The sequence below is a fragment of the Musa acuminata genome, chromosome BXJ3-9 (genome assembly GCF_036884655.1).
Source record: "Musa acuminata AAA Group cultivar baxijiao chromosome BXJ3-9, Cavendish_Baxijiao_AAA, whole genome shotgun sequence".
Taxonomy (NCBI): domain Eukaryota; kingdom Viridiplantae; phylum Streptophyta; class Magnoliopsida; order Zingiberales; family Musaceae; genus Musa; species Musa acuminata.
In genome coordinates this window covers 22,656,598-22,728,686 of record NC_088357.1, presented here as the reverse complement: position 1 = coordinate 22,728,686, position 72,089 = coordinate 22,656,598, and positions in this window count along the sequence as shown.

Here is a 72,089-nt window from a genome sequence, read left to right as displayed (position 1 = left end):
GATGAACTCTTGACGAGCTTCCGGCAAACTTCCGACACATTATCCGAATCTTTGTCATATCACCCGATGAACTCTTGGCCCAACATCTTCTTTATGCCTTATTGCTATGATAGTTAATCCTGCACACTTATCTCAACATATAGGTTAGATCAAACATTTCACCAATTGATTTCATGATCAAAATCCGAGATTCAACAATCTCTCCCTTTTTTATGATGATATCCAATTGATAATGGAGTTAACCTTAACTCCCCCTATCTATATGCCATACTTGAGAGAAGACAAACTTGAATTCAAGCTTAAATCAATTTTAATTAGAAATCACATGCATTGTGCATCATTATAGTTTCAAGTCATCAAGATATTAAATGCACAATTTCATCACTTCATGCATGATACATCATCTTGATATAACCTTTATGATACTTTTATTATTGCATAATAGCATTCAAAAGTTCTCAAAAAGATTCACAACATCAAAAGTTCTCAATATTAGAGAGATCACAACATCAGAAGTTCTCAGCATTAAAGAGATCATAACATCGAAAGTTCACAACATCAAGGAGATCAAATTTTTTTAATATTAAGAAGAATCCGATATTGCATCATTGCATGGTAACATTCAAAAATTCTCAACATCAAAAGTTTACAACATCAACTTCTCCCCCTTTCTCATTAACAAAAAGACATATATTAGCTATTCAAGTGGTGGTAAATCGAGTTGTCTAAACAGGGTATTAAGTTGTCGATGAATTTGCTGCAACTTAGTTAAGATTTGATCTTGATGTAGTTCAAATCGATCCATTCGAGCCCCTATGGCGTCGGCAGATGAGGAGGGTGCTTACTCTATTGGAGATGTTACCTCAAAAGGACCAGTAGGAGAAGATTGATATTCCCTAAATATTAGTGTTTTAGGTTCTGGATCGGGTGGGAGGGGGTCGGTCCTTCTAGGTAATCTAGTACAAGTCTCATTTCTGACTATACATCTTAATCTTCTTAGTAGGTTTCTATTTATGATATTAAACCTATCTAGTTGCAAGATTTCTTCATCAGGTGGAATGACTATGTCATATGCATGGATTAGTTTAGTGATCAAGCCACCATATGGAAGCATCATATCCTTTTTTAATAGTTCAATCATGTTTTGTTGTATCAAGTAACCAAAACAATTGTCATGTCCCTTCATAATCGAATACATCATTCCTAATTCCATTTGGTTAACTTCATCATGATGATATTGTTTTGGGAGTATAATACTCATCAAGATGTGATGAAGCAATTTGGTGTTGAAAGGTAGTAAATGTTCATAACTTTTTGGAATGATAGACAAGTTTGGATTACCAAAAAATGGTACCTAAGGCTTCAGAATAAGTGGTCCCAACTGATTCTTTGTCCCATTATCCTCTAAAGTAACAACCTCTCCCTTTCTCAGCAATTCCTATGAGATTACAAATTACGCTATCTGTAATGGGTATGTGATGTCCTAAGAGATAAGTGGATACCCTATCGTGTTCATCCACATGCAAGTTATTGTAAACCAGCCTAACAAGTCTAGGATAAATAGGTTCACTTATTTGAAGAATTGGGAGGATATCTAGGTAAGCAAACCATTGAATTGGTTCCAAATTACTCAATTCCTCTATATCTATGTATTTACCCTTATGAACATTTCTAGACTCTATGGTTGGAAATTTAAGGGCATGTTTGTTAGGATCGAGAGCACTAAGAGGGGGGGGGTGAATTAGTGCAGCAGAAATCTTTCAGTGATTAAAAAATGAAAGCTGCGTTCGTTCGATAAAAACGATTTCGATGTAAAAGTCGATTTTAAGATTACTTAAAATTCAATGCAGTTTACTTCTAAACACAATTTATGTTTAAATGCAGTTTGCGTCTAAATGCAGTTTTACGCCTAAACGCAGATTTACGTCTAAACGCAGATTTACGTCTAAACTCAGTTTACGTCTAAAACGCAGTTTTACGTTTTAAACGTAGTTTGCGTCTAAACGCAGTTTTACGTCTAAACGTAGATTTACGTCTAAACGTAGATTTACGTCTAAATGCATATTTACGTCTAAACTCAGTTTAGGCAGTTTTACGTCTAAACGCAATTTTACGTCTAGACGTAGTTTTAAAGGGATCTGAACTTAGAAACTCATTCATAAAAGCGCAGAAGACAGTTTTGCAGAATCAAGGCGTAAACATAAATTGCAATGTAAATATCGTACGAAAACACTGGTTTACGTTTGAAAGCAGATTCGGACAGATCAGCACTTAGAAACTTATTCGTGAAGGTGCAGAAGACAGTTTTGCAGAATCAAAACGTAAACGTAAACTGTAATGTACGAAAACACCGATTTACGTCTGAATGCAGATTCGGAAAGAACAGCAGTTAGAACTTGTTCGTAAAAGCGCAGAGAGCAGTAGTTATGAAGGAGGTTTGCAGTAATGATAAAGTGCTCAAAATAAACGCAAACCAGAGATTTAGAGTGGTTCGGTCAGTCTTGACCTACTCCACTTTTGGCTTCCTCCACCGACGAGGTCACCGACGTCAACTAGAGGCCTTCCTTCAATAGGCGAAGGCCAACTGCCCTTTTACAGTTTCTATCCTTTTGACAGGCTCAGGAGACAACCTTTACAGACCTTTCTCTCCTCACTTTACAACTCAAAACTTGAAGAACAGAAGGAGGAGACTTAAAGGCTTTACAACACTTTTGAGCTCTTAGAATCACAGAAAAGATCAAGATTTTGGTGTAGGTCTGTATCTCTTCAGTGCTGAATGGGTGGGGTATTTATAGGCCCCAACCCAATTCAAATTTGGAGCTCAAAACGATCAAATCCCGGAATTCCGGGATCAGGCGGTTGCACCTCTTGACTGGAGAGGTTGCACCGCCTGGCAGAGCTCGAAGACTGAGCCCAGGCGGTGCCACCTCTTGACTGAGGCGGTTGCACCTCTCTGCCAGAGCTCGAAGACCGAGCTCAGGCGGTGCCACCTCTCTGTCAGGGAGGTTGCACCGCCCAGTCTTGCTCGAAGACTGAGCTCAGGCGGTGCTACCTCTCTGTCAAGGAGGTTGCACCGCCCAGTCTTGCTCGAAGACTGAGCTCAGGCGGTGCTACCTCCTGGCTGGGGAGGTTGCACCGCCTAGTCTCGCTGGGAGGCTTAGCCCAGGCGGTGCCACCTCCTGGCCTGGGCGGTTGCACCTCCTAGTGCAATCAGGGTCCGAATGGTTAGCTCCATTCGGCCCAATTTCAATCTTTCAGGGGCCCAATTGCCCCAAGATTAAGCCAATGGGATCACCTCCCATTTTCCAACTTAATCAACGTGCTAACTATGATTACATCTAAGACAATTTCTGCAGCTTTGCTTCGGTGCGTCAATCGCTTCTTCCGGCGAGTTTCCGGCGAACTTCCGTCGATCATCCGATGAACCCTCGGTGATGCTCCTGCGGACTTCCGGCAAACTCCTGGACTTTGCGACGATCCACTTGGTGAGTTCCGACGAGCTTCGCTTGGCAAGCTTCTGGACTTCTCGGATCTGTTCTCGCAGAACCTCCGATGACCGTCCGAACTTCCGTCGAACTCTCGAACTCCCAACGTGATCATGAACTTGACTCCGGCGCAACTCCTGCTGCTTGTCTAACTTTCATCGTAGTTAATCCTACACACTTATCTCAACACATAGATTAGACAACAAATGACAATTGACTTCATCATCAAAATCCGAGATTCAACAATGTTGAGTAGAATCAAAGAGTAGGGAATCATAGGTTTCATCTAATCTCCTCTTCCCTTTGTCCCTTGAGGATCTTCTAGAAGTTATGGAGACTACATTTATCAAGAACAAATGAGAGACAAGAACAAGTAATGCAAAGAAGGAAACAATTTGGTTTAGGGATTACCTTAGTAGTTTATCCTTCTTGTGATCACCAAAACGGGGTTTGAGATTGATCATTGATTTTATAGAGGATGAGGGTTCTTTTGAGTTACAAGAGGGTGAGCGAGAGGAATTAGGGATTTGGGGCTGTTTAGAGAGGTTTACTGAGTTGAGGTCGGTTCTACTATCGGCCCTAACTTGTGTTTATATAAGGCAGGTTGCAAGCGGTGGTACCGCTAGCTCGGCGATGGTACCACCAGTTGGGCGGTGCTACCGCCTACAAGTAGTGAGCACTAGCGGTGCTACCGCCAACTGGGCGGTGCCACCGCCTACAAGCAGTAAGCACTGGCTTCATTGTGGTGTGGTGCAAACATTGTGTGTTGCCAACATTGTGTGATTCCAGCGAGCAAGTTCTTTACCATTATGTGGTGTACACACTTATTTACACAAACATCATATCAAGTTTTTGAAGTTCTACTTTTGTAAGAGGAGAAAATTTATATGTAAAAATTCATATGGCTCATTAAACAAACCATAGATCCATGATTCAAATCTTATCTCAAGCGAAGAAATAATAGTAAATGATCTCGAGAAAGAGAACTCAATTAAGAAAATCCAGAGAAAAATTTAAAGAGGAACTCATGTATCAGAAATATTTAACATACCTAATTCTCTTCTTATAAAATCAAATTGTTCCTCAATCAAGGGTTTTGTAAAAATATCAACTAATTGATGTTTTGTATCAATAAATTCTAGAGATATGTCATGGTTATTAACACGATCTCTTATAAAATGATGTCTAATATTAATATATTTAGTTCTAAAGTATTGAATAGGATTTTTTATTAAACATATTGCACTCATGTTATCACATTTTATGGGAATATTCTTAAAATAAATCTTATAATCTTCTAATGTATTTTTCATCCATAGAACTTATGCACAACATGCACTAGCCGCTATGTATTTGGCTTCGATCGTAGATAGTGCAACTAAGTTTTGTTTTTTTGGAAGACCAAGTGACAAGTGCATGACCTAAGAATTGACATTTTCCAGATGTACTTTTTCTATCTATTCTACATCTAGCAAAATCCGCATCAGCATAAGCAATTAATTCAAAGTTTTCAGATTTTAGATATCATAATCCTAGATTAGTAGTTCCTTTAAGATATATAAGAATTCTTTTAACTGCTTTAAAATGAGATAACTCAGGATTAGATTGAAACCTAGCACAAAGTCCTATGCTAAACATGATGTCTGGTCTAGTTACAGTGAGGTATAATAAACTACCTATCATACCCCTATAAGTTTTTTTATCAAAGCTTTCTCCATTTTTGTCAATGTCTAGCTTAGTGGAGGTACTCATAGGAGTATTAATAGCCTTTGAACTATCCATATTAAACCATTTTAGCAAGTCTAATGTATATTTTATTTGACTAATAAAAATACCATCACTAAGTTGTTTGATTTGTAAGCCTAAAAAGAAAGTTAGTTACCCATTAAACTCATTTCAAACTCTTGGCTCATACTCTTGGCAAATCATTCGCATAAGGATCCATTTGTAGAACCAAAAATAATATCATCAACATAAACTTGAACAACAAGAAAATTATTTTCAAAATTTTTAATAAACAATGTAGTATCGACCTTGTCTTTAGAGAAATTATTTTGGATAACAAATGAGTTAAGTCTCTCGTACCAAGCCCTTGGAGCTTATTTTAATCCATAGAGAGCTTTTTTTAATCCACAGAGAGCTTTAATCAATTTAAACACATGATTCGTTAAATTATCATTCTCAAATCCGGGAGGTTGTTCAACACAAATTTCTTCGGAAATAAAGCCATCTAAGAAAGTACTTTTAACATCTATTTGAAAAAACTTAAAATTATTACTACTAGCATAGGCAAGGAGCATCCTTATGGCTTCTGATCGTGCCACAAGAGCAAAAGTTTCTTCATAATCGATACCTTCTTCTTGGTTGAAACCCTTAGCCACTATTCTAGCATTGTTTCTAACTACGATACCAAATTCATCTTGCTTGTTTCTAAAGACTCATTTAGCACTAATAACTAAATGGTCATTTGGCCTCAGAACAAGTTTCCACATCACGTTTCTCTCAAATTGGTTCAACTCTTCTTTCATTGTGATAACCCATGAATCATCTTTCAAGGTCTCATCAATGTATTTAGGTTCAATTTAAGCAAGAAAAGTGATATTGGTACAAAAATTTTTAAGAGAAGAACGAGTTTGAACCCCTTTTGATGTGTCTCCTATGATTAGCTCCTTAGGATGAGCATTTACATACTTTTATTTCTTAGGTAAGGATGTTTCAGAAGAAGATGTATCGAAGTTACTAGTTGGAAGAGAGAGGTTCATTTAAATTCAAAGCATTAAAATTGAGATAATCATCAAACTCATTTTTCTTAAATTCTGAAACTTCAGTAAAGACAACATGAATAGACTCTTCTACAACCAAAGTTTTTTTGTTAAAGATACAAAAAGCTTTAAAAATGGAAGAGTAGCCAAGAAAAATTCCTTCATCAGATTTTGCATCAAACTTTCCTAAGGCATCTTTTTCATTCAAGATAAAATATTTATAATCGAAAACTTTAAAATATGATACTTTGAGTTTTTTGTTATTCCACAATTCATAAGTAGTTTTGAAAAGTAATGGTTTTATTAGAACCATGGCATGCCGTATTAACGGCTTCGGCCCAAAAATATTTGGGTACGCTATGTTCGTTCAACATGGTTCTTGCCATTTCTTGTAAATTTCTATTTTTTCTTTCTACTACTCTATTTTGTTGAGGATTTCTCAGAGTGAAAAAATTATGGTTATATCCATTAGATTCATAAAAATTTTGGAAATCATGATTTTAAAATTTGCCACCGTGATCACTCCGAATTGGTGAAATCATAAAACCTTTTTCATTTTAAATAAGTTTACAAAACTTAGAAAAATACCTAAAGTAATCACTTTTGTGCCAAGAAGTATGTCCAAGTGTATCTACTATAATCGTCCACAATTACAAAGGCGTATTTGCTACCTCCTAGGCATGATGTATCAATTGGTCCAAACAAATCTATATGGATCAATTGCAATGGTCTAGAGGTGCTTATTTGATTCTTTGGTTTGAAACTACCTTTTATTTGTTTTCCTAATTGACATGCGTCACACACATTATCTTTAACAAACTTAATATTATGAATACCTCTTACAAGTTCTTTGGATGAGATTTGAGAGATTAATTTCATGCTAGCATGACCTAATCTCCTATGCCAAAGCCAAACATCGTCATTCAAAATCGAAAAACATATTTCATTATAAAGATCAACAATGTCGATAGTGTATGCATTATTTTGTTTTAGGGCAATCATAGATGTGTTTTTGTATGATTTTTCAATAATGCAAGCATTGGATTCAAATCTAATGATGTATCATTTATCACACAATTGACTAGCTCAAAAGATTATGCTTTAAGCCATCAACCAACAACATATCTTTAATCAAAAAGCTGGATTTGTTATTTATGGTTCTTTTGCCAATGATTTTACCCTTGTTGTTGTCTCTGAAAGTGACATACCCTTTGTCTAGGCTAGTGAGCTTAGAGAATTAAGATGGATCTCCGATTATATGCCTTGAGCATCCACTATCAAGATATCATATCTTGCTCCTAGCTTGTGGTGGTAAATATTTCTACAAAAAAGAGTGATTTTTAGGTACCATTTGATCTTGGGTGCCTAAAAAATCGATCGACTTAACTTATTATTTTGTATTGAGTTTTTTACGATTCCTTTAGGAACCTAAATCAATTTATGTGGACTATATCTCTTAAATAGACATTTATAAGCAATATGTCTAAGTTTGCAATAAAAGTTGCATTTGGTGTGGGGTGATACATGCAAGGTAGGGCCTTTAACAAAGGTGGCTGGATTTTGGTGAGAGCTACTCACAAATCTGATTCTGCCTCTTCTATGAACGTGACCCTTATTGGCAAGGATTATGTTCAAGGACTTGCTACCAACTTCAAATTTCTCTAAGGTTTCATGTTGTTGCAAATTTTCCTTTTTAAGCATTTCTAATTCATCACATTTTGTGTAAGGAGCTAAACTATCATCATGTTTAATTTTTAATCTATCAAAATCACTAATAAGAGAAGCATGCTCCCTTTTGAACAGTTTATATTTTTTACTAACTAATTTATATTCATCAAATAAATCATGAAAAGCACTTAATAATTCATCAAAAGATAAATGAGCTTCGATCGAGTTATTTACCTTGTCGCCATATGCCATCAATGTGTAGTGAGCAATTTGCTCTTTGTTGGTTGGCTCCTCTTTTTCGGATGCACTTGAGTCGTCCCAAGTTGCTTTGAGCGCTTTCTTCTTCTTTGGTTGCTTCTTCTTTACCTTGGGGACATTCACTTTTGAAATGTCTCAGCTTCTTACATTTGTAGCATATAACTTATTCTTTCTTGGGTTCAATTTTATTTTTTGTGTCATTTTTAAATTTATTTCTTTTTATGAATTTTTTGAACCTTTTTGTCAAGAGTGCTAATTCATTATCATAGTCCTCATCACTTGAACTTTCTTTCAAGTGGTCTTCATGAGTTCTTAGTGTCATATCCTTTCTGTTCTTTGAAGGTTGTTCTCAAGCTCTTCAAGAGCATTGCAAGTCATCTCATAGGTCATTAGTGACCCGATAAGTTCTTCGAGAGAGAAGTCATTCAAATCCTTTGCTTCTTGAATAGCGGTTACTTTAGGATCTCAACTCTTTGGAAGGGATCTTAGTATCTTGTTAACAAGTTCAATATTAGAAAAACTTTTACCAAGGGCTTTTAGACCATTGACGATATCCGTAAACTGGGTGTACATGTCTCCAATGGTCTCACTTGGTTTCACACGGAATAATTTATAAATATGAACCAAAAAATTGATTTTTGACTCCTTAACACTACTTGTGCCTTCGTGTGTAATTTCAAGTGTATGCCAAATGTTATAAGTCATTTCGAAATAGAAACTCGATTGAATTCGTTTTGATCTAAAGCACAAAACAAAGCATTTATAGCTTTGGCGTTCAAAGAGAAAGTCTTCTTCTCTAGGCCATTCCATTCGCTTATTGGAAAAGAAGACTTTTGAAATCCGTTTTCAACGATATTCCATAACTCGGAATCCATAGAAATCAAGAAGATCTTCATCCTAGTTTTCCAATACGTGTAATATGTCCCATTGAATATGAGAGGACGAGTAATAGAATGACCCTCTTGATTGCTGACAAAAGCCATCTTTCTTGGGTTTTAAACTAAATCGAGAGTAACCGAGCTCTGATACCAATTGTTAGGATCGAGTCGGCACTAAGGGGGGGGGGGGGTGAATTAGTGCAGTAGATAAAAGCATCGGTTTAAAAATCTTTGTACGTTAAAAAGAAAACCGATCTCAGAAGATAACTTGAAAGCATGTTTGTTCGTAAGGGTAGTGAAAGCCAAGTAAGGAGGAAGTGAAGCAATTTGTAAAGCAAGTAAATGACAATAATAGAAATGAAAACCATAATTTATAGTGGTTTAGTCGTTATGACTTACATCCACTTCTCATTCCTCCTTCGTCGAGGTCATCGACATCCACTAATGGTCTTCTTTCAATAGATGAAGACCAATCACCTCTTTACAGTGCTTTCTTCTTTTCACAGGTTTAGAAGATAACCCTTACAAGCCTTACATCTCTCTTGAATGGTCACAACACTAGAAAAGGAGGAAGAGGACTCTTTGTACTTTTACAACATTTTTAACACCCCAATATTTCAAGATATTGTTCACACTTTCGTGTCCTTTCTTACAGAAAAGGGTGGGATATTTATATGCCCCAATGGCTTCAGAATTGGAGCAAAAAAATGTCACATCCCCATATTTTGGGGTACTGGCCGTACCATCGCCATTATTGGGTGGTACTACTACCTGTAGACTGACATTGGGTGGTACCATCGCTTAGACTGGGTGGTACAATCGCTTGACAGAGCTTAGAGACCACCACTTGACAAGGGCGGTGCAACCACCTGGCAGCATTAACTATCGACGGTACTACCGCCCAGACCACCTGGGAGAGTGAGTCACTAGGCGATGCCACCGCCGGCCATGACTTCATGTGCTGAATAGGCTGTTCAACCAGCTCAGTTCAGCCCTGTTAAGGGCCCAATTGGTCGCTAACCGAGTTATGGGATTACATCTCAATCCTAACTCAACTTAAGGTCTAACTACGATAATTAAGACATTTAAATAAGCAATCTCTGTCTGGTATATCGATTGTTCTTTCGGCGATCTTCCGGCAAACTTCTCGGCGATCTTCCAGCGAACTTCCAGTAAACTCTCAATGAACTCCCGATGAACTCTCAGTGAGCTCCCGATGAACTCTCGGCGAGCTCCCAATGAACTCTCAGCGAGCTTCCGACAAACTTCCATCACATCATCCGAATCTTCGACGTATCATCCGATCTTTGACTCTGGCCTAATAAATGCTTTATGTCTTACTACTATCATAATTAATTCTGCACACTTATCTTAACATATAGATTAGATCAAACATTTTATCAATTGATTTCATCAACAAAATTCGAGATTCAACATAATGGTCTTCCTTTAATAGGCGAAGACCAACCACCTCTTTACAGTACTTTCTTCTTTTCACGGGTTTAGAAGATAACCTTTACAAGCCTCACACCTCTTCTTGGATGATTACAAAGCTAAAGAGAGGGAGGAGGAGGAGGACTCTTCTCACTTTTGTAGCACTTTTAACACCCTAAAACTTAGGGTTTTTTCACACTTTGATTGCACATTGTTACCCTTTCATGCAGAAAAGAGTATGGTATTTATAGGCCCCAATGGCTTCAAAATTGGAGCCAAAAAGTATCTCATCCTAGATTTTCGGGGTACTGAGTGGTACCAACGCCCAGTCTGATGGTACCACTGCTTGATAGAGTCTCAGATACTAAGCTCTAGCGGTACCACCGCTTGGTAGGTAATAACTGCCGACGGTACCACTGCCTAGACCACCTAGGAGATCATTCCCTAGGCGGTTCCACCGCCCTAGTTTGGCAGTGCCATTGCTAGACAAGGTCCAGCAACCTGGTTGGGCCTTGAATCCATCCAAAACCAATCCAATTACGGGCCCAATTGGCCCTTAACTGAGTTAGTGGGATTACCTCCCAAACCTAATCCTAATTATGTGCTAACCACGATTCTTAAGGCATCCACTAAGCAAATCAAATCTAGTTAGTTTAGGTTTCTTCTAGTAAGCTTCCGACGATTTTCCGACGAACTTCCGACGATCTCTCGATAAAATTCCAACAGACTCCCGACAAGCTCCTGGACTACATGACGATCTTCTTGGCAAGTTCCATGAGCTTCTTTGGCAAGCTCCTGGACTTCTCAGTCAATTCCGACAGAACTTTCGACGAATGTCCGGATTTCCAATGATCTCTCAAACTCCCAACGAAATCTCGATCTTGACTCTGGTACTTCATTTTGCCTTACGCCTTGATTGCTATCGTAGTTAATCCTGCACACTTTTCTCCATATATAGATTTGATCAAATAATTTACCAATTGATTTCATTATCAAAATCTGAGATTCAATACTTGAATCATCGTTACCTTTAAATCATAACTCTTGTGAAAAGGTCTCAAGATTTTACTCGCCAATTCAAGATTAGTATAGTTTTTTTCTAAGTGAAAGCAGATATATATGTCACCAATGGACCATTTAGCTTCATTTTAAATAACACAGCAATGAATTAAAAAATTATTTTTGGATTCATTTACTTTATTAGTTCCTTTATATATGACCTTAACTATATGTCATATCATGTGTGATGTCACATATAAAAACTCGATTAAACTTATTTTTATCTATATAAAAGAAAGCATTCATAGCTTTAGCAATAAAAAAAAATTCTTTTCAAAATCATTTCATTCATCCATCGGTTTAATAGATTTTTGAAATTCAAGCTCGATAACATTCAATAAATCACAATTCAAAGAAAAAATAAAAATCTTCATTCTAATTTTTTAATAGGTGTAGTCTATCTCATTGAACATAAGAGGACATGTGATGAAAATGACTATCTTGATTACCTAAAAAAGCTATTAGATCTTTCTTGGGTGTTAATCCAGCTAAGAGAAATTTATTCTAATACCGATTATTAGGATTTTAATGATAGGGGTGCATCAGTACTATAGCAAATTTTAATTAACTTTAAATTTTGATCAAGAAAAACACATAGAAAATATAATTAACTAAAAATTAAGTGCCAGTAAGAATTACAAATCGATTTATAGTAGTTTGATCTTTCTAACATATGTCCACTCTCAATTCTCCTATCCTTGAGGCCATCGATTTTCACTAACAATCTTCCTTTCAAAGATTGAAGATCAATGACCCTTATTATAATGTTCTTTTTCAGACTTCGGAAAGAAACTTCATACTCAATCTTTTATAAGAGAGTTCTCACCTCCTATCACTCAATATCATAACTAAATTCAAGAGGAAAGAAGAGACTCAATAGTGTATAAAGAAAGAGCTACAATATTTTTGCAAATTTAGGATTGAATACACCATTATCCAAACCCATGTGATAGATTTATAACCCTAAAAGGCTTTAAAAATGGAGTTAAAAATTTAAATTTTTAAGATTTCAATGTATGGGTACTACCATTGACTCTGGATTGTATTACCATTCTAATCTTTGAAACAAAGTCATAAATCTAGATTACAAGATTTATGGTACCGCTCGGACCCAGGAAACCCGGACAGGCGGTGGTACCACCCAACATAGGCAGTGGTACCGCCCGGACCTAGGAAACCCAGGATGAGATATTTTTAGGCTCCAAGTTTGAATTAACTTGAGGCCTATAAATACCCCTCTCATCCCTGGTTAAGAGACACAAGTATAGAGAATTTAAAAGTGAGAAAATGTTGTTGTAATCTTTTGAGAAATTCCCTCCTCCACTCTAAGTTTAGAATTCTGTAAGAGAGGAGTGAGTGCTTGTAAAGGTTGTCTCCTAAACCCGATAAAAGGAGAAGAGGGGTGTAAGAAGGAGGTTGATCTTCACCTATTAAAGGAAGATCGATAGTAGATGCCGGTGGCCTCGACGAAAGAGGAATCGGCGAAGTGGATGTAGGTCACGACGACCGAACCACTCTAAAATCTGGTTTGCATTTACTTCTTGCTATTTACCTTATTGCAAACTAAATTCCTCCTTCACTACGTTTTCGTACAATTTCAAGTTAACATCTTTACAAAACCGGTTTTATCGAAACGAAATGTTTTTGAAGACGTGATTTTACCGCTGCACTAATTCACCCCCCCTCTTAGTGCCACTCTTGATCCTAACACTTCTTTGGTAAGCTCCTAGACTTCTCGGTCAATTCTGGCAGAACTTCCGACGAACTCTCGAACTCCCAATGAAATCTCATTCTTGACTCCGCGACTTTATTTTGCTTTATGCCTTGATCACTATTATAGTTAATCCTGCATAAATGAAACCTACTTCGATCTAGATAATTATTACTAAGCTAATCAAATGTTGTCCTTGCATGTCATTGGTTCATCGACGCTTCATCTGATTCTTCGATGCATCGTCTTCTCTTACGACCTATTACCCAATCAGCTAGTTGACCTCCGCAATTTTGATTTCCTTAGTGCAATATCCTCTCTTCTTTGCTCGATGCTCGAACTCGTGGTCCGAAGCTTTCTGTCGATACATCGACCGATCCTCCAACTCGATGTCCAATCTTCTGACATGTTTTTCTCTGGCCCAACATGATTCTTCCTACTTTAATTGTCTCTCCCTGATCGAAGCATCCTGCATTACTCAAAATGTAGATCAAATCATAAACACTATCAATTAGTTTCATCATCAAAATCCGAGATTCAACAATCTGCCCCTTTTTTATGATGACAACCAATTAATGATGGAGTTAACTTTTAACTCCCCCTATCAATATGCCATATTGATAGAACTCTTGGATTTAAAAATCCAAGAAATATGTCATGATAAAATCATGTATAACATCATACTGCTAGGAACAAGTTGGCACTAAGAGGGGGGGGGGGGTGAATTAGTGCAGCGATAAAATCACATCGGTTTTGAAAATTTCTTTTGTTTTGTGCAGTAAAATCGATTTCAGAAACTTGCTCAACTTGAAAGCATATTTATAAACATATTGAAAGTAGTAAGTAAGTAAGGAGGTTTGCAGTAATTTAAATTGCACAAAAGAAAAGGCAAACCAGATTGTTATAGTGGTTCGGTCATTGTGACCTACATCCACTCCGTCGATTCCTCTTCCGTCAAGGCCACCGACATCAACTATCGATCTTCCTTTAATAGGCGAAGATCAACCTCCTTCTTGCACCCCTCTTCTCCTTTTCATAGGTTTAGGAGACAACCTTTACAAACACATACTCCTCCTTAAACAGAATTCTAAGTTCAAGCTAGAGGAGAGGATTTCTCAAGATATTTCTACATCGTTTTCTCACTTTTAAACTATCTGTGCTTGTTTAAGTTAACTAGGGATGAGAGGGGTATTTATAGGCTTCAAGTTGATCCAAACTCGAGGCCTAGAAAGGTCTCATCCCAGGTTTCCTGGGTACTAGCGGTACCACCGTCATTCCTGGGCGGTACTACCATCGCAGGATCTGACTCTGAGCGGTACCATCGTCGAACAAGGGCAGTACCACTACTAACAGCATTACTGCTAGTAGTACCACTACCCAGCTTGGGTGGTACCACCGCCCAGATTTCCTGGGGTGCTGTTCCCCAAGCGATGCCAACGTTGGCCAGGGTTTCAGCACCTTGGTTGGGCCTTGAATCCGACCCAAACCAGCCCAAGTTCGGGCCCAGTTGGCCCCTAACAAAGTTGATGGGATTACCTTCTAATCCCAACTCTAATTATGTACTAACTATAATTCTTAAGACATATTCTAAGCAAGATAAGTTTGATTTCTTTTGGCAAGCTTCCGGCGATCTTCTGGCGAACTTCCGACGATCTCTCGGTAATATTCCGATGGACTCCCGGCAAACTCCTGGACTTCACGACGATCTTCTTGGTGAGTTTTGACGAGTTTCTTTGGCAAGCTTCTGGACTTCTTGGTTGGTTCCAGTAGAACTTCTGACGAACTCTTGAACTCCCAATGAAATCGCGTTTTTTACTACGGGACTTCATTTTGCTTTATGCTTTGCTATCATAGTTAATCCTACACACATAAAAACATACTTCGATCTAGACAATTATTACTAAGCATGAATCATGTCGTCCGGCATGTCATTGGTCCATCGACGCTTCGTCTGATTCTTTGGCGCATCGTCCGATCTTGCGGCCTATTACCCAATCGGCCAGTTGATCTCTACAACTTCGATATCCTTAGCACAATATCCGCTCTTCTTGGCCTAATGCCTGAATCCATAGCCCGAAGCCTTCTGTCGATACGTCGACCGATCCTCCAACTCGACGTCCAATCTTCTGGAACGTTTTCCTCCGGCCAAACATGATTTTTTCTGCTTTAATTGTCTCTCCCTGATCGATGCATACTGCATCACTCAAAATGCAGATTAAATCGTAAACACTTATCAATTGGTTTCATCATCAAAATATGAGATTCAATAATCTCTCCTTTTTTTATAATGACAATCAATTGATGACGGAGTTAACCTTAACTCCCCCTATCAATATGCCATATTGATAGAACCTTGAATTCAAGCTGAATTCAAGTCATTGCAAATTTCATCATAAATATTTGCAACATGTCATTATACATAACATGATAAAACTTCCCCCCCTTTGTCATCAACAAAAAGGAGAAGTGTACCTTTCAAGTGTTTGGATATAATGTCAAATCATCGTATACTAAACATAATCTTCAATTTTATCATCATGCAAGCTAGCAATAATTTTACAACATTTTAAAACTTGCAAGCTAGCAATTTTGAGATGTTCAAGAAAGCAACTCTTGCTTCTTGAAATATAAGTTTTGCTAGATATGTAAGTTAACATTTTTTGCTTCTTGAGATAGACAAGATAGCACTTCTTAGTAATTTTCAAGATAACAAGTTCTACATCATGCAAGCTAGTGAATCTTACAACATTTTAGAACATGCATAATCACCAAATCATCATAAATTTTAATGATGTGCAAAATTATAAATTTTGTAAGTTTGCATTTGTGCGTCTTGAGATTTGCAAGATAGCACTTCTTGCTTCTCTTTTGAGATAAGCAAGCTAGCAAGTTTGCTTCTTTTGCAATGTACAAGTTTTCAAATTTTGCATCTTGAGCTAGCAATTATTCTCCCCCTTTGTCATTGTCAAAAAAAAGGGAAGAATACAGTTTTGTATCTCTTTTGCCCTTTACAATAATTTTCAAATCATGACAAAGGATGAATAATCAAAGATGAAAAATCAAGTTATGAATGTCAATACAATTTTTCATCATGAATATTTTATCATTGCATGCATCATTATCATAAGTTGAAGTATTGCATGCATAATATCAAATCATCATTCATAATTATATTAATGTTTCAATCATTATTTCAATATGTTTGTGCATCATTATAGTTTCAATTTACAACATGTACAATTTTAAAACTTTACATATCATCCTTACTCTATGCATGATACTAAAAATAAATCAATCATCATATCATACATGATACTCATAAGCTAACAAATTTATATCATTTTTTAGCATCAAAACAATATCATGAGTATTTCATGCATTCATATTATCAATGTTTCAATTATTATTTCAATCATCAAAAATGAAAGATCAAGTCTAAAATTCAAGAAATCAAGAGAAACCATGATCCATTTTAACAAATCCCCTCTTAAAGAATTAACGAAAAGAACTCTTAGGAGATCATGATATAGATAAAATTCATTTAATCTTGTAGGAGAACAATACCTCAATTCATGCATATAAAATATTATGATTCACATAGAAAATCTCTTCTTTAGTAAAATACCAAGAAAAATCATAGGAGTACAAACAAGAGATCTTGATTAAAAAAATATCTCAAGTAATTCCAAAGAATCAAAATCACGATATAAGTAAAAACTCATTCAAATTCAAATAATCAAAATCATCAAAATATTTTCAAGAAAATTTAATGAAGACAACGTAAATAGATTCTCATGAGAACTCGATTCATGCATAATGTCTCAATTTTTCATGAATGTCATAAGACATGATTTATTTCAATAATTTTTTTTTTATAAATAGCAAAAAGAAACATAAGAGATCAAATGATACAATATCTTGATTCATGCATAAGAAATCTCAAGTTATAAATCTCAAAAAATCAAGATAAAACACATTCAAATTCAAATCATCAACTTAAAATCATTTTCAAGAGATTCAAAAAAAAATAACAAACATACATTCATTGATATCCCCTTTGATAAAGTAGAGATTGAGAAATTCGTTAAGAAAAATGTTTTCGTTCCCCCTTATTTTAAATTTATTTCACACAAGCATGCCCAAGTTTTTATGCCAAGTTAAAGCATGCATCATCGTTTATTATCGAAAAGTATATTTCGTCATAAAAACTATCAAGACCAAAAAAGTATAACACATTAAACATAAGGCTTCTTTAAACAAGAGATTTGATTCATCATTTTAATTCCAATGATAATATATTTTCCTTTTTATATGTTTCATTTTAAGTGATTGATTTCATATAAGCATGATCAAGTTTTTCGTATGAAAACATACATCATAGTTTAAAACTGAAAAGGCCATATTCATTATCGTAAAAATTGATAATCCATAAATCTCAAGAATCATCAAGCATAAATTTGAAACATATTGAGCATGATATCAAATCATTACTTAACATGAAACTCGATTTCATTAATCACAGAGCATCTTTAATTAAAATTAAGAAACGATATGATTAATCTTGTTAAGTGTACAAGCATTAGATTTATATTTAATATTTTATTACATTATTACATCATTAAAACATCAAGCATGATTTCAATCAAAATCGGAAATACACATTATTTCTTCTTGAAAAACATACATAGGATTATCATTAGATTTAAGTCTAACATTTTTATTCATTTATCATAAAACATGCAATTTTTATGACCATTTTCAAAATTACTAGAAAGATAAGCATGATCCCAATTTTTTAGCATTTTCATTATATTATTAAACATATAATTTTCAAGAAGAATAATTTTTCTAAACTAAAATAACTCATGAAAAGCATTATGTAATTTCGAAATAAGGCAAAGGGGTTTTGGTTACCTCATTGTAGAAAGTCATTAAGGTGTAGTTTGCCACCTCTCCTTTGTTGATTTTCTTCTTGTCTTCGAATGAGCTCAATTTGTCCAAAGTCGCCTTCTTCTTCTTTTTAAGTTCATTCTTAATTTTTGATTCTTGTTTTAAAAATTTCATGAGAAGTTCAAGTTCACCATCACTTGAGCTTATGCTCGAGTGGTCTTTAATTTTTCATAGTCTGAAATCCTTCCTGTTCTTTGGAAGGTGGTTCTCAAGTTCTTTACGTGCATTGCACGTTATTTCATAGGTCATTAGAGACCCGATAAGTTCTTCGATCAAAAAAGTATTCAAATTTTTTGATTCTTGAATAGCTATTATTTTTTAATCCTAATTTTTAGAAAGTGATCATAAAATCTTATTAATGAGTTCAAAATTAGAAATGCATTTGCCAAGAGCTTTTAAACCATTGACGACATCCGTAAAACGGGTATACATGTCAACAACGGTTTCGTTTAGCTTCATTCGAAAAAGTTTAAAATCATACATTAAAATATTTATTTTAGAATCTTTTACTCTATTAGTGCCTTCATGTGTGATTTCGAGAGTGTGCCATATATCGAAAGTCGTTTCGCAAGCAGAAACCCGATTAAACTCATTTTTGCCTAAGGCACAAAATAGAGCATTCATAGCTTTAGCATTTAAAGAAAATATCTTCTTCTCCAAATCATTCCAATGGTTCATTAGAAGAGAAGACCTTCAAAAATCATTTTCAACAATGTTCCATAAGTTCAAATCCAAAGAAAGCAAGAAAACTCTCATTCGAGTATTTCAATATGTGTAGTCCATCCCATTGAAAAAGGGAGGACGAATGAGGGAGCAACCCTCTTGAAAGCTGAAAAGAGTCATTTCTCTTTGGTGTTAAACCAAATGAGAAATACGAAGCTCTGATACCAACTGTTAGGAATGAGTCGGTACTAAGGGGGGGGGGGGGGGGGGGTGAATTAGTGCAGTTGTAAAATCACGACGGTTCTGAAAATTTCTTTCGTACGATAAAATCGATTTCGAAAACTTGCTAAACTTGAAAGCATATTCGTAAACATATTGAAAGTAGTAAGCAAGTAAGGAGGTTTGTAGTAAGATAAATTACACAAAAGAAAAGGCATATCAGATTTTTATAGTGGTTCGGTCGTCGTGACCTACATCCACTCTACCGATTCCTCTTCCGTCGAGGCCACCGGCATCCACTATCGATCTTCCTTTAATAGGTGAAGATCAAACTCCTTCTTACACCCCTCTTCTCCTTTTCACAGGTTTAGGAGACAACCTTTACAAGCACATACTCCTCTCTAAACAGAATTTTAAGTTTAAGCTAGAGGATGGGATTTCTCAAGAGATTTCTATAGTGTTTTCTCACTTTTAAACTCGCTATGCTTATTTAAGTTAACCAGGGATGAGAGGGGTATTTATAGGCTTCAAGTTGATTCAAACTCGGAGCCTAAAAAGGTCTCATCCCATGTTTCCTGGGTACTGACGGTACCACTATCGTTCTTGGGCGGTACTACCGTCGTAGGATCTAATTCTGGGCGGTATCACCGCCGAATAGGGGCGGTACCACCGCTGGTAGCATTACTGCCGACGATACCACCACCCAGATTTCTTAGAGTGTTGTTCCCCAGGCAGTGCCACTGCCGGCCAGGATTTCAGCACACTGGTTGGGCCTTGAATATGGCCCAAACCAGCCCAAGTTCAAGCCCAATTGGCCCCTAACAGAGTTGATAGGATTACCACCCAATCCTAACTCTAATTATGTGCTAACTATGATTCCTAAGACATATTCTAAGCAAGATAAGTTTGATTTCTTCCGGTAAGCTTCTGGCGATCTTTCGGCAAACTTCCGACGATCTCTCGGTAATGTTCTAGCGGACTCCCAACAAGCTCCTGGACTTCACGATGATCTTCTTGGCGAGTTCCGATAAGCTTCGTTGGCAAGCTCCTAGCAATCTTCATTGATGTTCAAGATAGCAAGTTCTATATCATGCAAGCTAGCAAATTTATATCATTTTAGAGTATGCAAGCTAGCAATTTTACACATATGAAAGTTAGCAAAATTTTACATCTTTTGAGATGTGCAAGATAGACTATTTTTACATCTTCTTGAAATGTGTAACCTAGCAAACATTGTTTCTCTTGATATTTGCAAGATAGCACTTCTTGCTTCTCTTTTGAGATGAGCAAGCTAGCAAGTTTGTCTCTTTTCATGATGTGCACACTAATAATTCTTTCTTCCCCTTTTTCATTGGCAAAAATAGGGGAATAATAATATAATAGTGTAATTCATTTTCCTTTACTATAGTCTTCAAATCATGACAAGGATAAATAACAAAGATTAAATCATGAATGTCAAAATAATTTTTCATCATGAATATTTCATCATAGCATGCATCATTATCATAAGTTGAAGTATTGCATGCATAATACTAAATCATTATTCCAATCATCAAAAATGAAAAATCAAGTCTAAAATTTGAGAAATCAAGATCATGATCTGAAAAATGTATAAGAAGAATTTATGCATTTGGGAGCTCTAACATGTCTAAGTTTATCATTCAAGCTAGCAAAATTGGTTTTCTTGAGATGCTAGCTATTTTCTTTCCCCCTTTTGTCATTGTAAACAAGAAAGAAGAAGGGAAGAATATAATGGTATAAATGTTCAAGTCATCACAAAAATACAAAGGTGCCATATGAAAATCATGACATGAAAGATATTAATATCAAATCATGAATGCCACAAGACATGATTTATTTCAACAAATCTCTTCTTTTCATAAATGGCAAAAAGAAACATAGGAGATTAAATGATATAATATCTTGATTCATGCATAAGAAATCTCAAGTTATAAATCTCAAAAAATCAAGATAAAGCTCATTCAAATTCAAATCATCGAATCATCAAAATTACTTTTAAGAGATTCAAAATGACATAAACAACTTTATCAATCTCTTAGTGAAAACTTGATAAGATAGAGAAGAAAAAAAATCAAGAAAAATGCTTTTCTCTTTTTAGTTGTTTCAATTCATGTGATTTATCTCATAGAAGCATGTTTTTTTCATTTATGCCAAATAAAAATATGTATCAACATTTAAAACTAAAAAGGAACTTTCATTACGGTAGAGATCGATAATCCATAAATCACAAAAATCATCATGCATAATTTAGAAATATAAACTTATTAAGCATGATCATTATGCATCACTACTTTGGGCATAAAATCAAAATATTGTTTCAAGTTTTCAAGGTATAACACGTTGAATCTCGGATTTTGATGATGAAGTCAATTGTCATTTGTTATCTAATTCATATGTTGAGATAAGTGTGCAGGATTAACTACGATGAAAGTAAGACATGCAGTAGGAGTTGCGCCGGAATCAAGACTAAGATCACGTTGGGAGTTCGAGAGTTCGACGGAAGTCCGGATGGTCGTCGGAGGTTCTACGGGAACAAATCCGAGAAGTCCAGGAGCTTGCCAAAAGAAGCTCGTCGGATCTCGCCATGTAGATCGTCGCAAGTCTAGGAGTTTGTCGGAAGTCCGCAGGAGCATCACCGAGGGTTCATCGGATGATCGACAGAAGTTCGCCGGAAGCTCACCGGAAGAAGCAATTGACGCACCGGATCAAGTTGCAGTAAATGTCTTAAGAAATATCATAGTTAGCATGATGATTAAGTTAGAAATGGGAGGTGATCTCATTAACTTAATCTTGGGGCAATTGGGCCCTTGACAGACCCAAATTGGGCCGAATGGATCAGCCCATTCGGACCCAGATTTCTTGGCCAGTGGTGGCACCGCTTGGGTCGGCGATGGAACCGCCTGAGCTCGGTCTCTGAGCTCTGCCAAGCGGTGCAACCACCCTTGACAGGCGGTGGAACCGCTTGAGCTCGGTCTTTGAGCTCTGCCAAGCAGTGCAACCACCCCAGTCAGGTGGTGGCACCGCCCAGAGGCTCAGTCTCCGAGCTGCCAGGCGGTTGTACCGCCCCAGTCAGGAGGTTGTACCGCCAGGACCCCGGAAATCTAGGAAATGACATTTTTGATCTTCAAATTCAAACCAGTTTGGGGCCTATAAATACCCCACCCTTTCCTACATGAAAGGGCACCGAAATTCCAATCTTACTCTGTGATTTTTAGAGCTCAAAAGTGTTGTATGAGTTAAAAGTTCTCCTTCCTCTTTTCTTCCAAGTTTTGATCTGTCAAGAGAGGAAAGAAAATTTTGTAAGGGTTGTCTCCTAATCCCGTCAAAAGGAGTGAAACTGTAAAAGGGTGGTTGGCCTTTGCCTATTGAAGGAAGGCCTCTAGTGGACGTTGGTGACCTCATCGGAGGAGGAAGCCAAAAGTGGATGTAGGTCAAGATTGACCGAACCACTTTAAAATTACGGTGCTTTCTGGTTTGCATTTATTCTTGCTGCTTACCTTACTGCAAACCTCCATATGTGCTTTACTTCCTCTTTACTTTTGCTGCACTCCTTTACGAACTCGCTTTCAAGTTAAGTTTCCGAAAACGGTTTTACGTCGGAAACAATTTCATCGTACGAACGCAGTTTTAAACGTCGAAAGTTTTCCGCTGTACTAATTCACCCCCCCCTTCTTAGTGTTCTTAATCCTAACATAACATTCATAATTTCAAATTATAAACTCATTAAGCATGATATCATCAAACATGATTTAATAAAGCATTTTCAATCAAAATCAGAAATCATCAATTTAGATACACATTATTTTTTCTTAACAACATACATAGGATTATATTTAAATCTAAAATTTTGTCATATTTTCATAAAGCATGCAATTGTCATTCTCATTTTCAAAATTAGCTAGCAAAGGAAAAGCATGATCCCCCTTTATTTATTTATTTATATTTTACATTATATATACTAATTTAAAAACAATATATGAAATGCATCAAGTAATTTTAAAATAAACTAAAAGGGTTTCGTTTGAGTATTTTACCTCATTGTCAAGAGTCACCAAAGTGAAGTTTGTCATTTCGTCTTCATCGGTTTGCTCGTCTTCATCGGAGGTACTCGTTTCGTCCCAAAGTACTTTCTTCTTCTTGCGTTCATAGTAAGTAGCTGCATTCTTTTTAAGTTTACTTTTAATTTTTTATTCTTGTTTTAAAAATTTTTTAATCTTTATTGTGAGAGGTTCAAGTTCATCATCACTTGAGCTTTCGCTCGAGTGGTTTTCTTTTGTTCTAAGTGTAAAATCCTTCTTGTTCTTTAGAAGGTTATTCTCAAGTTCATCATATGCCACATTGGTTATTTCATAGGTCATCAAAGACCCGATAAGTTTTTCAATCGAAAAATTATTCAAATCTTTGGCCTCTTGAATGATCATTACTTTAGGATCCCAAATTTTAGAAAGAGATCGTAAAATTTTGTTCACAAGTTCAAGATTCGAAAAACTTTTACTAAGAGCTTTTAGACTATTGACAACATCCATAAAACGAGTGTACACATCTCCAATAGTCTCGCTTGGTTCCATTTGAAACAACTCAAAATCATGCATCAAAATATTAATCTTCGAATCTTTAACTCTACTAGTGCCTTCGTGTGTGATTTCAAGAGTGTGCCAAATATCGAAAGTTGTTTCGTAAGTAGAAACCCGATTGAATTTATTTTTGTCTAAGGTGCAAAATAAGGCATTCATAGCCTCTGCATTTAAAGAGAAAGTCTTTTTCTCTAACTCATTCTAATCGTTCATTGGAAGAGAAGACTTTTGAAAATCAAATTTGACTATATTCCATAAATCGAGATTCAACGAAAGCAAAAAAACTCTCATTCAAGTTTTCCTATATGTGTAGTTCATCCCATTGAATATGGGAGGACAAATGAGCGAGTGACCCTCTTGAAAGTTGAAAAGAGTCATTTCTCTTTGGGTATTAAACCAAATGAGAAAAATATGGCTCTGATACCAACTGTTAGGAACAAGTCGGCACTAAGAGGGAGGGGTGAATTAGTGCAGCGGTAAAAACTACATCGGTTCAAAATCTTATTGCGATTAAACCCATTTCGGAAGATGTTAACTTGAAAGCATATGGAAGAGTATAGTGGATGTAAAGCAAGTAAAGAATGGCAGTTTGTAGTAAATGTAAATTGCAAGATGTAAATGCAAACCGAGTTATAGTGGTTCGGTCGTCGTGACCTACATTCACTCCACCGATTCCTCTTCCGTCGAGGCCACCGGCATCTACTAACGATCTTCCTTTAATAGACGAAGATTAATCTCCTTGTTACAACTCTATTCTCCTTTTGCAGGCTTAGGAGAGAACCTTTACACCCCCACTTACTCCTCTCTCAAACTATACTAACGCTTAGATCTTTGAGAGGAGTTCATACAAGATTACAGTAGCGTTTTCTTTCTTTTTCACTCTCAATTCTTATGTTATTTAACCAGGGATGATTCAAGTTGATTCAAACTTGGAGCCTAAAAATATCTTATCTCGGGTTTCCCGAGTACGGGCGGTACCACCGCCTAACATAATCTCGGAGATTGTGCCACGACGGTGCCACCTATTAGGTCACTGTTTGGGCCTTTCATTGGGCCCAACATAGTTCATACATAGGCCCAACTGGACCCTAATTGGGTTGGCCCAATTCCAATCTCAATTATGTGCTAACTACAAAATTTAAGGCATTTACTAAGCTAAACAAGTCTATAAGTCTAGGTTTCTTCTAGCGAGCTTCCGATGATCTCTCGGTAATATTCTAGTGGACTCCCGGCAAGCTCCTAGACTTCACGATGATCTTCTTGGTGAGTTCCGACGAGCTTCTTTGGCAAGCTCTTGGACTTCTCGGTCAATTCCGATAAAACTTTCGACGAACTCTCGAACTCCCAACAAAATCTTGTTCTTGACTCTAGGGCTTCATTTTGCTTTATTCCTTGATCACTATCATAGTTAATCCTATACAAATAAAACCTACTTCGAGCTAGACAATTATTACTAAGCTAATCAAATGTTGTCCTGGCATATCATTAGTTCATCGAGGCTTCATCCGATTCTTCGGTGAATCGTCCTCTCTTGTGGCCTATTGCCCAATCGGCCAGTTGACCTCCGCAACTCCGATTTTCTTAGTGCAATATCTACTCTTCTTGGCCCGATGCCCGAACTCATGGCCCGAAGCCTTCTGCCGATACTTCAACTAATCCTTCGGCTCCTTATGAAATATTTTTCTCTGGCCCAACATGATTTTTCCTGCTTTAATTGTCTCTCCCTGATTGAAGCATCCTGCGTCACTCAAAATGCAGATCAAATCATAAACACTATCAATTGGTTTCATCATCAAAATCAAAGATTCAACATCCTATATATCTCTCAAGAGGGTAGAAATTCTGCCCAATCTATATAAAGTTAGAACTTGTGTGATAGTACCTAAACATACTCGGCTTATTGAATAGTGATTGAACTTGGTTCTCCAACCTTGCTCAACTCCATCACGCTCCCATCGTTTTCACTAAGAATGTGTTGCTTCTCAAGGAACACAACTCTCTTGGTAATAAAGACCTTTTGGTTTTCGGGGTGAAAGAAATAATACTTACAAGTTTTCTTGGGGTATCCCACGTGTTGAATCTCGTATTTTGATGATGAAACCAATCGTTATATGTTTATGTTTTAATCTACATTTTGAGTGATGCAGGATACTTTGATTAGGATGAGACAATTAAATTAGAAAAAATCATGTTGTGCCGGAGGAAAACATGTTAGAAGATTAGACGTCGGACCGGAGGAATGGTCGACGTATCGACAAAAGGCTTCGGGCTATGGATTTAGGCATCGGGCCAAGAAGAGCGGATATTGCGTCAAGGATATCGGAGTTGCGGAGTCAACTGGCTGATTGGACAATAGGCCGTAAGAGAGGACGATGCACCGAAGAATCGGACGAAGCGTCGAGGGACCAATGATATGCTGGACAACTTGATTAATGCTTAGTATTAATTGTCTAGATCAAAGTGTGTTTTAAGTGTGCAGGATTAACTACGATGGCAGTAAGACATGCAGCAGGTGTTGGGAAATCTTGGGGGCGACATCAGATGCATAGCGGAAGAACAAGAAAACAAAATCCCCGATTCCCAAAGAGATGTTCGTCGTCCTGCGAAGATTGGTGCGTAAAATCCGCGAAACTGAAAAACTACGTATAGAGTAGATTGTGTTACCTAGAGAGATCTTATATCCCTATTTCCTTACAGATCTTTAGGAGAGGGTGAAGCAGGTTAAGTGTCCTCCTCTCTAGCGGTGATCCACACAACAGGGCTGCGACGACGCTCCTCAAAACTCCAAGCCTACTTTGAGGTGGAGAGGGGAAGGAGAATAGGAGAGGCAAGCAAAGGCTCTAGCCTATGAGGCTCTGAATCCCTCCTATTTATAGAGGTCCCCTATCAAAACCTAATGGATCATCCCCTAGTGGGTATTGGATCTGCATCCAATAACCCAAGCCTTTTAGATTAGCGGATCTCAATCCAATAATCTCTTATAGGCTCTTATTAGATCTCGTCCATGGGATCCAATAATTCAGGGGCTTATTGGATATCCAATAAGACAAGGGCTCCATTGGATATCTCATATCCAAACCTTTACTCATCGCAATGCCTACCATAAATGTGTGACCCTCTAGGCCCAATATTGAGCTGGCCGTGAGTCATACCTGTCAGAACTCCTTCTAACTCAGTGAATAATTATCTCTATAATAATTCACTCGACTCATCGACTACGGACGTACTAGGCCACTACGTCGTAATCCCCAAACGATACAGGGGAATCCAATCCATTGGACTTGTCTGTCCTCAATTACTGTGTACCTATAGTCCCTTATCCATCTAATATCCCAAAGATCATATATCGAGCATGGTGCTGTCAGACCCATATGGTTTCTACTCGAGTCTCGCTCTAATCGGATTCTCCTAGAGAACTCTTTCTCTCTCAACCCGAATGAACCTGGCCAGTGATTTGTCTGAGCAAGAACACATGGGATATTCCTCTCATGACGCCGAGAGTGGATGATCCTCTATCGACACTCAATAGCCCTCGTAAGGTCGACTACCACTCCCAATGACCAACTGTACTAGATCTGGGATAGCCAAATCTATACGTCTGGTATCAAAGAGTCGAGCACTCATACAGAACATCCTTGGTGTCTCAAGTTTAAGGACCAGATATACCACTAGGACTACGGAATCGTTGTCTGACTATAAGGCATCATCAACCATCTAGTATTCCGTAAGCGGATCAATCAGTGAACTCATTCTCTAATGAGCACCTGTACTATATCCCTAGTGTCCCTACACAAGCAGCTATGAGACCAGCTGCATCCATCATATGGACAGGTATACGGCACAATAGTCTGTTCGATTATCACAATGTCCTCTCAAGTAACCTATGACAGGGATTATTTAGGATATGTGTTTAAAGGTGAATCGATCTCATTTTCGTGATCTCATCACGATTCGATTCCCATTGCACAAATCCAAGGAAATCATAATATATATGTGCATATATGCAATAGTTATAAAGTGATATATGTCAAAATATAATAAGCAAAAAGATTCTGTATCAAGTCACACGTACCATCACTTACGTGATTGGCATACTGGGCACTTATGACTAGCAATCTCCTACTTGACCTAAAGTCAATCACCTATGTGTCTGATCCCCATCAGACCCCTGTGATGCTCAAAGACAATCTGAGACAACGGCTTTGTTAGTGGATCTGCAATGTTATCTTCGAATGAAACTCTTTCCACTACTACATCTCCTCGGGTTACGATCTCTCTGATAAGGTGGAACCTCCTCATAACATGCTTAGATTTCTGATGAGACCTAGGTTCCTTCGTTTGAGGCCCGTTATTGTCGCAATATAAGGAGATCGGCTCCTCGCTACCTGGCACGACTCTCAAATCTGTGATGAACTTCTTCAACCAAACTCCCTCCTTTGCTGCATCTGATGCAGCAATGTACTCCGCCTCTGTAGTTGAGTCAGTAGTAGTATCTTGCTTGGAACTATTCCAGCACATTGCTCCTCCATTCAAGGTGTACACATACCCTGAATTTGACTTGCTATCATCGACATCAGACTGAAAACTTGAGTCCGTATAGCCTTCAACCTTAAGGCTATTACCTCCATATACTAGTAAAAGATCATTAGTCTTTCTAAGTACTTAAGGATACACTTTACTGCTTTCCAGTGCTCCAAGCCTAGATCTGCCTGATACCGACTCGTGACACTGAGAGCATGCGTTATATCAGGCCTAGTACATAGCGTGGCATATATGATAGACCCTATTGCTGAGGCATAAGATATCATATCCATGTTCACCCTTTCTTTTGGAGTCTTTGGGGACATACTCGTAGAAAGCGATATCCCATGTCTCATCGGTATGAGACCTCTCTTGGAATTTTTCATGTCAAACCTTTTGACAATGGTTTCTATGTACCTGGATTGGGACAAGCCAAGCATCCTCTTGGATCTATCTCTATAGATTCTAATCCCTAAGATATAGGATGCTTCCCCTAAGTCCTTCATGGAAAAGTGTCTAGATAACTAAGTCTTTACTGTGGATAGCATTCCTACGTCATTCCCAATGATTAGGATGTCATCCACATATAACACTAAAAAGGTGATAGCGCTCCCACTTATCTTCCTGTACACACAAGGCTCATCTTTGTTCTTAACGAAGTCATAAGATCTAATTGCCTCATCAAATCTTATGTTCCAACTTCGAGAAGCTTGCTTTAGTCCATAAATGGATCTAAGCAACCTACACACCTTATCTGGGCAGTTTTTAGACACGAATCCCTCATGTTGCATCATATACACCTCCTTCTCGAGGTTCCCATTGAGGAATGCAGTTTTCACATCCATCTGCCAGATCTCATAATCATAGTGTGCTGCAATAGCCAATAGAATTCTGATGGATTTCAACATTGCTATGAGTGAGAAGGTTTCGTCGTAGTCAACACCTTGCCTTTGATGATACCCCTTAGCCACAAGCCTTGCTTTATAGGTCTCTACCTTTCCATCTACTCTGATCTTTTTCTTAAAGATCCACTTGCAACCGATGGGTACAATACCTTCGAGCGCATCAACTAGGTTTCAAACCTAGTTGGAGTACATAGAATCTATCTCAGAATTCATGGCTTCTTGCCACTTCCCAGAGTTTATACTCATAATAGCCTCCTCGTATGTCTAAGGATCAATATCCTCAATATCCTCTTCTCTAATATATCCCACATATCTCTCAGGAAGATGGGATACTCTATCAGACCTAGGTAAAGTTGAAACTTGTATATTATGTACTTGAACAGACTCAGGCTGTAGAGTGGTGCTTGAGCTTGGTTCTCCAACCTCGCTCAACTCTATCATTCTCCCACTATTTCCGCCAAGAATGTGTTCCTTCTCAAGGAACACTGCTCTCTTAGCTACAAAGACCTTTTGGTCCTCGAGATGATAGAAATAATACCCACAAGTTTCCTTGGGGTATCCCACAAATTTGCATCGCTTTGTACTTGATTCTAACTTATCGGGGTTGTGTCTTTTAACGTGGGCAGGACAGCCCCAAATCTTAACAACCTTAAGATCAGACTTTTTCCCTTTCCATATCTCATATGGTGTAGACACTACCGACTTAGTTGGAACTCTATTCAGAAGGTAAGCTGCGGTTTCTATGGCATATCCCTAGAATGAGATGGGCAGGTCAGCGAAACTCATCATGGACCGTACCATGTCTAATAGCGTACGATTTCTCCTTTCAGAGACACCATTGAGTTGAGGTGTATAAGGAGGTGTCCATTGGGATAATATCTTATGGTCCTTGAGGAACTGAGTAAACTCTGTACTTAAGTACTCACCTCCTCGATTTGATCGAAAAGTTTTGATACTCTTTCCAGTCTGGTTCTCCACCTCATTCTTATACTCTCTGAATTTCTCAAAGGCCTCGGACTTATACTTCATTAAGTACACATATCCATACCTTGAGAAATCATCAGTAAAGATAATGAAGTAGGAGTAACCACCAATGGCAGGAGTTGACATGGGTCCACACACATCACTATGTATGAGTTCCAACAGTTCAGTGGCTCTCTCTCTAGTTCCACTAAATGGAGAGTTGGTCAGTTTCCCACGAAGGCAAGGCTCGTAAGTTGCATATGACATATAGTCGAATGGATCTAGATATCTATCATTTAGCAACTTTTGAATCCTTCTTTTATAGATGTGACCTAGCCTACAATGTCACAGGTATGCACTGTTCATCTCATCTCGTTTCCTCTTGGACACATTTACATTCATGATATATGGAGTAGTGTCTAACATAAATAAACCATTATGCAATGTTCCTTTCGCCAATCTCCCCTCGGCTTTGCTAGAATTTACAATAAATTGTAGATGTGATAAGCAATACTGGTATCCAATACCAATGCACTATCACAAAAATCTGACAATTAGAGATTGATCATGAATGTACCTGAAGCTTCTCCAAGCTTCTATTTCGCCCTCTCTACAAGGTACTCTTTGCAGTTCCTCTTCCAGTGCCCATCTTTACCACAGTGGAAGCATTGGCCTTTATCCTTTGTTGGGTCTTTCTTAGTAACCTTTGCTTTACCTGGTCTGCCCTTGCCCTTTCCCTTCTTAAGGGACCTTTCTGCTTTCCTTTTCTTTTTAATCTCACTAGTGTAGAGAACTGGCTTCTCTTTCTTAATAGTACTCTCTACCTCCCTTAACATATTGAGGAGCTCTGGGAGAGTCACCTCAAGCTTGTTCATATTAAAATTCATTATAAACTGTGAAAAAGAATATAGTAGGGACTGAAGCACAATGTCCACACACAAGTTATCCTCTAGGACCATTCCTAGACCTATGAGTTTCTCTATCCACTCAATCATCTTTAGGACATGGTTCTGAATCGGTGTCCCCTCAGTCATCCTAGCCCGGAAGAGGCTCTTGGATATTTCATATCGTTGAGTCCTTCCCTGTTCCTCAAACAATTTGCGGACATGTAGGAGAATGGATATGACATCCATATTTTCATGTTGTCTCTGTAACTCAGGAGTCATAGAGCCCAACATATAGCACTGAGCAAGAGTGGAGTCATCAATGTACTTTACGTAACGAGCGATCTCATCCTTGCTTGCCCCTTCCTCGTGCGTAGGCATCACTGTATCAAGGACGTATACGATTTTCTCCGCCATGAGAATAATTCTCAAGTTATGGAGCCAATCCGTATAATTTGGACCAGTGAGGTGGTTGACATCAAGTATGCCACGTAAGGGATTTGAAAGCGACATTTTCTAAAAATAAAGATGTAGCAGAAATGAATAACATGCAGATTTTGCAAGAAATAAACTATCAAGATATGGACTTCTATCTTAATATGCTCCCACTATTTTACTAACGAGTCACGCGACATCCTTAGCACGTGAAACGGAAGTCTCCAGTAGACTTCTAGTAGGGATCAGGATCCAATCAGCGTCTTAGTGTAACCTCGAGGGACTCAACCAATCATACTAAGCCTAAAAGGTAGGGAACTCTTGCCAATCATAACTCCTTGTGATTCCTGTCCTGTTCGGCCTCTGAATCACCATGGTCTCGAGGGACTCGACCAACCATGATGCTCGGTTAAGTCAACACCTTCGTTACAAGATGAGTCTGATTTGATGATATACCCTCGAGGGACTCGACCAAGCATACCATGTCCTCAGGTCACCGGTGACATCTCTATGTCATAAGCAAGATAGCGAATCGCGATATAGGTGAGTCTCGAGGGACTCGACCAACTCAACCTACATGGGGAATCAGTTCCTACTTAAAACGATGGAAGGCCACGTGGGTCAATCTAATTGCCTCACGTTTACCGACTTAATATTATCGAGAGAGATATTTCTATGATTTGGTCTCCTAATATGACATGTCACACATATACATATTTAATATATATCTACATCGCATGCAAATATATATACATATCTAGTATGTGTATAAGCACTCATACCAGATGATCATGGACCACAACCTAATGTGATTAGGCCTGAGCCAGTAGGCCTAATCACTCACATCAAGATCTTTGTGTGCAATGGTGCATCTCCATACCCTGTGATTGTCCATCTCGTCCTTGTCGGTTCCGTCGACATCTCGATGCATCTTCATGCATCGCGATCGTCCGTCTCATGGGTCCTGCTATCGCATCCATGCTCCCGCTGTGCCTCCTCATGTGATTACAACTTAATCATAGGCACGCAATCCCGACAATAAACGAGAAATATAATAGAGGCTCATAGACCCCAATAATAATAATCACAAGTACACGCATCACACGGTCCATGATCATTTGTCCACACATCATACATCACATGTATAAATAATCATCATCATGTAAGACTACTAGATAATGATAAAAATAATAATCAACTAAACTTTTTAATTAATTAGTATTTTATGAAATCAGGGACATATAGGGAATTTTTGAATTCATAGGGGTATTTTTATAATTTGGAAAAAAGATAGAAACTGGAATATCTCAAATTCACAAGGGCAAAACTATCTTTTTGCCCAAAAACCCTAAGCTCCTCTCCCTCTTCGCTCCTGTTGCTGCCGCCGCCACCCTGCTGGCAGCGGCAAGTGCAACGGGGTCGAGGCGCCGCCCCTGCAGGTGGGCGCCCCCGTGGGTAGCGTTACCCCCCCGCGGGCGGGCGCCCCTGTGGGCGTCGCCCATTCCGCGGGCGGCTCTGCCCGCGAGGTAGCACCCACAGGCGGTGCTGCCTCGCTGGGGTTTTTGCCCGCGAGAGCAATGGCCACAGGCGCCGCTGCCCTGCAGCACGTCACCCCACGTGAGCAACGACCGCAAGCGCCGCTGCCCTGCGGTATCTCTGCCCGCTGGCTGCTAGCCCCGCCGGCAGCAAGTCTATTGCAGGCACAGTGCTTGCACATGCGCCGGCGCTGTGCTGCTTGGCTACGGCTGTCGTTGCAGGTGGCTGCAGGCACGCAGATCGACGGTAGCAACTGTTGCTGCCCTTCCTTGTTTTTGCGTCAACGATTTTGACATCAAAATTCTTCCTAAATACAACACACGCAATTCAAAACCAATCATTCGCACGAACAACCTGGCTCTGATACCACTGTTGGAAAATCTTGGGGGCGACAACAGATGCGCAGCGGAAGAACAAGAAAACAAAATCCCCGATTCCCAAAGAGATGTTCGTCGTCGTGCGAAGATTGGTGTGTAAAATCTACAAAACTGAAAAACTGCATATAGAGTAGATTGTGTTACCTAGGGAGATCGTATATCCCTATTTCCTTGCAGATCTTTAGGAGAGGGTGAAGGAGGTCAAGCGTCCTCCTCTTTAGCGGTGATCCACACAGTAGGGCTGCGATGACACTCCTCAAACCTCCAAGTCTGCTCTGAGGTGGAGAGGGGAAGGAGAATAGGAGAGACAAGCAAAGGCTCTAACCTATGAGGCTTTGAATCCCTCCTATTTATAGAGGTCCCTTGTCAAAACCTAATGGATCCTCCCATAGTGGGTATTGGATCTGCATACAATAACCCATTCCTTTTAGATTAGCGGATCTCTATCCAATAATCCCTCATGGGCTCTTATTGGATCTCGTCCATGGGATCTAATAATTCAAGGGCTTATTGGATATCCAATAAGACAAGGGCTCCGACGGATATCTCATATCCGAACCTCTACTCATCACAATGCCTACCATATGTGTGTGACCCTCTAGGCTCAATATCGAGCTGGCTGTGAGTCATACCTATCAGAACTCCTTCTAACTCAGTGAATTATTATCTCTGTAATAATTCACTCGACTCATCAACTACGGACGTACTAGGCCACTACGCCGTAGTCCCCAGACGATACAGGGGAATCCAATTCATTGGACATGTCTGTCCTCAGTTACCGTGTACCTATAGTCCCTCATCCATCTAATATCTCAAAGACCGTATATCGAGCATGGTGTTGTCAGACCCATATGGTTTCTACTCGAGTCTCGCTCTAATCGGATTCTCCCGGAGAACTCTTTCTCTCTCAACCCGAATGACCCTAGCCAGAGATTTGTCTGAGCAAAAACACATGGGATATTCCTCTTATGACGCCAAGAGTGGATGATCCTCTATCGACACTCAATAGCCCTCGTAAGGTCGACTACCACTCCCAATGACCAACTGTACTAGATCTGGGATAATCAAACCTATAAGTCTGGTATCAAAGAGTGGTGCACTCATACAGGGCATCCTTGGTGTCTCAAGTCTAAGGACCAGATATACCACTAGGACTACGGAATCGCTATCTGACAATAAGGTATCATCAACCATCTAGCATTCCGTAAGCAGATCAATCAGTGAACTCATTATCCAATGAGCACCTGTATTGTATCCCTAGTGTCCCTACACGAACAACTATGAGACCAGTTGCATCCATCATATGGATGGGTATACAGCACACCAGTTTGTCCAGTTATCATGATGTCCCTCTTGAGTAACCTATGACCGAAATTATTTAGGATGTGTGTTTAAAGGTGAATCGATCACATTTTCGTGATCTCATCACGATCTGATTCCCATTGCACAAATCTAAGGACATCACAATATATATGTGCATATATGCAATAGTTATAAAGTGATATATGCCAAAATATAATAAGCAAAAAGATTCTGTATCAAGTCGCACGTGCCATCATTCACGTGATTGGCTTGCTGGGCACCTATGACTAGCAGTAGGTGTTAAGTCGGAGTCAAGACCAAGATCACGTTGGGGGTTCAAGAGTTCATCGGAAGTCTGAACGTTCGTCGGAGGTTTTACGGGAACAATCCGAGAAGTCCAAGAGCTTGCCAAAGAAGCTCGTCGAAACTCACTAAGAGGATCGTCGCAAGTCCAGGAGTTTACCGAGAGTCCGCTGGAGCATCGCCGAGGGTTTGTTGGATGTGTTGAATCTCGGATTTTGATGATATAATCAATTGGTGGGTTAATTGATCTAATCCATATTATTGAGTTAAGTGTGCAGGATTAACTATGATAACCAGAAAACATAAAGCAAGGATACCGGAGTCGAGCTCGATGGACGTTTAAGAGACCGAAGAATCATCGGAGATGCTGCCGGAACCAACCGAGAAGAAATCGGGAACGTGTCAGAAGTTCGCCGAAGAAATTGTCGGAGGCTCGCGGAGATCACCGAGAAGGCTCAGCTACTCGTTAAAGTCATCACAAAGATTGGGAGCTTGCAGGGAGTCCGTCGGAAGAAGTTCGTCGGAAAGCTCGCCGGAACAAGACTCGACGTTCGCGGTTAAAAAACTTGCTTAGGATGTTTTTTTTATGTTATGTAGTTCACCTGTAATTAGGATTAGGATTAAGAGATAATCCTATATCCTGGTTAGGGGCCAACTGGGCCCAAAGTTAGATTTGGTTTTGGGCTAAAATTAAGCCAAACAAATGAATTGGAGAGCCAGGTGGTGGCACAGCCTGGCTGGGCGGTGAAACCGTCCAGCACCCGAGCGCTGGGCGGTGGCACCGCCTGGCTGGACGGTGGCACCTCCAACACCGGGAACCCTAAGAGAATTCAAATTTTGAAGCCCAAAATTTGAATCCTCTTGAGGCCTATAAATACCCCTCAAATCTCAGCTGAGGTTACAACTTTTGAGAAGCATTTTGATTGAGAGAAAAGTCTTAGAAAGTCTTAGCAAGTCTTGTTTTCAATTTGCTAGAGAGTTCTCCTCCTTCTTTCTTATTGAAAATTTGTAAGAGGTTGAGCTGCTTGTAAAAGGTTGTAAGAGGGGTGTTTACCCTTCCATTTTAAGAGACTTGCTAGTGGAAGGTGGGAACCTCATCGAAGAGGGGCCTCGCAAGTGGAGTAGGTCATTTGACCGAACCACTCTAAAAATCGGCGTAATCTCCGGTTTGCATTTTATTATTATCATTTACATTACTGCAAATATTCTTACTACTTTAGTTCCTTATTACCCTTGCTGCGCAACTTTAAGAATTCGCTTTCAAGTTAAACTTTTCAAGTTCCGTTCTTATCGTACGAAAGATTTTGTTAAAATCGAAGTTTTAATCCGCTGCACTAATTCACCCCCCCCCCTCTTAGTGCCGCTCCGATCCTAACAAGTGGTATCAGAGCAAGGTTATCTCTCATATTTGGTTTAATACCCAAGAGAGATGGCTTACTCCGGCATGCAAGAGGGTCATTCTATTGCACGACCACCTTTGTTTAATGGGTCGGATTACACATATTGGAAGACTCGCATGAGAATCTTCCTCATTTCTATGGACTTTGAGCTTTGGTCTATTGTCGAGAATGGATTTCAAAAATCTTCTCTTCCGATGAGCGAATGGGATGAATCGGAGAAGAAGGTTTTTGCTTTAAATGCAAAGGCTATGAATGCCTTGTTTTGTGCACTAGACAAAAACGAATTTAATCGTGTTTCAATGTGTGATTCGGCTTTTGATATTTGGAGAACTCTTGAGGTCACTCATGAAGGCACTAGCCGAGTGAAAGAATCCAAAATCAACATCCTTGTGCACTCTTACGAACTTTTCCGAATGAAACCAAGTGAGTCCATCGGAGACATGTACACCCGGTTTACGGATGTCATCAATGGACTCAAAGCTCTTGGTAAAGATTTTACTAACTTTGAACTAGTAACTAAAATCTTAAGATCCCTCCCTAAAAGTTGGGATCCAAAAGTTACGGCCATTCAAGAGGCCAAAGACCTTAAAGCATTCCCTCTTGAAGAACTCATTGGGTCTCTAATGACCTACGAAATAACATGTCAAGCTCATGACGAGCTCGAGAACCCCCTTCCAAAGAACAGGAAGGATATGACACTCAAATCACAAGAAGACCACTTGAAAGGAACATCAAGTGATGAGGACAGTGACAATGACATTGCACTTTTGACTCAAAAATTTAAAAAATATTTAAGAAAGAACAGATTTAAAAATAATACAAAAAATAAATTTGAACAAAAGAAGGACCAAGTGATTTGCTATGAATGCAAAAAACCGGGACACTATAAGAACGATTGTCCTCAAGCCAAAAAGAGAACATCAAAGAAGAAGGCGTTCAAGGCAACGTGGGATGATTCAAGCGCATCCGAAGAAGAGGAGTCCAACACCCAGCAAGTTGCTCATTACGTGCTAATGGCGTTAGGAGAAGAGGTATGTGATTTATTTAATGAAGATTTATCTTTTGAAGAACTATCTATCGCTTTTCATGAATTATTTGATGAATGTAGAACTGTTAGCAAGAAGTTAAGTATCTTAAAGAAAGAGCATGCTTTGCTACAAGATAAGTTTGATAGTCTTCAAACTCCTCCATGCTCTAAGTGTGAGCACTTAGAAGCAATAAAAAATGAAAATTTGCTTCTTAAGGAAACCTTAAACAAGTTTAAGGTTTGGTAGCAAAGGATTAGATATGATCCTTGCATACAAGGGTCACATCGCAAATAGAAATGGAATTGGATTTGTAAAAGGATTACATCAAAATCCTACCACTTTCATAAAAGGACCTACATTACATGTTTCCTCTTATATGAAATGCAACTTTTGTTGCAAATTCGGACATATTGCCTACAAATGCCCATTTAGAAAAATTAGTTCACAAAAATTAATATAGGTTCCTAAAGGAACTATAAAGAATTCAATCATAAATAACAAAGTTAGTGGGTCAATTTTTGAGGCACCCAAAATCAAATGGGTACCTAAAAATCATCCTCTTTTGTAGACAAACCCACAAGCTAGGAGCAAGAGATGGTATCTCGATAGTGGATGCTCAAGACATATGACTGGAGATCCATCTCATTTCTCTATGCTCACTAGCAAAGAAGAAGGGTACGTTACCTTCGGAGACAACAACAACGACAAAATCATTGGCAAGGGAACTATTGGTAACAAATTTAATTTTTCCATTGATGATGTCATACTAGTTGATGGATTGAAACATAATCTCTTGAGTATTAGTCAACTATGCGATAAAGATTACATCGTTAGATTTGAATCAAATATGTGCATTATTGAAAAATCAAATCATAACATGACTATGATTGCTTTAAAACAAAATAATGTCTATACCATCAATCTTGATGAACTAAGTAATGAAATGTGCTTCTCCGCCGTAAATGATGATGCTTGGCTTTGGCATAGGAGATTAGGTCATGCAAGCATGAAAACAATATCTAAGATCTCATCTCAAGAATTAGTACGAGGAATTCCAAATATAAAGTTTATTAAGGACAAAGTATGCGATGCATGTCAACTAGGCAAACAAATAAAAACAAGCTTCAAACCAAAAAATCAAATTAGCACTACTAGACCATTACAATTGATCCATTTGGACTTATTTGGACCAATTGATACAACAAGTCTAGGTGAAAGCAAATATGCTTTTGTGATTGTGGATGACTACTCTAGATACACTTGGACCTATTTCTTAGCTCACAAAAGTGATTGCTTCAAGTGTTTCTCTAAATTTTGTAAACTCACTCAAAACGAAAAAGGCTTCATGATTTCATCAATTCGGAGTGATCACGGTGGTGAATTCCAAAACCGTGACTTTCAAAATTTTTGCGAAAGTAATGGGTACAATCACAACTTCTCAACTCTAAGAAATCCTCAACAAAATGGAGTAGTTGAAAGGAAAAATAGAAACCTACAAGAAATGGCAAGAACTATGTTGAATGAACATAGTTTACCTAAGTACTTTTGGGCCGAAGCCGTAAATACGGCTTGCTACATCATGAATAGAGTCCTAATAAGACCATCCTTATCCAAAACTCCCTATGAATTATGGAATAACAAAAAACCAAACATCTCCTATTTTAAATATTTTGGTTGTAAATGCTTTATTTTAAATGAAAGGGATGCTTTAGGAAAATTTGATGCTAAATCCGATGAAAGCATCTTTCTTGGTTACTCTTCCGTTTCTAAAGCTTTTCGGGTTTTTAATAAAAGAACTTTAGTAATTGAAGAGTCTATTCATGTAGTTTTTAATGAAATTTCCGATTTAAAGAAAAATGATTTTGATGATGATCTTGGTTTTGATAATTTGAATTTAAATGAACCCTCTCCTCAAAATAGCCATTTGAATGCATCTTCTTCCGAAATTTCTTTACCAAAAGAATGGAAGTATGTAGATGCTCATCCAAAAGAGCAAATTATAGGAGATACATCAAAAGGGGTTCAAACTCGTTCTTCTTTCAAAAATTTCTGTGCTAACGCCGCTTTCCTTTCTCAAATTGAACCTAAATGCATTGACGAAGCCTTAAAAGATGATTTTTGGGTCATTGCAATGCAAGAAGAATTGAACCAATTTGAGAGGAATGAGGTATGGAAGCTTGTTCCTAGACCAAGTGACCACTTAGTCATAGGTACTAAGTGGGTCTTTAGAAACAAGCAAGACGAAAATGGTATCGTGGTTAGAAACAAGGCTAGATTAGTGGCCAAAGGTTTCAACCAAGAAGAAGATATCGATTACAAAGAAACCTTCGCTCCCGTGGCTCGATTAGAAGCCATAAGGATGCTCCTTGCCTATGCTAGTAGTAATAATTTTAAACTATTTCAAATGGATGTTAAAAGTGCTTTCTTGAATGGTTTTATTTCCGAAGAAGTATTTGTCGAACAACCTCCCGGATTTGAAAATTCTCTTCTTCCTAATCATGTATTCAAATTGACTAAAGCTCTCTATGGCTTAAAACAAGCTCCTAGAGCTTGGTATGAAAGGCTTAGTTCCTTTCTTATTTTAAATAATTTTACCAAAGGCAAGGTTGATACTACATTGTTTATTAAACATTTTGAAAATAATTTTCTTATTGTGCAAATTTATGTTGACGATATTGTGTTTGGCTCTTCGGATGAATCACTATGTGAATCATTTGCCAAATGTATGAGTCTTGAATTTGAAATGAGTTTAATGGGTGAATTAACTTTCTTTTTGGGATTACAAATCAAACAACTTAGTGATGGTATATTTCTTAACCAATCTAAATATACATTAGAATTGTTAAAACGATTTAACATGGATAATTCAAAAGCAATAAACACCCCTATGAGTACTGCGACTAAGTTAGATATGGATGAAAATGGTGAAAGTTTCGATAAAAAACATATAGGGGAATGATAGGTAGTCTACTCTACCTCACTGCGACTAGACCGGATATTATGTTTAGTGTAGGACTTTGCGCTAGGTTTCAATCTAATCCTAAATTATCTCATCTTAAGAGTGTTAAAAGAATATTTAAGTATCTTAAAGGAACTCCAAATTTAGGATTGTGGTATCTAAAATCTGAAAAATTCGATCTAATAGCTTATGTAGATGCCGATTTTGGCGGATGCAGGATAGATAGAAAAAGTACATCCGGAACATGCCAATTTTTAGGACATGCACTTGTTTCTTGGACTTCCAAGAAACAAAATTCAGTTGCACTATCTACGGCGGAAGCCGAATACATTGCTGCAAGTGCATGTTGTGCACAAGTAATTTGGATGAAAAATACATTAGAAGACTATGGAATTCACCTTGAAAATATTCCCATAAAATGCGATAATACTAGTGCCATATGCCTTACTAAAAATCCAATTCAGCACTCTAGAACTAAGCACATCGACGTTATGCATCATTTCATACGCAATCATGTTCTTAACAATGATGTTGTTCTATAATTCATTGACACAAAGCATCAATTAGCAGATATATTTACAAAAGCTTTGAATGAAGACCAATTTGAATTCATCCGAAGGGAATTAGGCATGCTAAATTGTCCCTAAAATGAACTTCACAAAAAGGACTCGTTCTTTTCCCCTCGTTTATGAATTTGAATTCTTCCTTCTTCTTCAATTCAAAATGATCCATTAAAGTATAAAATATGATCTTGAGGGAAGAAGCTAAACAAAAGGAAGGAAGAAATTTTTTTTTTTCTTTCCTCCGCGTGATGCCAGCGGTGGCACCGCCAGATCCGGCGGTTGCACCGACTGGCGCTCGGGCGCCAGGCGGTGACACCGACCAGTTTGGCGGTGACACCGACCGAGTAACCCTTTTAACCCGAGGGGTTAGGGCCGGCGGTGACACCGCCCCCAACCCGAAGAAAAACCTCTCAAAAACCTCTCCCATTCCCTCTAACCCTCATTCTAACTCTTAGAAACATTGGAGAAGGATTCTTGGTGGTCCAAGCTTTCCATCTCTCAACATAATCTCCACAAGGTAACACTTGAAATCCCTCTTTTCTTTCCTCTTTCTCTTGCTTATTTTTCACAATTTCATCATCATGTTGTCTAGAAAATGGCTCCTAAGAGATCAAAAGGAATAAGGATTGAAGGAGATTCATATAACCATGACCTTTTTAGATCAAAAGAGGTAGCCCTTAGCTTTCCAAAATTTGAAACACGATGTGTCCATAAGGGAAAATACGTTGATTTGGATGAACTAGAGGACTTAGAACCCATTAGGTGGTTTGCACACCTAGAAGCTCTACCTCTACTACAAATAGATGAACCAATCTATCCACGGTTAGTGAGATTGTTCTATGCCAACCTATATGAAGACAATGATAGCCTAAGCACTTACATTCTAGGAACACCCATTAGAATATTTGACAGCACCATTTGTGAGCTAATTAGCATAACTGAAAAAGATAGGGGATGCTATTTTAAAGGTAAATGGGACGTCAAAAAAATAGGAGCAACCTATACCGAAGCCGTGAAAACAATTTTTGCAAATCCAAACCTTGACTTCCTACCCAAGAGCTGTGAACACTTACTACCTTTCAACTCTAAAATTCTTCATCACATTATCACAAGCATCATATTCCCCAAACAATTTCATCTTGACGAAATAAGTTAAATAGAGATAGGAACCATGTATTGGATTATGACCGGTCAGCATAATTGTTTTGGGTACTTAATTCGCCAACACATGCAGGATATTATGACTAAAGATACTATATTGCCATATGGGAGGTTAACCACTATAATTCTTCATGCCTATGACATTTGCATTCCACCCGATGAAGAATCTATTCAAAATGATCGATATAACATAATAAATAAAAACCTGCTGAAAAGACTTAGGTGCACTTTTAGCAATGGCATATGGGTTAGGGCAGCCTAGAAGGACGGATCCAATTCCTACACCAATAGAATAACCCGAAACACCAATTCTTATGGGAAATGAATCTCCTCCTCCTAGTCCCTTTGGCGCAGCACCTTCAGCTCCTGTTTCCTCCTCTGAAGATATCATTATGACGGAGCTTTCTCAGATCAAATCACAGCAAGAACAAATTCAGAATCAACAAGTTAAAATTTTGAAGACACTACGACAGATGAATGAAAAAATAGATATCATGTATCAGCACTGTGGATTACCTCCTAAGGATTAAATTGATGTATCTTTTTATTCTGTTCTGTTTGCTTTTAAAAACAAGTTCAAGTTTGTCATCGATTGAACGATAACTGATCTTTCCTTTTAGATAACTACTGTCTTAATCTGCATAGATGATGATGTCTTTTGGATAAACTATTTCTGGCAAATTTGAATGATGAACTTTGATAAATGCTAAACCTTTTTCTATGATCATCAATTAGCTGGCTTGTCTCTTTTTGTTGATGACAAAGGGGGAGAAGTGATGACTTACACCAGAACGATAGCATGACTAATTTGAATTACAAAAACTTGTGTGATATGAATGTCTTATATGACTTGCAAATCCTTGAAAATATCACAAGATTGATATCATGATATTTATATTGAAAATCTTTATCTTCTGTCGTAGCAAAATTCGTCCCTTATCATTTAACTTATGATTTTCATCGAAGTTTCGTACTTACTATTGTTTAATGAGGATAACGATAAGTTCTACGATTAGAACTTATCGGGTTATGCTTGAATCCAATGGGATGGAATTCAAGTGTTTTTTATCTTCTCATAATATGGCATATAGATAGGGGGAGTAATGTTTAACTCCGTCATCAATTGATTGTCATCATCAAAAAGGGGGAGATTGTTGAATCTCGGATTTTGATGATATAATCAATTGGTAGGTTAATTGATCTAATCCATATTATTGAGTTAAGTGTGCAGGATTAACTATGATAACCAGAAAACATAAAGCAAGGATACCGGAGTCGAGCTCGATGGACGTTTAAGAGACCGAAGAATCATCGGAGATGCTGCCGGAACCAACCGAGAAGAAATCAGGAACGTGTCAGAAGTTCGCCGAAGAAATCGTCGGAGGCTCGCGGAGATCACCGAGAAGGCTCGGCTACTCGTTAAAGTCATCACAAAGATTGGGAGCTTGCAGGGAGTCCGTCGGAAGAAGTTCGTCAGAAAGCTCGCCGGAACAAGACTCGACGTTCGCGGTTAAAAAACTTGCTTAGGATGTTTTTTTTGTGTTATGTAGTTCACCTGTAATTAGGATTAGGATTAAGAGATAATCCTATATCCTGGTTAGGGGCCAACTGGGCCCAAAGTCAGATTTGGTTTTGGGCTAAAATTAAGCCAAACAAATGAATTGGAGAGCCAGGCGGTGGCACCGCCTGGCTGGGCGGTAAAACCGCCCAGCACCCGAGTGCTGGGCGGTGACACCTCCTTGGCTGGGCGGTTGCACCGTCCAGCACCCGAGCGCTGGGCGGTGGCACCGCCTGGCTGGGCGGTGGCACCTCCAGCACCGGGAACCCTAAGAGAATTCAAATTTTGAAGCCCAAAATTTGAATCCTCTTGAGGCCTATAAATACCCCTCAAATCTCAGCTGAGGTTACAACTTTTGAGAAGCATTTTGATTGAGAGAAAAGTCTTAGAAAGTCTTAGCAAGTCTTGTTTTCAATTTGCTAGAGAGTTCTCCTCCTTCTTTCTTATTGAAAATTTGTAAGAGGTTGAGCTGCTTGTAAAAGGTTGTAAGAGGGGTGTTTACCCTTCCATTTCAAGAGACTTGCTAGTTGAAGGTGGGAGCCTCATCGAAGAGGGGCCTCACAAGTGGAGTAGGTCATTTGACCGAACCACTCTAAAAATCGGCGTAATCTCTGGTTTGCATTTTATTATTGTCATTTACATTACTGCAAATCTTCTTACTACTTTAGTTCCTTATTACCCTTGCTGCGCAACTTTAAGAATACGCTTTCAAGTTAAACTTTTCAAGTTCCATTCTTATCGTACGAAAGATTTTGTTAAAATCGAAGTTTTAATCCGCTGCACTAATTCACCCCCCCCTCTTAGTGTCGCTCCGATCCTAACAGGATGTTCGTCGGAAGTTTGCCGGAAGCTCGCCGGAAGAAGTGATTGATGCACCGGAACATGATCTGCAGTATTGATGTCTTAATTGTCGTAGTTAACATGTAGATTAAGTTAGGATTGAGAGGTGATTTCATTAACTTAATCTGGGGCCAACTAGGCCCTTGGTAGACCCAAATTGGGTCGAATAGATCAGCTCATTTGGACCTAGAATTCCTGGCCAGTGGTGGCACCGCCCAGGAGACTTGGTCTCCCAGGAGTTCTGGGCGGTAGTACCGCCCCTGTCAAGCAGTGGTACTGTCGGTAGTTATTACTGCCAATAGTGGTACCACCTTTTATATGGTCTGAGCTCGGTCTCCAAGCGATGCCAGGCAGTAGTACCGCCCAGACAAGCGGGAGTACCATCCAGTTATGGCGGTGGTACCGTCAGGACCCTAGAAATCCGGGAATAGACACTTTTGAGCTTCGAATTCAAATTGATTGAGACCTATATAAACCCCACCCTTTCCTGCATGAAAGGGCACCGAAAGCTACTTTTATTCTAAGTATTTGAGAGCTTAAAAGTGTTGTACATGGCTAGAGTTCCTCTCCCTCTTTTCTTTCTAAGTCTTGATCATTTAAGAGAGGAGTGAAAACTTGTAAAGGATGTCTCCTAAGCTCGTCAAAAGGAGAAAAGCTATAAAAGGGTGGTTGGCCTTCGCCTATTGAAGGAAGGCCTCTAGTATACGTCGATTGTTGAATCTCGAATTTTGATGATGAAGTCAATTGTCATTTGTTGTCTAATCTATGTGTTGAGATAAGTGTGCAGGATTAACTACGATGAAAGTTAGACAAGCAGCAGGAGTTGCGTCGGAGTCAAGACAATGATCACGTTGGGAGTTCGAGAGTTCGACGGAAGTTCGGACAGTCGTCGGAGGTTCTGCGGGAACAAATTCGAGAAGTCCATAAGCTTGCCAAAAGAAGCTTGTCGGAACTCGCCAAGTGGATCGTCGCAAGTCCAGGAGTTTGCCGGAAGTCCGCAGGAGCATCACCGAGGGTTCATCGGATGATCGACGGAAGTTCGTCGGAAACTCGCCGGAAGAAGCGATTGACGCACCGGAGCAAGCTGCATAAATTGTCTTAGGATTTATCGTAGTTAGCATAATGATTAAGTTGGAAATGGGAGGAGATCCCATTAGCTTAATCTTGGGGCAATTGGGCCCTTGAAAAACTCAAATTGGGCCGAATGGATCTACCCATTCGGACCCTGATTGTTGTGGGAGGTGCAACCGCCCAAGCCAGGAGGTAGCACCGCCTGGGCTAAGTCTCCCAGGGAGACTGGGCGGTGCAACCACCCCAGCCAGGAGGTAGCACCGCCTGGGCTCAGTCTCCGAGCGAGACTAGGCGGTGCAACCTCCCCTGACAGGAGGTAGCACCGCCTGAGCTCAGTCTTCGAGCTCTGGCAGGCGGTGCAACCGTCCCAGTCAGGAGGTGCAACCGCCTGAGCTCGGTCTTCGAGCTCTGGCAGAGAGGTGCAACCGCCCCTGACAGAGGTGGCACCACCTAGAGGCTCAGTCTTCGAGCTCTACCAGGCAGTGCAACCGCCCCAATCAGGAGGTGCAACTGCTTGATCCCGGAATTCCGGGAATTGACAGTTTTGAGCTCCAAATTTGAACTGGGTTGGGGCCTATAAATACCTCACCCATTCAGCACTGAAAGAGAACAACTTACACTCGAAATCTTGATCTTTTTCTATGATTCTTAGAGCTTAAAATTGTTGAAAAGGCCAAAAGTTCTCCTCCCTCTGTTCTTCAAAGTTTTGAGTTGTAAAGAGAGGAGAGAAAATTTCTGTAAGGGTTGTCTCCTAAGCCCGTCAAAAGAAGTGAAACTGTAAAAGGGTGGTTGGCCTTTGCCTATTGAAGGAAGGCCTCTAGTTGACGTCGGTGACCTCGTCGGTGGAGGAAGCCAAAAGTGGAGTAGGTCAAGATTGACCGAACCACTCTAAATCTCGGTTTGCATTTACTTTGAGCATTTTATCTTTACTGCAAACCTCCTAAATAGCTACTGCCTTCTGCTCTTTTACGAACGTGTTTCCAAGTTCAGAACTTTCCGATTCTGCGTTTAGACGTAAATCGACTTTTTCGTACGATCATTACATTTCAGTTTACGTTTACGTTTTAATTTTAATCATAACTGCAAACTGCCTTCTGCGCATTTATAAAATGTATCTCAAAGTTGAGTATCCTCAAAATTGGCATTTAGACGTAAACCGGTTTTATCGTACGAATGTCGCATTTCAGTTTGCGCTTGCATTCTGATTTTTATCATAAACTGCAAACTGCCTTCGTAGATTTACTTTAATGTCATCTCGCTTAATCTTAAGTTAAAGTAATCTTAGAATCGGCTTTTACATCGAAATTGTTTTTATCAAACGAACGCAGCTTTCGATTTTAATAGTGAAAGATTTCCGCTGCACTAATTCACCCCCCCCCCCCCCCCCTCTTAGTGCTCTTGATCCTAACAATTGGTATCAGAGCGGGGTTAACTCTCAAACGGATTAAAACTCAAGAGAGATGGCTTACGCCGGAAACCAAGAGGGTCATTCTATTACACGTCCACCCATGTTCAATGGGACGGACTACACCTATTCGAAGACCCGAATGAGGATCTTTCTTATTTCTATGGATTTTGAACTTTGCAATCTTGTCGAAAACGGTTTTTCGAAGTCTTCTGTTCCAATGATCGATTGGAATGATTTGGAGAAGAAGGCTTTTGCTCTTAATGCAAAGGCTATGAATGCCTTATTTTGTGCACTTGATAAAAACGAGTTTAATCGTGTTTCGATTTGTGAAACCGCATTTGATATTTGGCACACACTCGAAGTGACTCATGAAGGCACAAGTAGAGTGGAAGAGTCAAAAATCAATCTTTTGCTACACTCTTTTGAACTTTTCCGGATGAAACCGAGTGAGACTATTGGCGACATGTTTACCCGTTTCACGGATGTCGTCAACGATCTAAAAGGACTCGGAAAAATTTTTTCGGATTTTGAGCTCATAAATAAGATTCTAAGATCCCTTCCTAAAAGTTGGGATCCTAAAGTCACTACTATTCAAGAGGCGAAAGATCTAAACAACTCCCCTCTTGAAGAACTAATTGGGTCATTAATGACCTACGAGATGACTTGCAAAGCTCATGAAGAGCAAAAAGACATCCTTCCAAAGAACAGGAAGGATATGGCACTTAGAACTTCAGAAGACCACTTGAGAGAAAACTCAAGTGATAAGGATTGTGACGATGACTTAGCACTTCTAACAAGAAAATTTAAAAAATTCATTAAAAGAAACAAGTTTAAAAATGACACAAATAACAAACTTGAACCCAAAAAGGACCAAGTCATTTGCTATGAGTGCAAAAAGCCAGGACGCTACAAGAGTGATTGTCCCCAAATCAAAAAGAGAACACCAAAGAAGAAGGCGCTCAAAGCAACATGGGATGATTCGAGCGCATCCGAAGAAGAGGAGTCCAACACCGAGCAAGTTGCTCATTACGCCCTAATGGCCATCGGAGAAGAGGTAACGAATTTAATTGATGCAGATTTACCTTATCATGAATTATTAAATGCTTTCCATGAATTATTTGATGAATGTAAGACAATTAGTAGAAAATATAAATTGCTAAAAAAGGAGCATGATAGTCTTATTTGTAATTTCGATAAGTTAAAAGCTGAATATCATGATAGTTTAAGCTCATGCATAAAATGCCAAGATCTAGAAACTCTCCAAAAGGAAAACTTGCTACTTAAGGACACCTTGAAGAAATTCGAGGTTGGTAGCAAGTCATTAAACATGATCCTTGCAAACAAGGGTCACGTTCCCAAAAGAAGTGGAATTGGATTTGTGAGAAGTCCTCACCAAAATCCAACCACCTTCATAAAAGGCCCCATCTTACATGTTCGACACCAAAGCAAATGCAACTTTTGTTACAAACTTGGACACAAAATGCATTATTGTCCATTCAAGAAGATTAGTCCGAATAAATTAATTTGGGTCCCTAAAGGAACCATGATAAACTTTATGCAACATGATAAACAATGTAGATCTATCTTTGAAGCACCCAAAAGTAAATGGGTACCTAAAAATCATCCTTTCTTGTAGAAACCCATACCATCGCAAGCTAGGAGCAAGAGATGGTACCTTGATAGTGGATGCTCAAGGCATATGACCGGAGATCCATCTCAATTCTCTAAGCTCACTAGCATAGACGAAGGCTATGTCACCTTCGGAGACAACAACAAGGGTAAAATCATTGGCAAAGGAACCATAGGTAACAAATCCAACTTCTTTATTGAAGATGTTTTGTTAGTTGATGGTTTAAAACATAACCTCTTGAGCATTAGTCAATTATGTGATAAAGGATACATTGTTAGATTAGAATCTAATGCTTGCATCATTGAAAAACCACACAAAAACATGTCTATGATTGCATTAAAACAAAATAACGTATACACTATTGACATCAATGATTTGTGTAATGAAATGTGTTTTTCGGCTTTGAATGAGGATGCTTGGCTATGGCATAGAAGATTAGGTCATGCTAGCATGAAACTTATCATTCAAATATCATCTAAAGATCTTGTAAGAGGAATTCCTCATATCAAGTTTATCAAAGATAATGTATGTGATGCTTGCCAATTAGGTAAACAAATTAAGGGTAGTTTCAAATCTAAGAATCAAATAAGCACCTCTAGGCCCTTACAATTGATCCATATAGACTTGTTCGGACCAATCTCTACATCAAGCCTAGGAGGTAGCAAATACGCCTTCGTCATTATGGATGACTATAGTAGATACACATGGACTTACTTCTTAAAACAGAAAAATGAATGCTTTAGATCTTTTACCAAGTTTTATAAACTTGTTCAAAACGAGAAGGGTTCTATGATTTCGTTAATTAGAAGTGATCATGGTGGAGAATTTCAAAACCATGATTTCCAAGAATTCTGTGAACTCAATGGATACAACCATAATTTCTCTACTCCAAGAAATCCTCAACAAAATGGAGTAGTAGAAAGAAAAAATCGAAATTTACAAGAAATGGCAAGAACCATGTTGAATGAACATAGCTTACCCAAATATTTTTGGGCCGAAGCTGTAAACACTGCATGCTATATTTTGAATAGAGTTCTAGTTAGACCCTTACTCACCAAAACTCCTTATGAGTTATGGAATAACAAAAAACCCAATGTTTCATATTTTAAAGTCTTTTGGTGTAAGTGCTTTATCTTGAATGAAAAAGATAACTTAGGAAAATTTAATGCTAAATCTGATGAAGGAATCTTTCTTGGTTATTCTTCGGTTTCTAAAGCTTTTCGTATCTTCAATAAAAGAACATTAATTATTGAAGAATCCATTCATGTTGTTTTCAATGAGATTTCCAAAATCAGGAAAAACGATTTTGATGATGATGTTAATTTTGATTCCTTGAATTTAAATGAAACCCCGTCTCCAACTAGCAACTTGAATGCATCCACTTCCGAAACATCCTTACCCAAGGATTGGAAGTATGTAGATGTTCATCCTAAGGAGCTAATCTTAGGAGACACATCAAAGGGGGGTTCAAACACGATCCTCTCTTAAAAATTTTTGTGCCAACACCACTTTTCTCTCCCAAATTGAACCCAAATGCATTGACGAAGCCATAAAAGATGATTCATGGATTATCACAATGCAAGATGAATTAAATCAATTTGAGAGAAATGAGGTGTGGAAGCTTGTTCCTAGGCCAAATGATCATTTAGTTATTAGTACTAAATGGGTCTTTAGAAACAAGCAAGATGAAAATGGTATCGTGGTTAGAAACAAGGCTAGACTAGTGGCCAAAGGTTTCAACCAAGAAAAAGGTATCGATTACAAAGAAACCTTCGCTCCTGTTGCTCAATTAGAAGCCATAAGGATGCTCCTTGCCTACGCTAGTAGTAATAATTTTAAGCTGTTTCAAATGGATGTTAAAAGCACTTTTCTTAATGGTTTTATTTCTGAAGAAGTCTATGTTGAACAACCTCCTGGATTTGAAAATAATAGCCTCCCTAATCATGTGTTTAGATTAACTAAAGCTCTCTATGGTTTAAAACAAGCTCCGAGGGATTGGTATGAGAGACTTAGTTCTTTTCTTATTGAAAATAATTTCATAAAAGGCAAGGTTGATACTACATTATTCATCAAGAATTTTGAAAATAATTTTCTCATTGTTCAGATTTATGTTGATGATATTATCTTTGGTTCTACGAATGAATCTTTTTGTGAATCTTTTGCTAAAACTATGAGCCTTGAATTTGAAATGAGTTTAATGGGAGAGTTAACATTCTTCTTAGGTTTACAAATCAAACAACTAAGCAATGGCATCTTTATTAGTCAAACTAAATATGCTATGAATTTACCAAAAAAGTTTAATATGAATAACTCAAAAGCTATTGACACTCCTATGAGCACCTCCACTAAGTTAGAAATTGATGAAAGTGGAGAAAGTTTCGATCAAAAAACTTATAGGGGTATAATATGAAGTTTACTTTACCTCACTGCAACTAGACCAGACATCATGTTCAGTGTAGGACTTTGTGCTAGATTTCAATCAAACCCTAAGATATCTCATCTCAAAGCAGTTAAAAGAATACTTAGATATCTTAATGGTACAACAAATCTAGGATTATGGTACCCAAAATCAGAAAATCTTGAGTTAATTGCTTATGCTGATGCAGACTTTGCTGGCTGTAGACTAGATAGAAAAAGCACATCAGGAACATGTCAATTTTTAGGACATGCCCTTGTTTCCTGGTCATCTAAGAAACAAAACTCGGTTGCACTATCAACAACCGAAGCTGAATATATTGCAGCAAGTGCATGCTGTGCACAAGTTGTATGGATGAAAAATACTTTAGAAGATTATAAAGTTCATCTTAAAAATATTCCCATTAAATGTGATAACACAAGTGCAATATGCTTAACAAAGAATCCTATACAACACTCAAGAACAAAACATATTGATATTAGACATCACTTTATACGAGATCATGTTACTAATCATGATGTAACCATAGAGTTCATTGACACTTAACATCAACTAGCCGATATTTTTACAAAACCTCTAAGTGAAGAACAATTTGATTTCATAAGAAGAGAATTAGGAATGTTGATGTGTCCGAATACATAAACTAGTTAAAATTATCTTTCGGACTTTATTGAATGATCAAATCACTTGACTGCCATTACATGCCTAAATAACATGTTGGAAATTGTGTTGAATACAAAAATGTTTTGTCTTTTGATTGTATTTGAAAATCTGTAGCATAGTCTTGTCCAAATGCATGAAAGAGTAAGTTTCATTTTCGGATTTGCTTAACAATTGGAATACTAAAAATCAGATTTTCTCATACACTCTTATGAAAAATATTTTTCTGAAATGGATTTGATGAAATGATTCCATGGATGATAGCATTTCTATTTACAAAAAGTTGTTTCATATATCTTGACTCAAAGCAAACTCACAAATAGCATGAATCAAAGCAATCAACATATCATGTTTTCCTTTATGTGCTTGAACAATTAATTTCCTATCATTTACTATTGGAAATAACATGAATCAAGTAAAGGCATGAAACAATCATCGCACTTATACTCAAAATTTACTTGTATTGTTCTCCTGATATCACAACTACCATGCTTTTTGTTGATGACAAAGGGGGAGAAATATATGAATTGATGCTATAAACACTGATGCTATAATTATGCCATGCTTGCATCACCAAGAGATATATGAATAAATGCTATGATTTGCATTATGCCTTGTATCGTGTCAAGATATCAAACAAAAAACTTGCATCGTAATTTTATGAGTTGATATCATACCGTGTGATGAAATGCAATACTTGCTAAAATATTTGAAATGTGTACTTGAAATTTGTACATCATGTAATGATATCAAAATCTTACTTCACAGTTTTATATGCTGATATCTTATAATATGATGAATTGTTACTATTACCATCATTCAAACTTGTAATGTAAAATTTGAAAATGAATGTCAAGCCTTGACATCATCTTCAGAGAGATACATCATGATAGGAATCATGATGGGAATATTGATAAGTTCAAATGATTTTAACTTATCAATATGTCTCTTGAATTCTTAAGCTTTTGAATTCGAGAATGACTTATCTCAAGTATGGCATATAGACAGGGGGAGTTAAGGTTAACTCCATTATCAATTGATTGTCATCATCAAAAAGGGGGAGATTGTTGAATCTCGGATTTTGATGATGAAGTCAATTGTCATTTGTTGTCTAATCTATGTGTTGAGATAAGTGTGCAGAATTAACTATGATGAAAGTTAGACATGCAGCAGGAGTTGCGCCGGAGTCAAGACAATGATCACGTTGGGAGTTCGAGAGTTCGACGGAAGTTCGGACAGTCGTCGGAGGTTCTACGGGAACAAATCCGAGAAGTCCATAAGCTTGCCAAAAGAAGCTCATCGGAACTCGCCAAGTGGATCGTCGCAAGTCCAGGAGTTTGCCGGAAGTCTGCAGGAGCATCACCGAGGGTTCATCGGATGATCGACGGAAATTCGTCGGAAACTCGCCGGAAGAAGCGATTGACGCACCGGAGCAAGCTGCAGAAATTGTCTTAGGATTTATCGTAGTTAGCACAATGATTAAGTTGGAAATGGGAGGTGATCCCATTAGCTTAATCTTGGGGCAATTGGGCCCCTGAAAAACCCAAATTGGGTCGAATGGATCTACCCATTCGGACCCTGATTGCTGTGGGAGGTGCAACCGCCCAAGCCAGGAGGTAGCACCGCCTGGGCTAAGTCTCCCAGGGAGACTGGGCGGTGCAACTGCCCCAGCCAGGAGGTAGCACCGCCAGGGCTTAGTCTCCAAGCGAGACTGGGCGGTGCAACCTTCCCTAACAGGAGGTAGCACCGCCTGAGCTCAGTCTTCGAGCTTTGGCAGGTGGTGCAACCGCCCCAGTCAGGAGGTGCAACCGCCTAAGCTCGATCTTCGAGCTCTAGCAGAGAGGTGCAACCACCCCTAACAGAGGTGGCACCGCCCAGAGGCTCAGTCTTCGAGCTCTGCCAGGCGGTGCAACCGCCCCAGTCAGGAGGTGCAACCGCTTGATCCCAGAATTCCGGGAATTGACAGTATTGAGCTCCAAATTTGAACTGGGTTGGGGCCTATAAATACCTCACCCATTCAGCACTGAAAGAGAACAACTTACACTCAAAATCTTGATCTTTTTCTACGATTCTTAGAGCTCAAAATTGTTGAAAAGGCCAAAAGTTCTCCTCCCTCTGTTCTTCAAAGTTTTGAGTTGTAAAGAGAGGAGAGAAAATTTCTGTAAGGGTTGTCTCCTAAGCCCGTCAAAAGGAGTGAAACTGTAAAAGGGTGGTTGGCCTTCGCCTATTGAAGGAAGGCCTCTAGTTGACATCGGTGACCTCGTCGGTGGAGGAAGCCAAAAGTGGAGTAGGTCAAGATTAACCGAACCACTCTAAATCTCGGTTTGCATTTACTTTGAGCATTTTATCTTTACTGTAAACCTCCTAAATAGCTACTGCCTTCTGCGCTTTTACGAACGAGTTTCCAAGTTCAGAACTTTCCGAATCTGCGTTTAGACGTAAATCGACTTTTTCGTACGATCATTACATTTCAGTTTACGTTTACGTTTTGATTTCAATCATAACTGCAAACTACCTTCTGCACATTTATAAAACGTATGTCAAAATTCAGTATCCTTAAAATTGGCATTTAGACGTAAACCGGTTTTATCGTACGAACGTCGCATTTCAGTTTACGCTTGTATTCTGATTGTTATCATAAACTGCAAACTGGCTTCGTAGATTTACTTTAACGTCATCTCGCTTAATTTTAAGTTAAAGTAATCTTAGAATCTGCTTTTACATCGAAATCATTTTTATCAAACGAACACAGCTTTCGATTTTAATAGTGAAAGATTTCCGCTGCACTAATTCACCCCCCCCCCCCCCCCCTCTTAGTGCTCTTGATCCTAACATCGATGACCTCATCGGAGGAGGAAGCCAAAAGTGGATGTAGGTCAAGATTGACTGAACCACTCTAAATCTCAGTTTGCATTTACATTCTACTCTTTATCTTAACTGCAAACTGCCTCCGTTGCTTTACATCAACTATACTTCTGTTTGCTCTTATGTTAAAGATCTTTCCGAAATGGTTTTCATACGAAGTTTTTTTGAACCGACAAAAGTTTTCCGCTGCACTAATTCACCCCTCCCCCTCTTAGTGCTCTTGATCCTAACAATTGGTATCAGAGCCTCGTTATTTCTCAATTAGTTTAACACCCAAGAGAAATGACTCTTTTCGGCTTTCAAGAGGGTCACTCTCTCATTCGTCCTCTCTTTTTCAATGGGACGAACTACACTTATTGGAAAACTCGAATGAGAGTTTTCTTGCTTTTATTGAATCTCGATTTATGACATATAATCGAATCCAGTTTTCAAATGTCTTCTCTTCCAATGAACCATTGAAATGATTTGGAGAAGAAGATGTTTTCTCTAAATATAAAGGCTATGAATGCATTATTTTGCGCCTTAGATAAAACAGAGTTTAATCGGGTTTTTTGTGCGAAACAGCCTTTGATATTTGGCATATTCTCGAAATCACACATGAAGGCACAAGTAGTGTAAAAAATTCTAAAGTAAATTTATTAATGCATGATTTTGAGATATTTTGTATGAAACCAAGAGAGACTATTGGAGACATGTACACCCATTTTACGGATATCGTCAATAATCTAAAAGCACTTGGTAAAAGCTTTTCGAATTTTGAACTTGTTAACAAGATTTTGCACTCACTTTCTAAAACTTGGGATTCAAAAGTAATCGCTATTCAAGAATCAAAAAATTTAACTATTTTTTTGATCGAAGAACTAATAGGGTCTTTGATGACCTATGAAATAATGTGCAATGCACGTGAAGAACTCGAGAACCACCTTCCAAAGAATAGGAAGGATTTCGAACTTAGAACATTTGAAGACCACTCGAGCACAAGCTCAAATGATGGTGAACTTGAACTCACTAAGAAATTTAAAAAGTTAATGAAACAAAAATTAAAGAACAAAAAGAACGCAACTACTTACTTTGAACGCAAGAAGAAGAACACAAATTGGGATGAATCAAGCTCCTCTGAAGACGAGGAGAAAATCAATAAAGGCGAGGTGGCAAACTACGCCTTAATGGCTTTCGACGATGAGGAGATCAAAATGCCCCTAATTTACTTTGAAATTACATAATACTTTTCATGAATTATTTTTAATTTAGTTTAAGAAAATTATATAATTTTTTTTTAATTGCATGTTTTATGATGTAATGAAAATGCAAAAATAAAATTATATCATGCTTATCTTTCTAGTGATTTTAAAAAATAATCATGAAAATTGTATGTTTTATGAAAATATAACAAAATGTTAGATTTAAATATAATGATAATCCTATGTATGTTTTTGAAAAATTTCTTCTTGATGATTTCTAATTTTGATTGAAAAATGATTTAAGCCTTATGAAATCATGCTTGAGGCTTTAATGATGTAATGAAGTAATAATGCGCATCTTGATGATTTTTGTATTGCTTTTTATTTTAAATGAAAATGCTCTATGTTTAATGCAATAATGCTTGATGTTTTAAAGACATAATGATATAAGACATAATGAAAATGTTAAATGACTTTGTATCTTGCTTGATGATTTTATATTATGCATGAGGATTTGAAGTAATGATTTGAAGGTTAATATTTCAAAATTATGCTTGATGATTTATAGTATATTGAAAGTTTCGTTTTTAAATGATGATGCTTGTTTTCATTTGGAATAAATGAAAAAGGCATGCTTCTATGAATTGAATCAAATAAATTGAAACAACTAAAAAGAGGAAAGGTTTCTCCTTGAAGAATTTATTTTTTCCTACTTTATCGATTTTTCTAAAAGGAAGATTAATGAATCTATTTGTATCATTTTTATGAATCTCTTAAAAGTGACTATGGTGATTTGACAAGTTGAATGATTTGAAGATAAATATTGATTTTTCTCTTGATCATAACTTGTGATTTTTTTTTATATGAATCACCATCTTGATTTCTCGATATTTGATACATGAGACTTCTCTATGAATCAAGATCTTGTTTTTGTACTCCTATGTTTCTTCTTACCAATTTTCTAAAAGGAAAGATTAATGAATCTATTTATGTCTTTTTTATTAATCTCTTGAAAACAATTTTGTTTTAATGATTTAAATTTGAATGAGTTTTATCAAAATCATATCTTGATATCTTGGAATTATTTGAGATTTTTTTTCAAGATCTCTTCTTTGAACTCCTACGTTTTTTTCTTGGTATTTTATTTAAAGAAGAGATTTACTATATGAATCATGTCTTTTGGTATTTAATTGATCTTATCCTTCATGATATGATCTCTTTGTATTTATGGCTTGTATGGCTTCAAATATTTTGGAATGATACATGTAACACTATGATTTTTTTCTTAGGTAAAAATACATGCAACACTATGATTTTTGAAATAATATGAAAATCAATAATTATCATTTTATGAAATAATACTCTAGAATGATGATTCGGAATCATGCATGTAATGATGATTTTATATTTTATATACATGATGATTTGGTGTTATGCATGCAATACTTTAACTTATGATAATAATGCATGCAATGATGAAATATTCATGATAAAATAAGTGTTTTGAAATTCATGACTTGAATTTTCATCTATGATATTTACCTTTGTCATAATTTGAAAATTGATGTAAAGAGTCTTCCCTTCTTTTTGACAATGACAAAAGGGGAGCAAAACATACTAGAAAGCAAATTTACTAGCTCGCATAATTCAAGAAGAAAGCAAAAATTATACTTCTCAAAAGAAAAGAAATTGTTATCTTGAACATCACCAAGAAGTGCTATCTTGCAAATCTCAAGAGAAGTAATGTTTGTCAAGTTACACATTTTAAAAAGAGGCAAAATAATCCATCTTGCACATCTCAAAAATGTAAAATTTTGCTAAATTTTTTATGTGTAAAATTTGATAGCTTGCACACTATAAATTTGCATACCAAAAGTGTTATCTTGCCTATCTCAAGATGCAAAACATGTTAACTTGCACTTTACAACGGAAGCAAAATTGCTAGCTCAAACATTGTGAAGGAAGCAAAAAATTTGCTAGCTTGCAACTTGTATATTTCAAGAAGCAAGAGTTGCTTTCTTGAACATCTCTAATTTGCTAGCTTCATGATGTAGAACTTGCTATCTTGAACACTACAAAGAAGTGTTATCTTACCCATCTCAAGAAACAAAAATGCTAAGCTTACACATCTAGCAAAATTTACAAACTTGCAAAACTCTAAATTTTTGCTAGCTTGCATGATGATAAAAATGGATATTATGTTTTTCATACAATGTATTGAACTTAGATATTCCAAACACATGAATAGTTGAACTTCTCCTTTTTGTTGATAACAAAGGGGGAGAAGTATGTTGATGTCATGCATGATTTGATCATGACATATTGCTTGGATTTTTGAATCCAAGAGTTTCTATCAATATGGCATATTGATAGGGGGAGTTTGTTTAAACTCCAGGAGTTAAGGTTAACTCCGTCATCGATTAGTTGTCATCATCAAAAAGGGAGAGATTGTTGAATCTCGTATTTTGATGATAAAACCAATCGATATGTGTTTATGTTTTAATCTGCATTTTGAGTAATGTAGGATGCTTCGATTAGGATGAGACAATTAAAGCAGGAAAAATCATGTTATGCCGGAGAAAAACATGTCAGAAGATTGGACGTCGGGCCGGAGGAATGGTCAACGTATCGACAAAAGGCTTCGGGCCGTGGATTCGGGCATCGGGCAAAAAAGAACAGATATTGCGCCAAGGATATCGGAGTTGCGGAGTTAACTGGCCGATTGGGCAATAGGCCGCAAGAGAGGACGATGCACCGAAGAATCGGACGAAGCGTTGAGGGACCAATGATATGTCAGACAACTTGATTAATGCTTAGTATTAATTATCTAGATCGAAGTATGTTTTAAGTGTGTAGGATTAACTACAATGGCAGTAAGATATGCAGCAGGTGTTAAGCTGGAGTCAAGACCAAGATCACGTTGGGGGTTCGAGAGTTCGTCGGAAGTCTGGACAGTCGTCGGAGGTTCTGCGGGAATAATCCGAGAAGTCCAGGAGCTTGCCAAAGAAGCTCATCGGAACTCGCTAAGAGGATCATCGCAAGTCTAGGAGTTTGCCGGGAGTCCACCGGAGCATCGCCGAGGGTTCGTCGGATGTTCGCCGAAAGCTCGCCAGAAGAAGCGATTGACGCACCGAAACATGATCTGCAGTATTGATGTCTTAATTATCGTAGTTAGCATGTAGATTAAGTTTGGATTAGGAGGTGATCCCATTAACTTAATCTAAGCCCAATTGGACCCTTGGCAAACCTAAATTGGGTCGAATGCATCAGCCCATTCGGACCCAGAATTCCAGGCCGACGGTGGCACTGCCTAAGAGACTCAGTCTCCTAGGAGTTCTGAGCAGTAGTACCACCCCTATCAAGTGGTGGTACCGCCGACAGTTATTACTGCCAGCAGTGGTACCGCCCTTGTCAAGTAGTGGTATCGCTTGAGCTCGGTCTCCGAGCGATGTCAGGTGGTAGTACCAACCAGACTGAGCGGTAGTACTGCTTAGTGACAGATGATAGGTGGTAGTACAGCCCAGTTATGGCAATGGTACCATCAGGACCCCGAAAATCTGGGAATAGACACTTATGAGCTCCGAATTCAAACTGATTGGGGCCTATATAACCCCCACCCTTTCCTGCATGAAAGGGCACCGAAAGCTTACTTTTATTCTGAGTATTTGAGAGCTTAAAAGTTTTGTAAAAGGCTAGAGTTCCTCTCCCTCTTTTCTTTCTAAGTCTTGATCATTCAAGATAGGAGTGAAAACTTGTAAGGGTTGTCTCCTAAGCTCGTTAAAAGAAGAAAAGCTATAAAAGAGTGGTTAGCCTTTGCCTATTGAAGGAAGGCCTCTAGTGGACGTTGATGACCTCGTCGGAGGAGGAAACCAAAAGTGGATGTAGGTCAAGATTGACCGAACCATTCTAAATCTCGATTTGCATTTACATTCTACTCTTTATCTTAACTGCAAACTGCTTCTGTTGCTTTACATCAACTATACTTCTATTTGCTCTTAAGTTAAAGATCTTTCCGAAATAGTTTTCGTACGAAGTCTTTTTGAACCAACGAAAGTTTTCGCTGTATTAATTCACCACCACCACCCCCCCCCCCCCCCCCTCTTAGTGCTCTTGATCCTAGCACCACGAACTTGCATAGTTCTATCTTTGATTCCAACTTGTTGAGATTGTGTCTCCTAATATAGGCAAGGCAGCCCTAAATCTTAATAACCTTAAGATCGAACTTCTTCACTTTCCATATCTTATATGGCGTAAACACTACCAATTTAGTTATAACTCTATTCAGAAGGTCAGCTATGGACTCTGGGGTGTATCCTCAGAATGAGACGAGTAGGTAGGTGAACGTCATCATAGACTACACCATGTTTAACAGCATGCGATTCCTGTTGAATCTCGTATTTTGATGATGAAGTCAATTGTCATTTGTTATCTAATCTATATGTTGAGATAAGTGTGCAGGATTAACTACGATGAAAATAAGATATGCAACAGGAGTTACGCCGGAGTCCAGACAATGATCACGTTGGGAGTTCGAGAGTTCGACGGAAGTTCGGACAGTCGTCGGAGGTTCTGTTGGAACAAATCCGAGAAGTCCATGAGCTTGCCAAAGAAGCTCGTCGAAACTCGCCAAGTGGATCGTGGCAAGTCCAGGAGTTTGCCGGAAGTCCGTAGGAGCATCACTGAGGGTTCATCGGATGATCGACGGAAGTTCACCGGAAGCTCGCCAGAAGAAGCGATTGACGCACCAGAGCAAGTTGCAGTAAATATCTTAGGAAAAATCGTAGTTAGCACAATGATTAAGTTAGAAATGGGAGGTGATCCCATTAACTTAATCTTGGGGCAATTGGGCCCTTGAAAAAACCCAAATTGGGCCGAATGGATCAACCCATTCGGACCCTGATTTCTGCTAGGCGGTCCAACCGCCTCAGTCAACCGCTTAATCTTCGAGCTCTGGCAGGAGGTGCAACCGCCCCTGACAGAGGTGGCACCGCTTGGGCTCGGTCTCCGAGCTCTGGCTAAGCGGTGCAACCGCCTCAGTCAGGAGGTGGCACCGCTTGAGCTCGGTCTTCGAGCTCTGGTAGGAGGTGCAACCGCCCCTGACAGGAGGTGGCACCGCTCAGAGGCTTAGTCTTCGAGCTCTGCCAGGCGGTGCAACCGCTCCAGTCAGGAGGTGTAACCGCCTGATCCCGGAATTCCGGGAATTGATAGTTTTGAGCTCCAATTTCAAACTGGGTTGGGGCCTATAAATACCCCACCCATTCAACACTGAAAGGCAACATACAAACACCGAAATCCTGATCTTATTCTGTGATTCTTAGAGCTCAAAATTATTGTAAAGGCCAAAAGTTCTTCTCCCTCTTTTCTTCCAAGTTCTGATCTTTAAAGAGAGGAGAGAAAATTCTATAAGGGTTGTCTCCTAAGCCCATCAAAAGGAGTGAAACTGTAAACGGGTGGTTGGCCTTCGCCTATTGAAGGAAGGCCTCTAGTTGACGTCCATGACCTCGTCGGTGGAGGAAGCCAAAAGTGGAGTAGGTCAAGATTGACCGAACCACTCTAAATCTCGGTTTGCATTTACTTTTAGCATCTTATCCTTACTGCAAATCTCCTCAAAAGCTTACTGCTTTCTGCGCATATACGATCGGGTTTCAAGCTTTGCACTTTCCGAATTCGGCGTTTAGACGTAAATCAATTTTATCATACGACCATCATATTTCAGTTTGCGTTTACATTTTGATTTCTATTATAACTGCAAACTACCTTTATATCCTTGCTTTAACTGCATCTCGCTTAATCAAGTGATTTACGAATCAGCATTTAGACGTAAATCAGTTTTTGTCATACAAATATCATATTTCAGTTTGCGCCTACTATCTGATTTGAACCATAACTGCAAACTACACTTATATCTTTGCTGCATCTCACTTAATCAAAAGTTAAAGTGATTTACGAATCGGCTTTCCTACCGAAATTACTTTTATCGAACGAACGCGATTTTTATCGTAGAAGGTTTTCCGTTGTCACCCCACAACCCCCCCCCCCCCCCCCCCCCTCTTAGTGCTCTTGATCCTAACAATTCCTCCTTTCTAATACACTATTAAGCTAAGGTGTATAAGAAAGGGTCTATTGGGATAGGATTTCATGGTCTTTGAGGAACTAGGTGAACTCTATACTCAAGTACTCACCTCCTTGATCTGATCAAAGAGTCTTGATACTCTTTCTAGTCTAGTTTTCTACCTCATTCCTATATTCCCTGAATTTTTCGAAGACCTCGGACTTGTACTCTATCAAGTACATATGTCCATACCTAGAGAAGTTATCAGTGAATGTAATAAAATAAGAATAATCGCCTATGGCCTAAGTTGACATAGGACTACACACATCACTATGTATGAGTTGCAGCAACTCAATAACTCTCTCTCCGGTTCTACTAAATTGAGAATTGATCAATTTCCCTTAAAGGCATGACTCGTAGGTTGCATATGATTCATAATCAAATGGATCTAAGTATCTATCCTTTAGCAATTTCTAGATTCTTCCTTCGTAGATATAACCTAGCCTATAATGTCATAGGTATACATTGTTTACCTCATTTTGCTTCCTCTTAGATACGCTTATATTCATGACTTATGGAGCATAATCTAGTATGAATAAATCATTATTTAATATTTTTTTCTATTGATGATCTCATCATCTAGGATCAAAGAACAATCATTGCTCTCAAAAAAAAAAAAAAAATATATATATATATATATATATATATAATTAATAAATAAATAAAAAATAATATTTTTGATAATTAAAATAATAAAATAGAAAATATCTAATGCTTAAAGAGCTCCACCAAGTAACTGTAAGGTGACCTCGCCAATGGTAATAGTGGCAACCTTTGTGTCACTCTTCATTTTGAGGTCCACCACGCCTCTCGCCAATCTCTTAAGTTTTGCCAAAACTTACAATGAATTGCAGATATAAGATGCACTATCGGTATCCAATACCTATGCACTATCATAATTTTTTGACAAATGAAGATCAATAATGAATGTACCTGAAGCTTCTCTAAGCTTCTGTTTTGCCTTTTTTATAAGGTACTCTTTATAGTTCCTCTTCTAGTGTTTGTCTTTGCCATAGTGGAAGCACTAGCCTTTATTCTTTATCGAGACTTTCTTATCAACCTTTGCTTTGCTCGATTTGCCCTTGCCCTTGCCCTTCTTAAGGGACTTCTCTATCTTCCTTTTCTTTTTGCTCTCACCAATATAGAGAACTGGCTTCTATTTCTTGATAGTGCTCTCAACCTCTCTTAATATATTGAGAAGCTCAGGGAAAGTCACTTCAAGCTTGTTCATATTAAAATTTATAATGAACTGCGAAAAAGAATCTTGGAGGGACTAAAACATAATATTCACACATAAGTTATCCTCTAAGACTATTCATATACCTGTGAGCTTTTTTATTCACTTAATGATCTCAAGGACATGGCTCTGAACCAATGTCCCCTCAATCATCTTAGCGCAAAAAAGACTCTTGATATCTCATATCGTTGAATCATTCCCTGTTTCTCAAACAATTTATGGAGATGTAGGAAAATGGATACGACATCCATATTTTTATGCTGCATCTATAACTTGAGAGTTATATAGCTCAACATATAACACTGAGCAATAGTAGAGTTGTCTATGTACTTTATATAGCAAGCGATCTCATCCTCACTTGCCCCTTTCTCGGGCGTGGGCATCATTATGTTAAAAACATATGTGATTTTCATCATCGTGAGAATGATTCTCAAGTTATGGAGCCAATCCATGTAGTTTGGACCAGTGAGCAGTTGACATCAAGTATGTCACGTAATGGATTTGAAAGTGATATTTTTTAAAAAATAAATATGCAGTAGAAAAATAAATAACATGCAGATTTTGAATTTTATAAAAATAACTAAGATATGATCTTTTATCTTAATCTACTCCCACTATTTTCTCGTGAAACACACAAATCCCTTTGTTACGTGAATCAAAAATCTCAAGTGGATTTCTAATAGGGATCGGGATCCAATCGACATCTTAGTATGACCTTGAGGAACTCAACCAATCACACTAAGCCCAAATGGTAGGCAACTCTTGCCAATCACAACTTCTTGTTATTTCCATCCTATTCTCTCTGTACCATCATAATCTCGAGGGACTCGACTAACCTTGATTTTCAATTAAGTTAGTACCATCATTAGAAGATGAGTTTGATTCAATGATATACTTTCGAGGGACTCGACCAAGCATACCATGTCATCAGGTCATCGGTGACATCTCTATGTCATAGATAAGATCTCAAATCTCAATATAGGTGAGCCTCGAGGGACTTGACTAACTCAACCTATATTGAAAATTAATTTCCGCCTATAATGATGGAAGGCCACATTGGTCTATCTTATTGCCTCATATTTATCGACTTAATATTATTTTAGAAGGATTTTTCTAATTCGATTCAGTCTCATGGTTAAATATGATGTGTCACACACATATACTTTTATCTAGTAGGTGTAGAAATATATATCATACGATCATGGATCATAGCCTAAAGTGATTAGGCCCGAGCCAAAGGCTTGATTATAAACAAAAAATCTAAGTGTGTCTCGACGCATCTCCATGCCCGATGATTATTTGTCTCGTTCTCATCGATCCTACTTGCACCTCGACGCATCTCCATGCCCAATGATCATCCGTCTCATCCTCATGAGTCATGCTAGCATCTCCATGCTTCTGTCGTGCCTTCTCGTGTAATTACAACTTAATTAAAAATATGTAGGCGAACAAATACACATATCACATGATGAGAAACCTTGATCTTAATTGAGGAGAGGTATAACACCGAGGGAGATAGAATTACATGTCAGATATAATGAGAGAAAGGGAGGTTTGCAAGCCCCAATAATAATAATCACATACACATATCATCATATATAGCCCATGATTATCTATCCATATCATATATCATATGTACATAAAGATAAAGGACTACCAGGTAATAATAAATTAAATATTTAATTAATTAGACTTGGATTAACTTTTAATCCAATTAGGAAACTCTATAATATCCATACTATAGAGTGTCCCATGTAGTTACGAAACCCTAGCCGCTATGGTCCCCCTTGCAACTAGGAATCCTTGGCTGCAAGGCCTCTGCTCGGCCATGCAGCCCTCAATAAGGCCAAGAGTAGTAAGTTCTGCTCTCGACCGAGGCTACGAGCAGCCTTCTGCCATCGCTACAAAGCTACAACAATTGCTATCTTTTTTTCAATTTTTTGTCAATATTATGATAACAAACCAGTGATCGACATAACCCTTTAAAGTCATAATAGATTCAGTTTAAATATGTGACTGGTATCAAATATAACAACTATTGACAACTCTAATTTATATAAAGCATACTTTATATGAAAGTAGACTCATATAGTTTTCTAGTAATATTTTATTTAAATAAATTGGAGTACAATTGCTTATCTGAATATCTAGTGCAACTTATTTTATGAATTTTGCTATAATAGATTAATTCTCAAATTTATCAATTCTTGCTTCTAAACTTGATTTGAGCTAAAATCTTTTATTAAATGAGACTTATATTACTACTTTAAAATCTTTTGATCTCTTATTAATAGATTTTTATTATAATTGATATACATATGTTAACTTGATATTATTTCATACATACACATGTATGTTTTTATTATCTTATATGTGTTTCCGATACGTTCCATTTTTAATCAAAATATCTTTATTATATTTCAATATTTATGAGATAATATAAATTTTTATTAAAAATAAAAAAAAAATAAAAAAAAGTTATATTTAGAGCTTGTGATTCTCTTGCCACCCTAACATCCAAACTTGGGTGGCTAAAGCTCCCAAACATGGGAGACTTGTGGACACCCATAAATGGGTAGATGAAATGAATATCAAATATAATTCTACTTTTAAACTTATATCCTATTTTTTGACTTTGATATGATTATATGTTGTTATATGCTCATTTGATATTAATGGAATCAAATGAAATAACAATTCTAGCTCTACTCTTGAGATCATGCCTTGTATTTTAACTTCGATATGCTCATATATTGTCATTTATCATTTTGTTATCAATGAATTGAGTAAAATATCAAATATAACTCTTGAACATGCCTTGTATTTTGAGCTTGATTTGCTCGTATGCTATTATATGTTCCTTTGATAATCAATAAAATCAAATGAAATGATAATTATGACTCTATTATGGGGATCATGTCTTACATCTTGATCTTCATATACTCATATGTTACCATTTACTCCTTTGTTATCAATGTATTGAATGAATTGTCAAACGTGACTCTTGAGATCATGCCTTGTACTTTGATCTTGATCTGCTTATATAATGCCATATGCTCCTTTGATATAATAGAATCAAATAAAATGATAATTTTGACTCTACTCTTAATATCATACCTTGCATTTTATCCTTGATATGCTCATATATTATTATTTGCTCCTTTGTTAATAACGAATTAAATGAAATATCAAACATGACACTTGGGATCGTGACTTATATTTTGATCTTGATTAGATCATATGTTGTTATATACTCCTTTGATATCAATGAAATAAAATCAAATGACTAATATGACTATTGAGCTCATGCCTTCTGATTTTGATTTGCATTTATTTTTTTTTTGCTCCTTGTTAAGTATGAATCATATGAAATGCTAATTAGGACTTTTGAATTTATGCTTTATATCTTAATCTTTGTCATATGACTTATCATCCATATGCCATCAATATGATAGCTGCTTGGTAAGCTTTATAACTTATATTGTTGCTATATAAATATTTAATATTAGCTTGTTGCTCACACTCGTGTTGGGTTTAGACTAGACTAGGGCAGTAGACTACTAAAAGTTTATGGCAAGTCTCTGGTGGTTTAACATGATATGATTGTAAAAGAACATTTTGCATGAAATGTTATCCAAAGAATCCTAACTAGTGTGTGTTGTTGTAAATGTTAGAATACCTCTGGATGTTTAGAATGTTAAATCTAAAGTTTTTATGTTGATGTGAACTTGTGGTAAATGTTAGTTTACTATTATGATGTTTCCTTAATCTTATGAGTTTATAAGTGGTTATTAATAAATTTTTAATTGGCTTCAAGTTTTATAAAGTTACTAAGTGATATATTGAATGATTATAATCTGCATACGTTGTTTATAGGTTATAGGTTTGAATTATGGACATAGTTAAAAATATTTTGTTTATAGGTTCACGTCTCCAGAATGCTATTTTGGGGAGTGACAACTCCCTCTCTTCGGTTTGCTTTACCTTCTCTCTTTTGCACCTCCAATTCTTCCTCCAAAAAATTCTTTTAAAATTCAAATTATAGTTCTCATAAAATTTTCTAGAAATGAGAAAAAAAACATAAATTAAATGTAGATGCAGATGTATAAGTTTAAAGTATTTTAGATGGGTCTTATAAACGAGTATATTTTAATTTATTTTCAAACGTAATAAAGTCAACGTTAATTAAAACATCTCGAATTTTCAATATAATCTAAGAGGACATCATTCCAACATCATTAGTGTTGAATCTCGTATTTTGATGATGAAACTACTTGATATATGTTTATGACTTAATCTGCGTTTTGAGTGACGCAGGATGCTTCGATCAGGATAAGACAATCAAAGCAGAAAAATCATGTTGTGCCGGAGGAACATGTTAGAAGATTGGACGTCGGGCCGATGGATCGGTCGACGTATCAATAGAAGGCTTCGGGCCGTGGACTCGGGCACGGGCCAAGAAGAGCAGGTATTGTGCCAAGGATATCGGAGTTGCGGAGTCAACTGGCCGATTAGGCAATAGGCTGCAGGAAAGGACGATGCGCCGAAGAATCGGACGAAGCGTCGAGGGACCAATGACATGCCGGACAACTTGGTTAATTGCTTAGGATTAATTGTCTCAATCGAAGTTTTGTTTTAAGTGTATAGGATTAACTACGATGAAAGTAAGATATGCAGCAGGAGTTGCGCCAGAGTCAAGACAATGATCACGTTGGGAGTTCGAGAGTTCAACGGAAGTTCGGACAGTCGTCGGAGGTTCTGTGGGAACAAATCCGAGAAGTCCATGAGCTTGCCAAAGAAGCTCGTCGGAACTCGCCAAGTGGATCGTCGCAAGTCCAAGAGTTTGTCGGAAGTCCGCAGGAGCATCACCGAGGGTTCATCGGATGATCGACGGAAGTTCGCCGGAAGCTCACCGGAAGAAGCAATTGACGCACTAGAGCAAGTTGCAGTAAATGTCTTAGGAAATATCATAGTTAGCACAATGATTAAGTTTGAAATGGGAGGTGATCCCATTAACTTAATCTTGGGGCAATTGGGCCCCTGAAAAACCCAAATTGGGCCGAATGGATCAACCCATTCGGACCCTGATTTATGGCAGGAGGTGCAACCGCCCAAGCCAGGAGGTGGCACTGCCTGGGCTAAGTCTCCGAGCGAGACTGGGCAGTGCAACCACCCTAGCCAGGAGGTGGCACCGCCTGGGCTCAGTCTCCGAGCGAGACTGGGCGGTGCAACCTCCCCTGACAGGAGGTGGCACCGCCTGGGCTCGGTCTCTGAGCACTGGCTGAGCGGTGCAACCGCCTCAGTCAGGAGGTTGCACCGCTTGAGCTTGGTCTTCGAGCTCTGGCAGGAGGTGCAACTGCCCCTAACAGGAGTTGGCACCACCCAGAGGCTCAGTCTTCGAGCTCTGCTAGGCGGTGCAACCGCTCCAGTCAGGAAGTGCAACCGCCTGATCCCGGAATTCCAGGAATTGACAGTTTTGAGCTCCAAATTTGAACTGGGTTGGGGCCTATAAATACCCCACCCATTCAGCACTGAAAGAGCAAGAACTAACACTGAAATCCTGATCTTGTTCTGTGATTTTTAGAGCTCAAAATTATTGTAAAGACCAAAAGTTCTTCTCCCTCTTTTCTTCCAAGTTCTGAGCTGTAAAGAGAGGAGAGAAAAGTCTGTAAGGGTTGTCTCCTAAGCCCATCAAAAGGAGTGAAACCGTAAAAGGGTAGTTGGCCTTCGCCTATTGAAGGAAGGCCTCTAGTTGACGTCGGTGACCTCGTCGGTGGAGGAAGCCAAAAGTGGAGTAGGTCAAGATTGACCGAACCACTCTAAATCTCGGTTTGCATTTACTTTGAGCATATTATCTTTAATGTAAACCTCCTCTAAAGCTTACTGCTTTCTGTGCATATACGATCGGGTTTCAAGCTTTGCACTTTCCGAATCAGCGTTTAGACGTAAATCTGTTTTTTCATGCGAATATCATATTTTAGTTTTGTTAGGATCGAGAGCACTAAGAGGGGGGGGGGGTGAATTAGTGCAGCGGAAATCTTTTAGCGATTAAAAACAAAAGCTGTGTTCGTTCGATAAAAATCAGTTTTGAAGCAAAAGCCGATTCTAAGATAACTTATGATTAAGTGCAGTTTACGTCTAAACGTAGTTTACGTCTAAACACAATTTATATTTAAATGCAGTTTGCGTCTAAACGCAGTTTTACGTCTAAACGCAGATTTACGTTTAAACGCAGATTTACGTCTAAACGCAGATTTACGTCCAAACTCAGTTTACGTCTAAAACGTAGTTTTACGTCTAAACGCAGATTTACGTCTAAACGCAGATTTACGTCTAAACGCAGATTTACGTCTAAACTCAGATTACGTCTAAAACGTCTAAACACAGTTTGGACAGTTTTACGTCTAAACGCAATTTTACGTCTAGACGCAGTTTCAAAGGGATCTGAACTTAGAAACTCGTTCGTAAAAGCGCAGAAGACAGTTTTGCAGAATCAAGGCGTAAACGTAAACTGCAATGTAAATATCGCACGAAAACACTGGTTTACGTCTGAAAACAGATTTGGAAAGATCAGCACTTAGAAACTTGTTCGTGAAGACGCAGAAGACAGTTTTGCAGAATCAAAACGTAAACGTAAACTGTAATGTACGAAAACACCGATTTACTTCTGAATGCAGATTCTGAAAGAACAGCACTTAGAACTTGTTCGTAGAAGCGCAGAAAGCAGTAGTTATGAAGGAGGTTTGCAGTAATGATAAAGTGCTCAAAATAAACGCAAACCAGAGATTTATAGTGGTTCGGTCAGTCTTGACCTACTCCACTTTTGGCTTCCTCCACCGACGAGGTCACCGACATCAACTAGAGGCCTTCCTTCAATAGGCGAAGGCCAACTGCCCTTTTACAGTTTCTCTCCTTTTGACAGGCTCAGGAGACAACCTTTTCAGACCTTTCTCTCCTCACTTTACAACTTAAGAACTTGAAGAACAGAAGGAGGAGACTTAAAGGCTTTACAACACTTTTGAGCTCTTAGAATCACAGAAAAGATCAAGATTTCGGTGTAGGTCTGTATCTTTTCAGTGCTGAATGGGTGGGGTATTTATAGGCCCCAACCCAATTCAAATTTCGAGCTCAAAACGATCAAATCCCAGAATTCCGGGATCAGGCGGTTGCACCTCTTGACTGGAGAGGTTGCACCGCCTGGCAGAGCTCGAAGACCGAGCTCAGGCGGTGCCACCTCTCTGTCAGGGAGGTTGCACCGCCCAGTCTTGCTCGAAGACTGAGCTCAGGCGGTGCCACCTCTCTGTCAGGGAGGTTGCACCGCCCAGTCTTACTCGAAGACTGAGCTCAGGCGGTGCCACCTCTCGGCTGGGGAGGTTGCACCGCCCAGTCTCGCTGGGAGGCTTAGCTCAGGCGGTGCCACCTCCTAGCCTAGGCAATTGCACCTCCTGGTGCAATCAGGGTCCAAATGGTTAGTTCCATTCGGCCCAATTTCAGTCTTTCAGGGGCCCAATTGCCCCAAGATTAAGCCAAAGGGATCACCTCCCATTTTCCAACTTAATCAATGTGCTAACTACGATTAAATCTAAGACAATTTCTGTAGCTTTGCTTCGGTGCGTCAATCGCTTCTTCCGGCGAGTTTCCAGCGAACTTCCGTCGATCATCCGATGAACCCTCGGTGATGCTCCTGCGGACTTCCGGCAAACTCCTGGACTTTGCGACGATCCACTTGGCAAGTTCCGACGAGCTTCGCTTGGCAAGCTTCTGGACTTCTCGGATCTGTTCTCGCAGAACCTCCGACGACCGTCCGAACTTCCGTCGAACCCTCGAACTTCCAATGTGATCATGAACTTGACTCTGGCGCAACTCCTGCTGCTTGTCTAACTTTCATCGTAGATAATCCTGCACACTTATCTCAACACATAGATTAGACGACAAATGACAATTGACTTCATCATCAAAATCCGAGATTCAACAATCTCCCCCTTTTTGATGATGACAATCAATTGATAATTGAGTTATCCTTAACTCCCCCTGTCTATATGCCATAGTTGAGATAAGTCAATCTTGAATTCAATACCTAAGAATTCAAGTGACGTATTGATAAGTTAGATCAGTTAAACTTATCAATACTCCCATCATGATACTCATCATGATGTATCTCTTCAAAGATGATGTCAAGGCTTAACATACATCAACAAGTTTGTATGATTGTGTTTATAACTATTCATCATGTAGTTTAAACATTATCATATAAAGCTGTGAAACACTATTACATGATGCACACATTTGAAGTATTCTAGCAAGTTTTGCATTTTCTTCACATGATCAATTTTGGGCATAATGCAAACTTCAGCACATGTTCATATGTTCATATATTTCTTGATGATGCAAGGATGGCATAATCATAGTAGTGTTTATCAATTCATATATTTCTCCCCCTTTGTCATCAACAAAAAGCATAGTAATTATGATACCAGGAAAATAAATATTAGCAAGCTTATAGAGGAATTTTTCGTAGATTGCTTTAAAAACTTCTTCCCCCTTTATAAAGATTGCTTTAAAAGCTTATAGAGGAATTTTGGAGTACATACATATCACTTCATCAAATTTATTCATGAAAGTGTACGAGAAAATCTGTTTTATAGCATTCGAATAAATAAGATGCATTCGGACAAGATTTTGTTGCAGATTTTCACATAGAAACATGGCAATCAAGTGATGCAATATAGTCCGAAAAATAATGTTAGCAAGTTTATCTATTCGGACATATCAACATTCCTAATTCTCTTCTTATGAAATCAAATTGTTCTTCACTTAGAGGTTTTGTAAAAATGTCAGCTAGTTGATGTTTAGTGTCAATGAATTCTATGGTTACGTCATGATTAGTGATATGATCTCGTATAAAGTGATGTCTAATATCAATATGTTTTGTTCTTGAATGTTGTATTGGATTCTTGGTTAAGCAAATTGCACTCGTGTTATCACATTTAATGGGAATATCTTTAAGATTAACTTTGTAATCTTCTAAAGTGTTTTTCATCCATACAACTTGTGCACAGCATGCACTTGCTGCAATATATTCAGCTTCGGTT